This window comes from Jaculus jaculus, chromosome 2 (genome assembly GCF_020740685.1).
Source record: "Jaculus jaculus isolate mJacJac1 chromosome 2, mJacJac1.mat.Y.cur, whole genome shotgun sequence".
Classification (NCBI taxonomy): Eukaryota; Metazoa; Chordata; class Mammalia; order Rodentia; family Dipodidae; genus Jaculus; species Jaculus jaculus.
Genome location: NC_059103.1, coordinates 214,941,868 through 215,013,956, shown reverse-complemented (window position 1 = coordinate 215,013,956; position 72,089 = coordinate 214,941,868). Strand labels below are relative to the sequence as shown.

The window sequence follows — 72,089 nt, the reverse complement described above, 5'->3', positions numbered from 1 at the left end:
GGAAGGGCTTTGGCTCCTGTAAGAGAAAAATTTAAAGGCTTAAGATGTATCCATTACATGGATGACATATTACTTGCTGCCAAAGAAGAACTTTATTTAAAAGAAGCCTATAGTAATCTAGTAAATGAATTAAAAGGTTGGGGTCTTTATATAGCCCCCGAAAAGGTACAACATGAATCAATCGTTTCTTATTTAGGGGCAAAGGTTTCACCTAACATGGTTTGGCCACAGAAAGCTAGTTTACGATTAGATAATTTACATACCCTCAATGATTTTCAGAAACTGTTGGGAGATATAAATTGGATTCGTCCATATTTAAAAATCCCTAATTATGTCTTAAAGCCACTATTCAAAATATTAGAGGGAGATACAGCTTTAAATTCACCTAGAGTCCTGACAGAAGATGCCCGAAAAGCTATTAATGTTGTTAATGAAGAGATTTCTACTGCCCAATTACATAGAGTAATAGAAGGAACACCTGTAGATCTTTGCATCTTGCAAACAGTCGAACAGCCCACAGGTGTATTATGGCAGCAAGGTCCTCTGTTATGGATACATCCTAAAAGCTCTCCTGGAAAAACAGTGGAGCATATCCCCACGGCTGTGGCTGTTCTTGCTATTGAAAGACTCCGCCAGTGTCTACAACATTTTGGGTTCATGCCACAGACTCTTATTGTGCCTTATGACAGTTATCAAGTCAGAGTCTTAACTGCAACTATAGATGCTTGGGCCATTTTAAGTTGTTGCTTTGATGGAAAAATAGATAATCATTATCCTAAACATCCTCTTATGACCTTTTTTAAATTGCATCCGGTGTGTTCTATAAAGTGACAAAAACCCAGCCTATAGTTGGGACCAAAAATATTTTTATAGATGGATCTAAAACAGGCTGTGGTGCTTATATGGATGATTCTCAAGACCCTGTTATCAGGCAGTTTCTCCCTAACACTCCACAATTAGTGGAGCTTCAGATAGTGCTAGAAGTCTTTAAGGATTGCCCTTTTCCCTTTAACTTAATCTCTGACTCTAATTATGTAGTCAATTTGGTTAAAGATTTAGAAATAGCTGGAAAGATTAAACCCTCCACTGTTATATTTAAATATATTAGTGAATTACAACTTTTAATCTGGAATAGAAAAAATCCCTTTTTTATACATCACATCTGAGCACATAGCGGCCTGCCTGGACCTCTGTGTGAAGGAAATGACGTGGTTGATAAATGTTCTAGAATGCAGTTTATATTTTTGGCCTCACCTTTAGAACTAGCCAGAGAATTCCATTCTCAGTTCCATGTAAATGCCCGAGTGTTACAATTAAAATTTAATATAACACTCAGCTAATCTGTCCAGGCTCTTATCCTCCCAATTACAGGGAAGCTGGTCTCAAGGTTTTTCTACTCGAGTGGATCTTTCTCTGGCAACTGGGCTGACGACATGGATCTCCGCTGCAGTGAATCATCTAAAGGAGTGGGTGGGCATAGGAGCCCTGGGGGGAATGCTGATATTAGTTTGCGTGGTGTGCATGTGGTGTGTTTGTCGCCTCAAAAGGGCACAGGCCCGCACCTCTGCCATGATAGCTCAGGCCTTTGCTGCGATAGAAGGACAGTCTCCCCAGATTTGGCTTGCTGCCCTTAAATAGTGGCTTCCTAAGTATTCATCACACTCGGGGTGCGAGGCAAAGCACTGCACAGGGGGTTGCCTACAAGCAGTTGGGCAACTCTCTGGGAGGCATGTTTGATTGCATGAAGGTTGTACTCATATTCCTTCCCCTGGGAAAAGGGTACTTGCACACCAGGGATCAGACCTCTACCTCCACCCGTTGTGTCCTGCTGTTGCGCCTTTTAAAATAATAAACAAGGGGGAGCCTTGTCACTTCCGCGTCGACCAGCAAGGAAGACACAACCACCAGTTCTTCTTACAGCAGTTTATTCAGGCAACTTCAAGCTTCATCTCCCCCGAGCCTCGGGCGGGGCTTCCTTATAAGCGCTCTCACTCCGCCCAATCACCCCAGGCAACGCAACCTCTCCAGTAAACAAGCATCAGAAGCCAATGAGCAGCGGTGAGGGCGAGCTCCTCCAAATATGGACTTGTTTGTCCCAAGCATAGAACTTTCCGTCAGGCGCCATCTTTAGGGCTTGGCCCGAGGGGCTCTCCACAATCTTGGAAGTATCCTATTGTAATGACCTTCCCATTTCTGGGACAGAACACTGACCCAAAAAAAGCTGATGAGAGGACAGGGAGTATTTCGATTCACAGTCTCGAGAAGCTCCATGATGGCAGGGGAAAGCATGGCACAAGCAGAGGCTGGACATCACCTCTGCCACAGCAGGTGGAAAACAGCAGCAAAAGTGAATCACTCTGGCAATGGGAACACTGGCTATGACATCCCAAAGCCCACCCCCTGGGAACACACCTCCTCCAGCAAGTTTCCACCTCCCAAATTTCCACCAGCAGGAGACTAAGTATTCATATCACATGAGTTTTGGGGGGGCATATGATTCAGAGCACCACATAGCCACAGACATTATGAGCATAAAACTAAGTTCCTGGTATGAGTTAAGTCATTCACCTCTGATAACAATCCTACACAGTGATGGGTTTGCTCTGTGCCACAGAGCACCATGATGCTATTGATGGTGGTAGTGATGATGCTGGTGGTAATGGTGATACTGATAGTGATGATGGTGGTGGTGGTGGTGGTGGGTGATGGTAGTGATGGTGATAGTGTCATAGTAATGGTAGAAGTGATAGGGACAATGGTGATGGTGTTGTTGGTGGTGGTGGTAATGGTGATGACAGTAATGGTGGTGGTGGTTGGTGGGAATAATGATGATGGTGGTGGAAATGATGGTAATGATGGTGGTGGGGTCATGGTAATGGTAGTAGTGATGATGGTGGTGGTGGTGGTGTTGATGGTGGTGGAGATTGTGATGGGGTCACAGTAATGGTACTAGTGAGAGTGATGTCAATGGTGTTGGTGTTGAGGTCATGATAATGGTAGTAGTGATGATGATGATGATGTTAGTGAGGATGGCTATGATAGTGGTGATGGTGGTGTTGGTGCTAATAATGGTGGTGGTGATGTTGAGGTGTTAAGATGGAGGCACTGGGAGTGGTTTTGTTAGTAATAATGGTGGTGAAGGAGGAATGTGTCACAAGGCTCTCCTGGCATGAATCAATCCCAAATGGTAGTTAATGCTGAACCTTTAGGATCCTAAACACTTGGACTTGAATCCCAGCATTTATTCACAGCCGGGTAATGGCCATGTTAGTCACCTGTGAATGATGCATGTACCTTATGGTGCAAAGCAGACTAGGGGTGAACCAGGTATCACATGAGCTTATCCCAGGAATAGCATGCATACTATACCAATAATCTTGGGCCTGCCAATGCCATCCTATACTTCTATCCCTGCCTGCTCTGTTTACCACAACCAGACTTTGCTGTATGTGGTGGCTAGCACCTGTAATCCCTGCACTCAGGAGACTGAAGCAGGAAGGTTATCACAAATTCCAGGCCAGCTTGGGCTATAGAGTGAGACTCAAAAACAAAACGCAAAGCATCTCAATGTCCCACCTAGGAACATTGTCAGGACCCACCCACTTGCTACCCAGTCTACTTTCTTCTGCCCCATTCTGAGGCACTGTCCAGCAATCTAAGCCTCTTCTCTTGTATAGTCAACAGTGGAGTTTTCAGGGTATTTCCTACTCTTTGGCTTTGACCCCAAGGCCTGGCAGTGTCAGAGTTGCTGTCTACAATGCCCACCTTGACCTATCCTTTGCAAACACTCTCAATGCCCTTAATGCCCTGTGGATTTGGCCTCTTCACCACTGTCCTTGTCTCCACACTGTTCCTACCCAAACCTGTGTCCCTGCTCCACATAAAGACACGCAAGCTAAATGAGGAGCCACTCCTGCACCACCTTCAACTCCTAATCTCAGTTTCTCCTCTAACTGCTCTCCAAAATTCTACCCACCAGGCATTACACATGCTTCACAGCAGGCCTTATCCACTTGCCACCTCTCCCAGCCACCACCCCACTTCTCCCATGAACATGCTAACTCTAAGCCACAGCCACTCCATGCCCTGCTCCCCAACCCTAGTCACTGCATGCTTTATGTTGCCTTCCTGTGGTCAGTGTTGGGGAATGGAAACCTAAATCTAGGCTGCCTTGTTCTACCCCAGCTCTCCCAAGTACTCGCTGTGTGCCTCACCTTCTGTGTGCCTTGACTTCCTTATCTGGAACTTGGGTCCCATAACAGAGCTTACTTCCCAAGGCTTAGAGCCAAGAGAGTTGAATATGCATGAATCCTCTACAGATGCGCCTTGCCCCTTCAGATACAGGACCTCCCATGTTGATCACCACAGCACTCCTACTACCCAAGCTCTCTGTGTGCCACAAAGGCCCTGGCCACACTGGCTCTCTTAGCTAGAGTTCACAGGGTCTTCCTGGATCACCTGTTTCCCTGATCAAGCTGGTCAGGAGCTGTGCCATGAGCAGAACACTGGGTACAAGGCAAGGTGCCAAGGCATTGTGGTATGAGCAGACACCTGCATCCTGGCCTGGACCACAGGTTCTGGATGGGCCCATCACAGCTCCCAGCCTAGGGCAGTGTTTTCAGCACATACACTGTAGTCTGCTGGGAGGGAGGCCAGAAGCACATCAGAGCTTCCATGGTAGTTACAGTGACATGCAAACTTGGACCCCCTGAGTCACCCCAGTGTTCCAGTGAATCACAGCCTGTCCATAGCAAGACTCTGGAGGTCAGCTTCCCATGGCTCTGATTGGAGCTTTCCCTGCTTCTTTGAGTCCTGGCCCACTCCCTCTATGTGAGCACACACCCAGAGGACTCTGGACCTTAGGGATGAGACAGCAGTGTCTGCTCAGGGAAAGCCAGGCAGTGGAGCCATCCACACAGCTGGTCCCACAGGCAAGGGACACTGCCTGCAGGCCCTGAAGCTACAGCTGCATATGCCACCCCTCCACATCTTCTGTCGGAAGCAAGCAGGCCTTCCCTGCCTTGTGTGTGGCAGCCACTGCCTACAGGGTCAACTCTGTCCTCAGCTCCCATTCAGATATTCTTGCTTACCTCTTCACAGTACAGCTCACGGCCCAGAGGAGACAGGACCACCCTGAGGCTAGAAACAACCAGTGTTCCAGCCCAAGTCAGACACCTGCCACATACATACCTTGGTGCCTCTTTCCCTTTTCTGTAAGGTGGATAGCTAACATACAACTCATCAGGACAGGTGAGAAATGGAGTGGTTTATAAAGCATGGCTGGTCGAGCTACACACATCACTGCTGTTAACTATAATATGCTCCAGACACCAAGAGATGCCTCCTCTACAGTCTTCATCTTGCCAGCCTCCTGCCTCACCTCTTCTCTTTCTGCCTGCTTTCTTCTCACTCTCTCCACCTGGCTTGACCACACTGCAGGCTTGCCTTCTTCCCCATTCTCTCTCCCCTTCTCCACTTTTTTTTTCCTCTCCACCCTTCTACCATTTTGTTCTCCTCCATCTGCCCCTCCCTCGCTGTGTCCCATGATCAGCCCTCTCCACCAAGAAAACTTAGGGTTCCCATTTGTCCCAAGATGGCTCTTCTCATGTCCCCCATCACTTAACCATGGGCCTGGGTCAACACAGAAAAAGGAAACACAAGAGCCCCACTAATTTTGAATCGTATCCAATATGTCATGAGTGCACTTGTACTAAAACCTTATGCAGCACTTTCTGGAATCTAGATACAATGCCCTGTCAGATAAGGCAGGGCCAGGGGGTGATCAGGTTCCCCAGTCCTTTTCCTGTAAGATTTAAGGGAACATGAGCCAGGATGTGAGGGTGATCTAAGGGCTAAGGTGTGTGAGGGAGGATGTGAGGGGACATAAGAGGGGCAAGAGGGACTGTAAGGAAGAGTTTAAGGGGCCATAACAGGCACAAGAGGTCATGAAGAGCAAATAAGGGTGAATGCATGTGAGGGGAAACAGAAGCTGAGGTATGAGGGAAGATGTTAGACCCAATATGTGGAGGACTGATGTAGGGCATAAGAGCTGCCTCCTGGTGACCTGTTCTAACAGCCCAGGCCTCACTGCAGACTCACCATCCCCAAAGGCGGTCCCCTTGGCTTAGTATGCCCAGCAAGATGGAGGGCCCGGGGGCTTGCTCACACTCTGGCAGCCACACAGACCTCTCCTGGCAGTCAGGTCACCTACTCCATTACGAGGCCACAGGATATCACTCCAGGCCTTAAAAGTTGCAGAATACAGAAAAGACAATTTAAAAAACTGATTGGCTTGTATTTCTGGGGTGCTAGGGATTATCCCAAAGCCACATGCCAGCCCTGTTGTTGGCTTTTAATAAAGGAGGCTATAATCCAGTTTGCATTTTATTTATTTATTTTTTAATGAACCAATACATTTTTATTTAGGAATAGATGAGGGAGAAGGAAGGTCCGGAACCCAGGAAGGGAAAATGGATCTACTCACATAGCATGAGAGCCCACGTGGGAAGTAAGCATGGGCTGGAAATGTGAACAGGGATTTATGAAGGACAGAGAAGAAAGCACAGCGAGCACCTGCTGTGCACAAGGCAGGAAGATGTAGAGAGCCCCATGGGGGAGCAGGGAGGCTAACAGGACAGGAACCTGAGAGTTCAGTAGATGAATAGCCAACCAAGAACCAGTCTGTATTTTACACTCACATAAACTGAGGCCATTGTAGGGGAGTACTATAAACATCATGGCTGGGGCTATGGCTCAGCTGTTAAAGGCACCTGCTTGCAAAGCCTGACAACCTGGGTTCAGGTCCCCAGTCTCCAAACAAAGCCAATCACACAAAATGATGTGTAAGTCTGGAGTTCATTTGCAGCTGCTAGAGACCTAACAGGCCAATACACATCTCCTTTGTAAATAAATAAAATTTGTATTACAAACAAATTAGAATAGAATAATTATTTCATTAACTAGTATCAAAAGATGATGTTTCTTTCCGTGGCTAGTCTCCTGATAGAGAACCTCAGCCCTCTCTCCTTGTAAAGACCTTTCCTGTGAGCAGGTGTCATCACCTGGGCACCTGAGGAGAAGTCTCTCCAGCTTGGAAGACCCCCAGACAAAATGCCCAAAGGCAGCATCAGGACCCTGCCCCCTGTACCTCAACCTCCTGGGTGGTGGGCCACTCTCAGGTCAGGAGCCTGAGCTAGGGGGTCAGGGGAGGAAACTTGGTAAGTTTACCACAAATATCTCAAGAGGGGGAATATGGGGCCTAAGAAATTCTGAGGAACATTCCAGAAATGAACTCAAGAGCCACATGCAGACTACTCTGAAACAGTCAGAATCCAGCCACTGACCCCTTGGTCAGTGTGTGCCGTAGGAGATGGGGTCAGGCCAGGAGGAAGGTGGCAGGGTGAGTTCCCAGCAGGGCAGGGGACTTGGGGGTCACAGTGTGGCTCTGCCTGCCGGTCCGCTTTGCCCAGCTCCCACTGCAGGCAGTTTGGACCTTTGATCATAGAGTAACAATGAAGGTTGTCAGAGCTGCTTGCCAGCAAGGGGCACCACTGGGTCTCCAGCAGTCAGCCTTTCTTGATGCACTCGAAGCCAACAGTCTGATTTTCCCCAAGTCTGCTCAAAACTTCACTCATTCTGCACATGACTCAATAAAAGCCATCTTGGTGGTGGTATCACCATACCTGATTTTAACCTATACTACAGAGCCATAGTAACAAAAACAGCATGGTACTGGCACAAAAACAGACATGTAGATCAGTGGAACAGAATAGAGGACCCAGATATAAGCCCAAGTAGCTATAGCCACCTGATATTCGATCAAAATACCCAAAATACTCATTGGAGAAAAGACAGCCTCTTCAGCAAATGGTGTTGGGAAAACTGGATATATATCTGCAGAAGGATGAAAATAGATTCTTCTCTCTCGCCATGCACAAGAATTAAGTCCAAATGGATTAAAGACCTTAACATCAGACCTGAAACTCTGAAACTGCTAGAGGAAAAAGTAGGGGAAACCCTTCAACATATTGGTCTTGGCAAAGACTTTCTGAATACAACCCCAATTGCTCAGGCAATAAAACCACAGATTAATCACTGGGACCTCATGAAATTACAAAGATTTTGCACTGCAAAGGACACAGTGAAAAAAAAGCAAAGAGGCAGCCTACAGAATGGGAAAAAATCTTCGCCAGCTATATATCTGATAGAGGATTAATATCTAGGATATACAAAGAACTCAAAAAGTTAAATAATAAGGAATCAAACAAGCCAAACAAAAAAGGGGCTATGGAGCTAAATAGAGCATTCTCAAAGGAAGAAATACGAATGGCATATAAGCATCTAAAAAAAATGTTCTACGTCACTAGTCATCAGGGAAATGCAGATTAAAACTACATTGAGATTCCACCTCATTCCTGTCAGATTGGCCACCATCATGAAAACAAATGATCATAAATGTTGGCGGGGATGTGGAAAAAGAGGAACCCTTCTACACTGCTGGTGGGAGTGCAATCTGGTCCAGCCATTGTGGAAATCAGTGTGGAGGTTCCTAAAACAGCTAAAGATTGATCTACCATATGACCCAGTTATAGCACTCCTAGGCATATATCCAAAGGACTCATCTCATTTCCTTAGAAGTACGTGCTCAACCATGTTTATTGCTGCTCAATTTATAATAGCTGGGAAATGGAACCAGCCTAGATGTCCCTCAACTGATGAGTGGATAATGAAGATGTGGCACATTTATACAATGGAGTTCTACTCAGCGGTAAAGATAAATGAAGTTATGAAATTTGCAGAAAAATGGATGGACCTGGAAAGGATTATACTAAGTGAGGTAACCCAGGCCCAGAAAGCCAAGCGCCACATGTTCTCTCTCATATGTGGATCCTAGCTACAGATGATTGGGCTTCTGCCTGAGAAGGAAAATACTTGGTAGCAGAGGCCAGTAAGTTAAAAAGGAGACATAAAGGGAAGAGAAAGGAAGGAAGGAGGATACTTAATAGGTTGATATTGTATATATGTAAGTACAATGATTGAGATGGGGAGGTAATATGATGGAGAATGGAATTTCGAAGGGGAAAGTGTGGTGGTGGTGAGGGAGGGAATTACCATGGGATATTTTTTTATAATCATGGAAAATATTAATAAAAAATTTTAATTTAAAAAGTAAATAAATACATATAATATTTTAAAAATAAAAAATAAACAAAACAAATAAAAAAATAAAAGCCATCTTGGAGAGCTTGACTTGGTGGTGAGGTCCGATTTTGCTCTTTCAAATGAAATAGCTAAGATAATGCCATCCTGTCCTAATTAGGCCCTGACTCCATTTTGTGCCTGTTTGGGTCCTTGTCAGCCACTGACTCCCCAGGCACACTGGCAGCACTTTCCATGACCCTGACCATGGCCCAGATGTATAAACCCAAGATAACTCCAGGATGCATGAGCAAAACCACAGATATGCCATCAAAGTAACGCTGTCCCAAGGTTACCCTAACCTACATCTGACACTGATGCCATTATGATTTCTGTGGTTTTGCCCTTGCAAACCCTAATAAAGTCCTGAGCTTGGGGCCAACAGTTCTTCCCGGCGCAAGCCCCTTTTGGTGGCCAGCTTAACCAAAAATCTCTCAATGGGCTTAAGAAACTCCATGGTCTGTAGTTCTCTAGAGTGAGCTGTAACGGGACATGACTGCATCAGATAAGCGGGCTGCTGCTGGTTGGGGGTTGTGAGAACTGCTGGATAGATGGATGGATGGAGGGAGGGAGGGATGGAGGGATGCCAGTGTTTCCTGGTTATCCTCGCCATCTTGCCCAGTGCTGTGGCCACGCCAACAGACTGCAGTCTTGGACACTGTGATTTGGTGAATCTCACACTAGGACCTTGGTCCATAGGTCCTACTCAGTAAGAGTTTCTTGACTGCTGGACATGGTCCTTCTCTGGACACATCAGACACACTGTCATTGTTGTGGTAAGAGCCAGAGTCTGTGTGACATCAGGCTCCAGAGCACAGACTCCCAAAGGCATCCCAGTTGCTGTGGAATGAATAGACATTGGGGGGGGGGGTGGCACTCAAGACATATCTGGTCTCCCACAAGAGAGAGGTAAGGGTTGGAGTTCCTGCTAGTAGATGTGACCTGAAATGCATGAAGGATCTCCAGGAGGGACTGTGGAGTTTGGTCACCCTGTACAAAAGTTCCTGGAGTCCTGTGTGGAAATGAGTTTCCTGGGCGAAAGATCAGCAATGAGGAGGGGAGGGGAAGGATCCCATAGAACAGCTCTTCCCCTCAGATACCAAAGGACCTTGCCCAGAGCTGAGTGACCTGAGGGAGGCTTGAAACAAGCACTCAGCCCACCCAAAGACACGCACATACACATGCATACACACACAGCACACTTGTACTGTGTGTACCACATGCAAACACAGGCACACCATCACACCACATTCACACACACACACACACCCATACACTGCAGAATACAGCTTGAACACAGTATTCATGATTACACATATGTACACCCAGAACATATAACTCACACAAAAGTCATCTACACAACACACAATATGCAGTACACTCCTATACAGAAACACACTACATTCAACACACATCATGCATACCACATGCATTTCCCACACTCTGCATGCACATCACGTGTGCATGCCCCAGCATACACGTTACACTGAAGTTACATCTACACACGCAAACCGTTTCTGGAAGTTGGATGGCTCGTGAAGTGTTCAATATTTGCAAATGTGTTTGGACAGTGCTGGTGCAGTAGGCCCTCTGGGACTTGGACCTCCGACGGAAAAGCTCCATGCCTGCTGTGAGAGCTCCTGCCACCAGAGGGTGCGGCGCATCCACCTCTCCTGCTGACCATCAACCCCAAGCCACATGTGTCACCACCAGAGGGCAACCACACGCCACGACCCAGCGTCCCCACGTCCCGGTCCCACGTCCTAGGTGGTCCCCTCCGGCCCTGACCTGCCACTGGCCCTTTCCACACCCTGGGCAGGTGCCAAGAGCGAGGCTGTGCACCCGAGGACTCCTCTCCACCAAACTTCAGGAAAAGAAACTGAAACCTCTTCCAAACCCCACCCCACCCCACCCCGCAGCCTCAGGAAATGGAAACTGCACCAGTCCTTCCTCCTCCTCTAGTCTCTGCCCAGACCACTGCAGTCCTCCCCATTCCGCCTCGTTGGCGCTGGGACACAGCTAGCAGCCAGCTCGTGCCTCGGCAGCCAGGGCTGGAGGGTGGACCTCCGTGCTGAGTGTAAGCGGGAAGAAGCTTGGGCTCCCAGAAATCGAGTCACAGAAATTACTGGGCCATGCCGGCCCTGAAACAGGCTTCAGCACAGAGGAAATTCTTTCGGGTTGTAAATAACTTCCCAAATCACAAATCATCAAAGAACTAGTCGAAACATAAGTCCTACCTGGGAAAACAAGTCAACAAAGGAATGGTCCTGTTACATGCCTGTCCCCTCTCTCGACCCCCTTCTCTGCCCTGGTGTCCATTCCTTTAAATATCCAACTCAGCTTCTGAGCCAGACAGCCTCAAACTAGACGGATGGGGCTGGCCGCCCTGCGCTCACTTGCTCTCTGATAAGGAGCAGCCTGCTGTTGAGCACGCATACCCTCTCTCTCTTTATTTCCTCCTCGCTCAGACTCTGACCCAACAGAGAGGAGCTCAGGAAAATAGAGGAAGCCAGGCAGGGCTGGTCAAGGCTCAGCCTTAGTGAAAGAGGCGGGCAGTGCCAGGGCTCTTTGGGCCTGAAGCACCTAGCCTGATGGCCTGCGCAGTAGGCAGTTGGTCAGCAGTGCCCCCTCAAGCCTACCCCAAGTTCCCAGGAACTCTGGTCACTTCTTTGGGTCTCCACTTCAGGGTCTCTGTATTCACCAAAAAGACCAACAAGGGCTTCCTAAAGATTCCAAATTCCAGTGGGGCTCTTGTCACATCACTCCACCCTGCCTCCCCCACATGCCTGGAGAATGATGCTCTCATGCCCTCCTCCTTGATCTCTGTGAGTATGCCCTGCTGGCTATCCCTGGTGTTTCTCTAAGATCAAAGCTTCCAGGTCCCATGACTCTATCCACCCCCTTGTGAAGCCAGCCACTCCCACTTACCAGACCATGGGGTGCAGGTGGCAGCAAGCCCTGGCCACTGGATCAATGGGTATGGTTACAGTAACCAGGTGTAGCAACTGCTTCTCATTGTTGAGACAAAACACCTGACCAGAAACAACTTCCAGAAGGTTTTATTTCTGCTTACTTTCAAAGGGGTAGGCGCAAACAGCTGGGTGTCACATCTCAGCAGCAAAGGGAGCTGAGCTGCTTTGTGGACACTCGTGAAGTCTAATTTGGGGGTGGGGATCTTCTAGGGCTGATGAGTGGCAGGGAGCCCTGGGAAACTCCTGCAGTACAGCTCAAAATCACTGGATGGGGCCACCCCTCCCCCAGCTCCTGTTTGCAGAGTGCTCCCCACCCTGCCCAGGGGTGACACTTTGTAACTATATACATCCAGGGCTTCAAGGAATGGGTGGTACCAAACAAAGCCTGGGCATTAGGACAGGTGAGCCTGGGTTCCAGTGCCTACCCTGCCATTTATTACCAGGATACATACCACTGGTGAAATTCCACCACCTCCCTGCATGCCCATCATTTCAAAACTGACACCATCGCTGCTCGTTGACATAGGCGGGCAACCAGCAAACTGATACAGGGCATGGCATGCATCCTGAGGGGTTTAAAACACAATAGGGTCTTACAGGCAGGGTGAGGCCCTGCCCAATCCTGCCTTCTCTTGTCACTACTGCAGCCCTTTCCACCCCATGCTCTTCACTTCCTCCTTGGCTCGCCTCCTCCCACCCTCTCTCCCCAGCACCTTCCGCCCCACCAGCTCCCGCTGTAACCTCCAGAACACCTGCCAGGAGGCTCAGTGCCACACCTGGAGACGAGCCTTGGGAAAGGCCAGGCTTGTGGCTTGGGGAGTGCCTAGTCTGACAGGATGATGATGATGCATTTGCAGCCCTGTGGTCCTGGTGTGCTTGAGGCTGGCACACAGGGCCAGCCAGGGCTGTGTGGGACGGTGGAGCCGAGCGCAAGAATGCTGTAGGGCGATTGGTAGTGGGCTGAGGCAGGATACTGAGGAGCAATGTGGGATATAGATCAGAGACCCTCACAGCAGACAGGAAGTGGCTACAGCAAACCTGAAACTATCACCTGTGCAGTGGTGCTGGAGTGAACCTCCAGCAGAGCTGGCCAAGACAGACATTCCACAAATCCCCATCAAAGAAATAGACCCAAAGTGCCCTACAAACACCCACAGGATAAAAGGACACAAAGTACCCTATAAAAACCTATGCATTGAATGAATACACACTCATTGTTTAAAAATCAACAGGGTTGGAGAGATGACTCAGCAGTTAAGAGCCCTTCCTATGCAAGCCTGAGGGCCTGAGGACGTCTGATGAATTTTGGGGTTCCTCCACCAACACACCAATAATTTAGAAGTGTGCTTATGAATTCAAAGAACGAAACCCACAGACCAGAAGATGAAATGCAAAAAGACTGTGTTATAGTTCACAGCTCTAAGAGAGAGAAGGGGGTGGGGCTTAATTAAACCCAGTCACTAAGCCAGGGAGGTGAGAGGAGACTTGAGAACCTGCTTGGAGACTCAGGTCAGGGCTTTTCATGAGCTCCATGGAAGGCAGCAAGTAGGGCCAGTCTTCTCAGAATCTTGAATTTTCCAGGAAGAGCCTTTTCAGGGGAGTAGAAGGACTCCCTAAGGGGACAGAGATAAGGTTTCTGACCTGTGGTAAAGTGTAGTGACCTAAAAACTAGGCATGGTGGCACACGCCTTTCATCCCAGCACTTGGGGGGCTGTGGTAGGAGGATTGTTATAAGTTCGAGGCCACCCTGAGACTACATAGTGAATTCCAGGCCAGCCTGAGTCAGAGCGAGACCCTACCTCGAAAAACCAAAAAACAACACTGTAGTGACCTAGATTTCCCCTTACAGGCTCAAGGACAATTCCAGTGTTTAGCCAATAGAAAGCGATTCACTTTACGGTCCTGTCACCCCTCAGATGCCTCGCCAATTTTTACCTCCTATGTCATACTAAGAGACCACTGAAGTTCAAAACTCAGAACCCACAATAACAGTTGGGCATAGTTGTAACCCCAGTCTCATGGGAAGCAGAGTCCTAAGAACTACTAGAGTCACAAAAAAAGAACAATTTCTGGGATCAGTGAGAAACTCCAGCTCAAGTAAAAACAATGGAGCAGGGGACACCAGACATGCCTTTTTGGCCACCGTGGGCAGGTATGCAGGGTGCTGGGCAAACATCCGGGGAGTCATATAGGTGCATACATATGCATACACCACAACCCCCCCACACACATTCACACACACACTACCACCACCCCCAATTAAACAACAACAACAAAAAAAATCAGGAAACAGCCAGTATGGTGACATAGTTCTGCAGTCCCACAGTCATGAATATTACAAGCTTAAGACCAGCCGGGACCACATAGCAAGACTCAGTCTCTAAGAATAATAATAAAACTAATGATGTCTAGGCCATGTGTCCTCCTCCATGATGTATTGTGGCATTTTGGTCTCTTGTTCTGGGCAGTTTTCTGCACAAATATTTATTCATTGCTTATGTGCACATTTGTGACCAGAGTTTTCACTTTAACTTTCCAGTAACAAACATTTGCTCCTGACTTAAAAAAAAAAATCACTTTAACAGCTACAAACATGTCATGGGGAATGCTAGCTTGCTTCTAAAAAATGCCTTCTGGGCATGATGGCATGCTCCTTTAATCCCAGAACTCAGGAGGTTGAGGTAGGAGGATTGCTGTGAGTTCAAGGCCAGCCTGAAGCTACCGAATGAGTTCCAGGTTAGCCTGGGCTAGTGTGAGACCCTACCTTGAAAAATAAATAAATAAATCAAACCAAAAATAAATAAATAAATAAAATGCTTTCCTTTTGCTCTGTCATCTGAGCTATATATTAGAAGTGGTACATAAAGGCTGGAGAGATGGCTCAGTGATTAAGATGCTTGCCTGAAATGCCTAATGACTGGGGTTTGAGTGCAGTACCCATGCAAAGCTAGATGCACAAAGTGGTGCATGCATCTGGAGTTCATTTACAGCAACTAAAGACCCTGGAGTACCCATTTCCCATTTCTTGCTCTCTCTCCTATCTCTCTGTGTGCAAATAAATAAATAAGTTCTTAAGAGAATATATTAAAAAAAGAGAAGTAGTAAACAAGCTTAGCCAAGCTTTCTTCTGATTGCTTGAATTTTTGAGCCAAAAGAATGCAAACAAAAACCAGGCATTGGGGCTGGGGAAGTGGCTTAGAGGTTAAGGCACTTGTCTGCAAAACCAAAGGACCTCAGTTTGATTCCCCAGGACTCATGTAAACCAGATGCACAAGGTAGCGCATGTGTCTGGAGTTCATTTGCAGTGGCTGGAGGCCCTGGTGTATCCATACTCCCTCTCTCTGTCTCTCTCTCTCTCAAATAAATAAATTAAAAAACCAGGTGTGGTGGCACACACCTTTAATCCCAACACTGATTGCTGTGAATTCAAGATCACCTCCACAGTGAATTCCAGGTCAGCCTGGGCTAGAGTGAGACCTACCTCAGAAAACAACAAAGAATGCAAAACAGCTTTGCTTGCTTAGCTGCTACTGGCACCTGCTGCCATGTTGCTCTCTGGCAGAGCATGTGCTTGGACACGTCAGTCTCAACCTGTCCTCACTGGCTCTAGCTGAAAAGTCTTTACCCTGAGGATGTGGCTTAGAGGTAGAGCTCTTGCCTAGCATTCACAAGGCCTGGGGTTGAGCCCCAGCACCACCAAGAGAAAAATGTCTTTGCCAATTGGGAGCTTTGACCTTTCCTCTCTTAGAAAACTATGTTTTCAATGAAAGAAGGGAGGGAGGGAGGGAAAAAGGAAGCAGAGGGAGGAAAAGAAGAGGAAGGGAGGGACTAACAGAGGGAAGGAGGAAGAGAGGAAGGTAGAGGGGGCTCTGTGTATGATTGTGAGGTGAGTTTGCAAAGAACACTGGGAAAATATGGCCCAGATGTGGATGGAACCATGGGCAGGCTGTAGGGACGGAGTAGCCAGCACTGGTACCAGTGGACCTCCAGGGGGCTTTTGGCCTTGGGCTGGAATAGCATCATGGGTTTCTTTTAACCTGAGTCTTCCTGCTTCTTAGAATGAATAACCGCCAGCTCTGCAGACACTGTGGGACTTCCCAGTCTTTGATGGTGTGAGCCAGACTGATAGATCCCCTTATATTGTACATATTCTGTTAGTCCTGCTGCTCTAGAGAACCTAACACGCAGTGGCAAATGCACATAACAAAAGCAAGAAACAAAGACTGGACATTGTGGGGCACAACTGCACCCCTAGCACCTGGGAAGAGGATACAGGAGGAAGAAGAGTTCAAGTCCAGCCTTGGCTATATAGCAACTTTACGAGATCCTGTCTCAAAAAGCAGATGGGGGGCTGGAGAGATGGCTTAGTGGTTAAGCGCTTGCCTGTGAAGCCTAAGGACCCCGGTTTGAGGCTCGGTTCCCCAGGTCCCACGTTAGCCAGATGCACAAGGGAGCGCACGCGTTTGGAGTTCATTTGCAGAGGCTGGAAGCCCTGGCGTACCCATTCTCTCTCTCTCCCTCTATCTGTCTTTCTCTCTGTGTCTGTTGCTCTCAAATAAATAAATAAATAATTTTTTTAAAAAAATAAATTAATTAAAAAAAGAAAGAAAAGCAGATGGGGAGGGGATATGATGGGGAATGGAATTCCAGAGGGGAAAGTGTGGTGGGGGGAGGGCGGGTATTACACAGGATACTTTTTATAATCATGGAAAATGTTAATAAAAATTGAGAAAGAAGAGAAAAAATACAACAACAACAACAAAATTTTGAAACACATGCACACCACACCGTAGCCCATTTCTGGGCCTGCCTCAGATTGCAGGCTGGCACCCATGATGCTAACCGGACTGTGAGAGAAATCATCAGCTCACTGGACCGAGATGCCTGAGTACAGTGCACGCCCCACAATAGCAGAACAGAAGCCGGCAGGTCTGTGCTCCCTGGCTGGGCCCTGAGTTCATTTGGACTTGGGCTTGCCTTTGGTTTGGCCTCAGTCCTTGATGTCAGCCTGGGTTTGTGCCTTGTCCCTGGCAGCTCCTGGTCTCAGATTCTACAACTTCTTTTTTTGTTTGTTTGTTTGTTTTTCCTGACATTCACTTCAATTTTGGTTGACAGTGGCCTTGGACTCCTCTCTTTTTCCTGGTCTTCATCAGGAATGTGGCTGTCCTCATCTCGGTTGTGCTCTGGCCATCGGATGTCTCAGGACACCTACACCCTGACAGAATGTAAATGTGTGTGTTAGTGGGTTCCCTGAACCAGAGGAAACTGCAGCCCTTCCGTGAGAGCCATTCTCAGACATCCAGCCACATTTTTGACTGAGCCATGACATAGGTCTTCAAGAGTAAGAGTGACTCCCTGGGGTGAAGACTCTACTGAGACTAAGTGCCACCAGGACATGCTGGCACAGCTTCTGCAGGCAGCACAGTGGGGCACAGGTCCCAGACCAGCCCAATTCTCCAGGGCTGAAGAATGAGCCTGTGGTCCACAGTGCAGCCCCACACCTGTGACAGCTGGGCAGAGCTCCAGCTCTGGGCCAGAGGATCTGGTTCGAACAAACCATTCTCAGGCACAGAGAGTTCAGTGGCAGGCCTATCTGCCCACCCCTGGGGGTGTGGCCTCTGCGGGCACTGGCTGCCCCCATGGACATTAGAACAGCCACAGAACCTAAGGTCTTTGCACATGGCTGGGCTATACATTAGAGGTGTGACCCTGCAGGTTTCAGGAGGGTCCCAAAGTTGGTTGGACACAAAAGAGGAATGTAGCAGACAGCTTCAGGTTCGCTGAGATGAACTTCCAGACCAGGCACAGTTATGGAGGAAGGAATTTATGGAAGCTTACAGATCCAGGGGAAGTTCCATAATGGCAGAAGAAGCTGGCCTGCCTTCACAGGTCCAAGCAGAGAGAGACAGAAGCACAAGCCAAAAGCCACACAGCATAGCAGGCTTCTGGAATTCCAGCTAGGCACACTTTGCATATCTTTAGATTGGAATCTCAAACCCACCACCACACCTTAAGATCTGCCCAGTGACACTGCCTCCAGCCAGGTGGTTGTAGATGCAAACTACAAACTGATAAAACACTGAGTATATTGGGGGCCATCTATTCAAACCTCCATGAGGAAGGACTACAGGCTCCTGCCTGATGGCCTAGAAGAATGAGAAATGTGGAGGTGGCTCTGAGGAGCAGAAGGGGACCTTTTCCTATGTCTCCTCTTCTTTCTTTCTTACTCCTGACCTCCATGTCCCCTGACCTTCAGGCAGCTGAGCACAGACCAGAGCCAGGAGCACCACAGACATGTGAGGAGGACAGAGTCTTAACATTTTTCAGATAGACTAGCATTTATTCCAAAACATTGTGACTCAAGGGCCAGGTATGGTGGTGCACATCTTTAATCCCAGCACTCGGGAGGCAGAGATAGGAGGATTGTTGTGAGTTCGAGGCCATCCTGAGACTATATAGTAAATTCCATGATTGAGACTCTACCTCAAAAAACAACAACAAAAAATTAACTAAAAAAAAAACATTGTGACTCAAATGCACATGTGTGAATTCAAGGCAGAATGGTTTTCCTGGGAAGTGACTGGTAAGTGACTTCTCTCTAGAGACTCTTCTGCTCAGTGCCCTTTCCTTTGGTTAGTTGCATGTGGTGGTTTATGTCCCCATAAACTCATGTGTTCTGAAAGCTGGGTCCCAAGCTGATGGCAGTGCTTTGCTAGGAGGAGATATGTTGCTGGGGTGGGCTTAGGGATAGAACTTGGCTCACTGTCCTGCTGCTGTTTTCCACCTGCTGTGGCAAGGAGGTGATGTTAGGCCTCAGCCCTACCACCTTTCCTCAGCCATCATGGAGCTTCCCCTGGAGACTGTGTGCTGCATAACTTCCTTCCCATCAACTGCTTTGGGCTGGGTGTTTTCTTTGTTTGGGTGCTTTCTTTCTTTTTTAACTTTATTTTTATTTATTTACTTGAAAGAAAGAGGAAGAGAGAGGTAGAGAGAGAATGGGCACGCCAGGGCCTCCAACCACTGCAAACAAACTCCAGATGCATGTGCCCCCTTGTGCGTCTGGCTAATGTGGGTCCTAGGGAATTTAACCAAGGTCCCTTGGCTTTGCAGGCAAGTGCCTTAACTACTAAGCCATCTCTCCAGCCCTTGGTTGGGTACTTTCTGACAGCAGCCACAAGGTAACTACAGCATCCCAGACTCTGGAGCTGCCCCTCTCTATGCAGTCAGCATCCACAGGGTAAAGTCCACATGGGTAAAGTCTGCCAACTAGGGATGGAAAATATTCAGGGAAAGGTGTGACTGAATGGAGCACACCCATGCTAGTTTGCTCCCTCTATTCCCTACCCAACACTGTAGCTACTGTAGCTACTGTCCATCTCCACTGTCTTAGAATGACATGTCACCTGCAGGTGGTTGGAGGCACACAGGGTCCTGTGCTGAGGCTTCGCCATCCCACACAAGGGACTTGAGTCGCTATGGGTTTGGATACCTGCAGAGTCCTGGGACCCCCACTTTGCAGCCACCAAAGGCCAACTGCATCATTAAATAAGTCAGTAAGAGCTGGAGAGATTGCTTAGTGGTTAAGGAGCTTCTCTACAAAGCCAAAGGAGCCAAGTTCGATTCCCCAGGACCCATGTAAGCCAGATGCACAAGGTGGCACATGTGTCTGGAGTTCATTTGAAGTGGCTGGAGGTCCTGATATGCCCATTCTCTCTCTATCTGCCTCTTTCTCAAATAAATTTAAAACACACAGGCAGGCTCTGCTCTCCAGAGCAGACAGTGCTTTCCCACCATGCAAGGCCTGTCCACACATCCTCATTGTCACCTAACACAGACATCACCATTCAGTGCAAGTTCTCTCACATTTGTTTTTTGGTGGCCCCTGAGGTGGAAGAGGTGGCTGATCTTGAGCAAGTCTTCTGGCATATGGGAGGCACACACCAACCCCTCAAAAGGTTGCTTCCTCTCCCAGTGGGTATGGCTGTCTGCTGAAAGGCCTGTTGGACAAAATCCCACCCTCCGGTTTCTGTTGCACCTGCAACATATGGAGAGGGCAGAATAGCCAGACTACAGGAAGCATGAGCCAGGAGAGCTCATGGGACTTCATCCTGAGAATGTCACCTCCTCCCTGCATGGTGGGCCACTCATCAGTGGAAGAACCTAGACATCTGTTCTGGACTGCCTACCTCAGTATAGCTAGAGGTGCAGCCAGCATAGGACCCAGACATCCTGCCCTTAGTACCAGGCTCCATCACCAGAAGGGCCTTGAGGGAACCCAGTGAAATCTCTCAAAATGACTTTTATATTGGGTCTGAGGAGCTGAACACAGGTACTTACACTTACACAGCAAGCACTGAGCCATCTCCCCAGCCCACAGGGAATTTTCTATTCTTAACACTTACATTTAGATGGTGAATCTCTGCTTGAGTTGTGACAGCCCTTCCCTGAGTGTGGCCAGATTGGGCTCTGCCTGGGACAGGTCTTCACCTCATGTATCACTGCTCCATCCTGGGCTTGCCCTCTGGCCCAGTCGCCCAACGTTCCCTTCCCTAGGAGAGCAGAGGCGTGTCAGGTCAGCTCCCAGCAAGTCTCTGCCAATGCCTGTGCTGTTTGCATTTCAAAATCAGTTTGCACTTTATAAAGAAGTTGCAAAAATAGCTCTGAGTTTCTGTATGCACTTCCCCAGCTTAGCACTTACAAAAAAAAAAAAAAAAGTGACATTTTACAAAAGAGGATAAAAATAGGTATTGCTCCAAGCTCCAGTGACCCACACATTGACTGTGCTTGATGCCCAGGGGGGAGGGCCCTTCCACCTCACCCTGACTTCCACGGCCTCACATCCTAGAATTGTCTCTTCTTGTTTTATTTACCCTCCCCCAGGTTAGATTTTTCTACCACTTTCCCCGCCCCTCCTCCGACCCCATGGAGTCTTGCTCTAACCCAGGCTGATCTGGAATTAGTCTCAGGCTGGCCTAGAATTCACAGCGATCCTCCTACCTCAGCCTACCAAGTTAGTGCTGGGATTAAAGGTGTGTGCCACCACGTGCAGCCCAATTTCCTGATGGTGGATCTTAAACTCCAGGTTGTGGACTGGATCTAGCCCCACTGTCACCTGCACCCCCACAGAAAACTCGCTTCTGCATCAAGGGAGGCCAAGGTGGCATTGTGGCACAACAATCTCAGGAAAGCTGGCCAGCCTGGATCTCAGCAAACCTTCAGCACAGCCAGTGACAAAAGCACCCCGGCCCTCTTCCTACAGTGTGGGTGGCTGGCCTAGCCTCCCTCTGTGACCCAGCTGTGGCTCACACTTGCCTGGGAAGCCCCAGGGTGTAAGTGGGTGAATGCTTGTAGTGTGGGCATGTGGTATGCCTATTTGGGGGTATGTGGTAAGTGGGGAGTGTGCATGCAGTAGATGGTATGTGTCTATATATTCAGTATGTGCAAAACAGAGCTGTAGGTGGTGTGTATGTGCTCTCGGTGGTGTGTGTCTATCCATAGTGTCTGTGTGCACATGTGTGTGTATGATTGTGCTAAGGGTGGTGTGTGTGTGTGCAGCGGATGGTGTGAGTCTATATGTAGTATATGTAAGACAGAGCTGTACGTAGTGTGTATGTGCTATGGGTGGTGGTAGTGGTGGTGTGTGTGTGTGTATGCAGTGTGAGTCTAGATAAGTGTTAGGTCAAGATGAGCTTCCCAAAAAGGGAGTCACCAAAGAAAACAGGATGGTGACAGAGAGATATAAGGGAGTAGGTCATCCACATTCCTCAAGAAATTTCCCAGGCATTAACAATGCCCCAAGTCCAGATTTATTGCTCCCCCCACCCTTATCTCTCACCCTGGTCAATTCTGGTCTTACCATATGGCTAATGTAAAGAACAGAGATTTACTGCCCCAACAAGAAAATCCCTTCCTCTCCTCACCTTCCCCCAACTGAAGAGCCTATAAAGCCCACTATCTGTAACCCCAAGCTGACTGCTCTGCCCTTGAGAGTCAGTCCTGGCAGCTCGTGTTCCCCCCGCCAAAAAAACTTCCATCTTTACTTGCCTACAAAGCATAAGGACCCATGTTCGATTCTCCATGTCCCGTGTAAGCCAGATGCACAAGGTGGCACATGTGTCTGGAGTTTGTTTGAAGTGGCTAAAGGCCCTGGTGTGCCCATTCTCTCTCCCCCTCTGGGTCTAATAAATAAATAAATACAAAAAAAAAAAACAACTTCCATCTTTGCCTCAGAGTGTTCTCCATGGTTTTCTAACCACGAGGAAGAGCAACATGGATCAAAGGTTAAACATATACATATACATATACATCTAGCAGGCTTTCTAATGGGTAGAACGTCTCTAGCCAAAGAAGTAGAAGCTTCCCTGTAGGGTCTGTGACTTTCTGATTTGGTTCTCAGTAGATGGATTCCTTCCACAGAGTCAGACTCATATCCAATCAGAGAGCAGTTGATTACCCCCATATCCTATGTGTCACTATTGTACCACTATGTACTAATATTGTTGTCATTCAGTTTTTTTGTTTTTTTTTTTTTTTTTTTGGTTTTTCGAGGTAGGGTCTCACTCTGGTCCAGGCTGACCTGGAATAAACTCTGTCATCTCAGGGTGGCCTTGAACTCATGGTAATCCTCCTACCTCTGCCTCACGAGTGCTGGGATTAAAGGCGTGTGCCATCACGCCCAGCGTCATTCAGTTTTCTTGATGATAGCCATTCTGGTGGGAGTGAAATGGACTCTCAAGGTGGTTTTCATTTGCATTTTCCCGAGGATTATATATGTTTTAGATGTTTATTGGCCATTTATATTTCTCCTTTGAGAATTCTCTGTTCAGTTCCCTGCCCCATTTTTGAGAGGGTTTATTTTTATTATTGCTTATTGTTTTGAGTTCTTTGTATATTCTAGATATTAAATCTTTGTCAGATGTATAGCTAGCTGGTAAAGATTTTCTCTCATTCTATAGGTTGTCTATTGACTCTGTTCATGGCTTGTTTAGCTGTACAAAAGTGTTTTTTTTTTTCATGAGATCTCAAGGGCTAAATGCTTGTCTTATTCTTTGAACTTTTCATGGCAGCTGGGGAAAAAAGAGAGAGGAAGTGCTCATGTTCCCAGTATCCCTTCAAGAACACAGCCCCAAGGACCTCACTTCCTCCCATTAGGCCCTACCTCCTAAAGGCTTTTCTAATAGCATCACAGACTGATGATCAAGCCTTCAACTCATGGCCTGTGAATGCTGTTTATCCAAACCATAACTGGGGACAGGTAGCCTCCTCAGGCAGGACAGGCAATTTGGGGGGGGGGCAGTTCAGTGCCAAAAGTGTACTGGCATTGACACATTTTCATCCTGGAAGGTGGTATTTTCTCTTCCAAGGCACAACAAAATTCTTTTTCTCTCTCTCTCTCTCTCCCTCTCTCTCTTTCAAGGTAGGGGTCTTGATTGACCTGGAATTCACTATGTAGTTCACAGTGGCCCCAAACTCACAGTGATCCTCCTACCTCCAACAAAACATTTGTTGCAGTCAGCTCCACGTTGCTGGAACCAAGTACAACCAGACACAGTTTATGGGAGAAGTGAGTTTGTTTCAAGTTTACAGAATCCAGGAGAAACTCCACCGGTGGTGGAAAAAGCTGCTTGCTTCCACAGATCCACTCAGAAAGAAATAACGTCAGCAAAGCAAACACCAGCACCAGCAAGCTTGGACAGCAGAGGTCAGGACACTCTGCACACACACCTTTGGGCTCAGATCCACCCCCAAATATACCTTAGAGCTGGATGCCAAGATCCACCCTCAGAGATACCTGTTCCCCAGTAGGGCTCCACCCACTGGAGCCTCAAAATTCAAGCCTGAGTCTTGGGGCATGTATTTAAATGACCTCCACTCTCAACAGGAGCCTTGCTGATTCCTGGTTCTGGGACCTACAGGATTCTTTTTTTTTTTTTTTATAAATTTTTATTAACGTTTTCCATGATTATAAAATATATCCCATTGTAATTCCCTCCCTCCCCACCCCCACACTTTCCCACTTGAAATTCCATTCTCCATCATATTACCTCCCCATTACAATCATTGTAATTACATATATACAATATCAGCCTATTAAGTATCCTCCTCCCTTCCTTTCTCTACCCTTTATGTCTCCTTTTTAACTTACTGGCCTCTGCTACTAAGTATTTTCATTCTCACGCAGAAGCCCAATCATCTGTAGCTAGGATCCACATATGAGAGAGAACATGTGGTGCTTGGCTTTCTGGGCCTGGGTTACCTCATTTAGTATAATACTTTCCAGGTCCATCAACTTTTCTGCAAATTTCATAACTTCATTTTTCTTTACAACTGAGTAGAACTCCATTGTATAAATGTGCCACATTCATGGTGATCCTTCTACCTCTGCCTCCCTAGTGCTGGGATTAAAAGAATGTGCCACCACGCCCAGCCTGTCCCCAGATTCTTGTCTTATGAATTACAAGACTGAAACCCACAGGCCAGAGGACAAGGTTCAGAAAGATTTATTAAAGTTTACAGCTTTAAGAGGAAGAGCTAAGAACTGGAATCACTCCAGATGCCCATCATTAGATGACTGCATAAGGAAGTCATGGTGGAGAAGCTGAAAGCTGGACACAAGCACTGAGCCACTGCAGGAGTTACTGCTGAGGAGCTGAACTGATCTCTGTCAAAGAGAAAACTGTCTAGGGGGCCCAAAGGGACAGTAAGAGAGAAGGACAGTTTAGAGTAAAATGCAGTGAAACAGAGCTCATGTCTGGGGTGAGCTGACTACATGATCCATGTGCAGGTTGATTCATAGGTATGTTTTGAAAAATTGTTTTGAAGCATACAGACTGCCCAAACTAACTGTCACATCCTGCTTCTGCAAACCAGCTGCCTGCTTGCTCATTCACCCTTCCCAGCAGCTTTGAACACTAGAAAATGAAAGTAAAATCTAAGCTTAACACTGAAGTTACTTTGGGGAGCATCCCAACTCTGGAAAATAAACTCCTCTGCTTTCACTCATGCTGGTGTTGGAGTGATCTTTTCAGAAAGGTACTACAACAGTGGTACATTTACACAATGGAATTCTACTCAGCAGTAAGAAAAAAATGATACAATGAAATTTGTAGAAAAATGGACAGACTTGTAACAGATCATACTCAACAAACTCATACAATCACAGACAGACACCTCATGGTGTCAATTATCTGTGGTTACTAACCTGGACCTGCTCGAGTTGTTGCTATACCTGATAGGCAACTCAAGGCCCAGACAATAGGGATGGAAGGATTTGAGGGGGTTTGAGGAGGTGGGAGGGAAAGCGGCGAAGGGGGGTGTGGACAAACAAAAAACTAAACCCAAAATGAGCTGATACCACAGAAACTTTTATCCTTGGAGATAGCCTAAAAGATATAACCCTTAAAAGGAGTAAGGGGGACCAGGCGTGGTGGCACACGCCTTTAATTCCAGCACTTGGGAGGCAGAGGTAGGAGGATCGCCGTGAGTTAGAGGCCACCCTGAGACACCATAGTGAATTCCAGGTCAGCCTGGGCTAGAGTGAGACCCCATCTCGAAAAAAAAAAAAAAGGAGTAAGGGGTTGCCCTGGTGAGGGTGGGATGAAGTCTAAGCTTAAAGAAATTTTTTTCTGTCTCTGACTTATAACTCCCAGTACCACAGATTGGTTGCTACCCACATTGAGCTGTTGTTCAGGGAGACCTAGGAGGTCCCCAAATCGAGACAGCTTTCTGTCAAAGCAGTTGATTACGTGTCTGAGGCAAAAGCTAAGACCCTGTTGCTGAAGACACTATATGCTGTTGACACAGAGCACGGAGTTACCTGGCTGGAATTCAGAAGAAAGCCAGTCCCCAGACAGTTAGCCTGTCTAGTGCTGGAAGTGCTACATGAGCTACTGGGGGAAAATGGCCAACAACTGTCTAAGTAACCAGAGCTCTAAGCTACTCAGAAGCAAACACTCTGACATGATGTTAATGCCAGTGCAATAGTGGCACATAGCCTCAGTGGGTAACCAATAGCTTTTTGATTGGCTAAGAGATGTGGTCAGTGTAAAGGAACCCATATCTGGAATTGGAAACCAGATCAGAATCCTATTATGTTCTCCAGTGTCAACCTCTCACTAGTCTTTAGCTAAAAGGGGGAGTCACATACATCAAATTCTTCCTAAATTAATAATGTTTATCCTATTTAAACTATGCTGACTTCACTCCCCATTGGAGAATCTGCTCTTTTTCAGAAGGTAGCAAGACCTGAGGAGATAAACTAGCCCTCGCACATCAGCCAAGCCACAGCTGAAACCCCAGAGGAACTGGGGAGACAGAAAGAGTGCTGCTTCCATGCTGTTCCTGATAATCAGCGCCAGGGTACAGAAGACAGACCCTGAGGACACCCAACACCTACCAAAGCAGAGATCCAGTGGCTCCTAAGAGCTCACCACTGAAGTAGACTTAAAACTCACCCACCATGGCCTCAGGGAATTTTGCAACAGAGGGGCAAAAAGATTGTAGAGTCACAGGTTAAGACATCATGCCCAAAGGCATTCCCTCCCCCTCCAAAAAAACTGACTACTACTTTCACAATGCATAAACTACAACCCCATGGGGAATACCTACAACCCTACTGAGGAACATCCCCAACGGAATGGGGGCAGGGAGGAGGGGAAAAGAAGGTTCCAACACACAATCGATATAAAACATCTTGTTATAATAAACATAAAAAGAGGAAGAGCTTTAAGAGAAGGGAAACTTAAGGGAAGAAAGGAAGATATAGCTCTTGCCCAGGGAGGCAAAAGAGAGTTTGAGAAGCCCACCTCAAGACTTAGGTTTGCTTTTTTATTTTTTCTTTTTCGAGGTAGGGTCTCACTGTAGCCCAGGGCTAACCTGGAATTCACTATGTAGTCTCAGACTGAACTTGAACTCACAGTGACCTCCTACCTCTGCCTCCCGAGAATCGGGATTAGTATGTGCCACCTCGCCTGGTGAAGTTTGGTGTTTTTATGAGCCCATGGGTGGGTGGCTGGTATCTGGGGTCAGGATATCTGGAAAAAGGCAATCTTCCCAGATATATTATTTCTCTAGGAAAGGCCTTCTGGGACGGGAGTGGAAGGATTGATTCCCTAAGGGGTCAGAGATAAGGAAAGGGTAGACCCTGCAGGGTTTCTGACCTGTAGTGAAGTACAATGACCTAGATTTTTCTCTGCAGGCCCAAGGACAGTTTCTGCACTTAGTCAAAGAGAAAGCTGTTCATTTTAGGGCCCTACCACCCCTAAACTGCCTCACTAGCATAATCCTAGGTAGTCAACCTAGAGGTCAGTTTAGTCAAATATAATAGGAGGTGCTTCTGCAGAAACCACAGGTCTTGCTGCACGCATTCCAGTCAGCACCCTCATGTAGTCACTGCCTGTGTGACTGCTACAGCTTCGTTCCCAACTTCCCAGTTTATATTTTTTGTTTTTGTTTTTGAGGTATGGTCTCACTCTAGCTCAGGCTGACCTGGAATTTACTATGCAGTCTCAGGGTGACCTCAGACTCACGGTGATCCTCCCACCTCTGCCACCGGAGTGCTGGGATTCAAGGTGTGCTCTACCACGCCCAGTGCCAACCTCCCCCTTCATGTATTAGTCACACACTAGGGTGGAGAAAGTGGCTCAGAGTGCAAAGCACTTGCCATGCAGGCACCAGGACCTGAGTTTAGATTCCCAAAGCCACAGCAAAGCCCATCATGGTGGCATGCACCAGCAATCTCAGTGCCAGTGAGGGTAGACACAGGAGGATCCCTGGACTTGCTGCCTAGTATGGAGCCAGATGGGTGAGACTCTATCTCAGAAATTAAGATGGAGAGTGACTGAGTAAAACACTGGACATCTACCTCTGGCCTGCTCATGCATATATATGTGTGCAAGTGTACACGTACACACACACACACACACACACACACACACACACACACACATACACACGCCATATTTCAAGGCATCTTTCTGGGGAGTTCACTGGTTCCTTCTCTGCATACAATAAAGAATAAGTGGGAAGAGAAAGGAAGGGAGGGGGTACTTAATAGGATGGTATTGTATATATGTAGGTAGAAGAATAGATTAATGGGGATAAAAAGGCCCAAAGTGAGGTCAGGGGAAGAGATTGAATAAAGGAAAAGTAGAAGGAGGGCTAATTGTTGGGAGCTATGAACCAAACCTCAGCCATGTTGACAGAATCCGCCATATAGCAAGTTAAGTTTCTATTTCCTCATCTAATGTTCTATTACCAGAAATGAAGAAGCCGTTACGCCTGGGTGATAGCCTCTCCTGGTGCTGCCGGTAATTGATGAAGAAACAAAGAAATTGCATTTAGCCAGTAACCCTGTGATCTCTGGCCTGATTATGACTCCTTCCCCCTACAACCCTATAAAAACCTATGTGTAAAAATAAACTTTGAGACCTTGACAAATACCTAGCTTGGTCTCCTTCTTGTGTCTGTTTGCCTTCCCCATTCAGGTTAGCTTCTCCTCGAGTCCTTGTTCGACTCCCCGCTGGCAGGGGCAGCTAATCAAAATCTAAGAGGATATAAATAAATCATATGGAATCCTACTGTTTTGGACAATAGAACACTCAGGAGCTGTAGGTTGTTGCTAGAAAAATTTCAGTGCCAAAGATGGGATACCTTCCAGTGAGTTTTTGGCCAAGGAGATCCCTGATGTCACCAAAACATTATAGGCCATTGCCAAGGCCCTTGGTTTCCCACCAGGAATAGATGGTAAGACCCTATTGCTGAAGACTCCACATACTAGGGCTGCAAGGCCCCTGAGAAATCCTGTCGGAAATGAGCTGATAATCTCCTCCATGTAGACTAGCTGACAGAAAGCTAGAAGAAGCCATTCTGCATGCAGTTCAATGGGAGAAAGAGAAATCACCAGTGAATATACTCAAACAGTGGACACTACAAGCCTTATAGTTGGCAAGCCAGGCCAAATGAGCCAACAGGCACAATAGTGGCATGTCTGTCATGGTGGAAACCAACTGCCCTCTAGTTGGACTGGAAGTCTGCTCCATGGGAGGGAATACATCCCTGATAATGAAAACTTACAACAGGGGTAGTTATGAGCCGTAGGGGTGTAACATCTGCTGCTGTCTGGCTAAATGTATATACTATGCTTATCAAACTGCCCAGTAATCACTTCTCTTAATGTTAATACCCTTATATTAATGTTACTCTCAATTTTGGTAGAGAATCTTCTCTTTTCAGATGGCAGTGAACATGGGATGACTCAGAAGGCACCATGGTGCTGGAAAGAAGTGATCGCAGCACTCAGTACTGCAATATCTCTATCACACCTTCCAAGGCTCAAGGTCTAATGCGGAAGAAGTGGCGGAAAGAATGTAAGAGCCAAAGGAATGGTAGGACTTTTTACAACGTGCTCCCCCCAGACACAAAATGGCCTGGATATTCATGATCTCACAGTGCCTGACCCTACCTACACAAGACCATCATAAGAGGAGGAAAAGATCATGACATCAAAATAAAAGATAGACTGATTGAGAAGGGGAGGGGATATGATGGAGAATGCAGTTTCAAAGGGGAAAATGGGGGGAGGGAGGGCATTACCCTGTGATATTTTTTATAATCATGGAAGTTGTTATTTTTAAAAATTGAGAAAAATATGAGGGAAAGGAGGGTATTACCATGGGATACTTTTTGTAATCATGGAAAATGATAGTTAAAAATTGAGAAAAATTAAAAATTTTAAAAATCTAAAAATAATAATAAAATAAAAAATAAAAAATTGAGAAAAATAAATAAATAAATAATACATGAAAAAAAAATAAAGAATAAGTGTAGCCAGGTGTGGTGGCTCATACCTTTAATCCCAGCACTTGGGAAACAGAGGTGGGAGGACTGCTATGAGTTCAACACTAGCCTGGGAGTACATCATGAATTTCAGGTTAGTCTGGGCTAGAGTGAAACCCTACCAAAAAAATATTACAAAAATAAAAAAGAATCAACATGCAGGAGTTACAGTAAGCAAACATTTCATTCAGGCAAATGAGAAAGTAGGAAAAGCTCCCTCGGGATAGGGATGGGCCCTTTGGGATAGGGAGGGGCCCTCGGTATAGGGAGGGGCCCTAAGCAGGATGGAAGAATGGCTGGCCACCGATTGCTCTCTGACCACCAATCTATATCTCGGATCCTGGCTTTCCCCCCAGTCTACGTCATGTAGAACTCAACAGGATCATGTCTGTCCATGCATTCTTCTGTAACCAGGTTTGGGATGTTTCCTAGAACCCCAAGCCCTGAGTTCACATTTCAAGCTAACCTACACTACATGTCCCAGCCAGTCGGCCTGGGCTTATAGGGGAGATACACCCGCACCTGGGCAGGTGCACACTCAAGAGAGATCTAATCCGGTGAGATGAGCAAGGCACTAAAACCCGCAGCTGACACAGGCAAGGAGAGCTGAGATAGGTAATGCCAGCTGGGATAGGTATGCTGAGGGTGTGGTATCCTAAGATCACTCCCTTTAAGGGCTGTCCTGATCCTACCTACTTATAATTAATTGTGGGGTTCCCACACTTAGTTAATAGTGGATTGGACACCCATCTTCTGTTCATGAAGTAAGGCAGTAGGCTTCTGGTTGGAACCCCCCTTCAGGTCATGAGCTCGAAAACACCCAACTAGGGAGGGCAGCATCTCTCTGGGGGCTTCTAGGACCAAGGCAGGATAAGGTCACTGTGATCACCCCAGGGCTCAAATTCCTCTCCCTAACTGCCTATCTATCACCCTTCTCTCTCTCCCTCTACCTATCTCTCCCTCTCCCCCTCTCTCTTTCTCTCTCTCTCTCTCTCTCTCTCTCTCTCTCTCTCTCTCACACACACACACACACACACACAAACACACACACACGTATACATATATAAGCAAAAAATTCAGGGCTGGAGAGATGACTTAGCAGTTAAGCGCTTGCCTGTGAAGTCTAATGACCCCAGTTCAAGGCTCAATTCCCCAGTATCCACGTTAGCCAGATGCAGAAGGGGGCACATGCATCTGGAGTTCATTTGCAGTGGCTGGAGGCCCTGGCATGCCCATTCTCTCTCTCTCTCTCTCTCTCTCTCTCTCTCTGTCTCTTTCTATCTCTGTCACTCTCAAATAAATAAATAAAATAAACAAAAAAATTTTTAAAAATCACACTTAAGACAAGCTTCAGCATCCAGAACCACTGTGGCCCACTCTCTCTAGGACCCAACTCTTTGGGTTAGCCCTCCACTCTCAGATCTTCAGTGGGAGGTGCTCAGGGTGGCATGCTGCAGACCTCAGCTACCATACAAGGACAATAGCCAGCTGTGAGTGATAGCCCTAGAGTTGGACTGAAGGTCTGTGAATGAGTCATTGGATACCCAAAGCTTGTCAGCCTCCACCAGTTTTTATCTAGGTTGGTTGGTTGGTTGGTTGGTTTTGAGATAGGGTCTACTTCTAGCCTAGGCTGACCTGAAACTCACTCTGTAGTCCCAGACTGGCCTTGAACTCACAGTTATCTTCCCATCTCTGCCTCCTGAGTACTGGGATCAAAAGCATATGCCATCAGGCCCAGATTCACCTAGATTAAAAAGTACTATTTAGGACTTCCGGTTAAGATGGCGGCATAGGTACCAGGCCAAAGCAGCTTGGGGGAGCAGGGGAGACCAAAAAAACTCAGCAAAATACACACTTTTACTAGAAAGTAAGGTGTATAGGAATTTGAAACGGCAGGGGAGAAGTAGAAGAGATCCAGAGCATCCAGAGCCCACACAGGCTGGCAAAAGCAGCCCTGGCAGGTCTGCCAACCACAGCGGCAACACACCAGAAAGCCACCAGGCTCAGCTCAAGCCGCAGGAAAAGCCAGATGAGGGGAGCTTCCACTCACACCGGAGCTCTCTGCAACTCAAGAAATGTGAAGGGAGAGTGGCAGTGAACAACAGAGGAGCAGACCACGAGGTAGAAGAACACATGGAACAATGAGAGAACTAGAGCAGCTGTGGCTCCCTTCCCTCCCCCACTGCCTGAGCCCAGATCCAGCGAACAGAGCAGCAGAACAGAACAGAACAAGTCCTGGGGCCTGGCCATGCCAAATTGAGCTGACAGTGGGACCCAAGCAGGAGCAGAGTCTGGCAGCAACATCAGTGGCTCCGGCACCGGCAATAGTGGCCCCAGCAGTGGCAGATCCAGCAGCGGCAGCTTCAGAAGCAGCAGCAGATCCAGCGGCAGCAGCTTCAGCGGCAGCAGTGGCAGATCCAGCAGCAGCAGCCTCAGAGGCAGTACTGGCAGAACCAGTAGTGGCAGCTACAGCAGCAGCTTCAGCAGCAGCAACAGACCCAGCAGCGGCAGCTTCAGCAGCAGCAGTAGCGGTTCCAGCAGCGGGGGTGCTGACCTGCAAGGCCACAGTTGCCAGCCTCGGTTTGCCCTGCAGGAAAAGCCAGTGCCCAGCTCCAGAAATCAGGACAGCAGCCGGACGACCCAGGCAGCAACTTGACTGAGACCAAAGTCATCCAAAAAGGTAACTGGGATTGATTGCACCAGGGAAGGGTCTCACTTGGTCACAAGCTGACTTGGATCCCTCAACAGACCAGAAATCCTAATTTCTTTGTTGATACAGGATCTGGTTGTTATAATAACTACTCTTGCATAAATATTCGGTGCTGATTTTGATTGAATGTGTATCGTTTAGTTCAATTTTAGAATCTACCTGTATATTATTCCACTCAGCCTACTTGAATACTCCCATAGCATGGAAACTCATCCCCTAGGAACACCTTTGTAGATACTCTGAGAGCCTTAAGAGCCACACCTAACACCTTAAGCTCCTATCCTGAAGATATATAACATCAAATCAATTGATACAGCTAAGTATACCCAGCTAGCTAGAGAATCCAAGCATTAACTTAATCCAAGATGCAAAAATATATACATTATAACACAAGAAACACTAAAAAAGAAAGACAATCTAAATCCACCTAACAGTATTAATGCATCAGAAATGACCTCCAGTGAGAACGAGTTAGAGGAAATGCCTGAGAAAGATTTCAAAAGAATGATTGTAAATATGTTCAAAGAAGTCAGAGAACAAATCAAAGGAGTCAAAGAGGAACTCAAAGAGGAAATCAAAGGAATCAAAGAAGATGCAGGACACCAATTTCATGAAATAAAGAAGGCAATACAAGACATAAATAAGGAAATAGAAATAATAAAGAAAAACTAGCAATAAAGAACACAGTTAATGAAATTTTAAAAACTCTGTAGAAAATCTCACCAGTAGAATGGATGAAGGAGAGGACAGAATATCTAAGCTAGAAGACTAGGTGGCAGATCTAATACAGGCCAACAAAGAGAAAGACAAACTTATAGAAAAATATGAGTGGGAATTTCAAGATATTCGGGACACTATGAAAAGATCAAATATAAGAATTCAGGCAGAAACGAAGCACAAAAAAAAAAATAATAATTCAGAGCATAGTAGAAGGAGAAGAATTCCACTCTACAGCCACCCCTCTGGCCCCCTTCACTTAGATTATTTTAACTTTTTTTTACTGACAACTTCTATTCTTACAGACAATAAACCATGATAATTCCCTTCCTTTCCCCACTTTCCCTATCACAACTTTACTCTCCATCATATCCCCTCCCTCTCTCCATTAGTCTCTCTTTTATTTTGACATCATCGTCTTTTTCTTGTATTATGAAGGTCTTGTGAAGGTACTGCTAGGCACTGTGAGGTCATGGATATCAAGGCCAATTTCTTTCTAGACAGTTGCACTATAAGGAGAGGTACCCTTCCTTTGGCTCTTACATTCCTTTTGCCATCTCTTCTGCAGTGGACCCTAAGCCTTGGAGGGTGTGAGATGTTTCAGTGCTGGACACTCTTCTGTCACTTCTTCTCAGCACTATGTTGCCTTTTGGGTCATCCCAGTGGTCATCGCCATCTGAAAAGAGAAGCTTCTCCAACCAAAAGTGAGAGTAGCATTAATATATGAATATGAGCATTAAGTGTAGTGCTTTCAGGGCAGTTTGGTGAGACTAATATATGTGGTTAGCCAGACAAGAGCAGGCTTTGTACCCCTAAGTCTCATGACCTCCCTTGCCATAGGCTTTTGATTAGGTTTTCAATACCAGGCATGTGTTCCCTACCATAGAGCAGGCCTTTAGTCCAATTAGAGAGCAGTTGGTTTCCCTCAGAGAGACATGCCACTATTGCACCTGTTTGATCATTTGGCCTGTCTGGCCAAACTTGAGGCTTCCAATGTCCACTGTTTTCATGGCTGATGACTTCTGTCTCCCATAGGGCTGCATGCAGTACAGCTTTTTCCAGCTTTTTGTTGGCTGTTCTACAGGGAGAAGGTTTTTAGCTTGGTACCAGCTTGATTTCTCAGTGACCTTGCCACTCAGGGAGGCAAAGTCTTCAGCGATAGGGTCTTACCATCTGTTACTTGTAGGAAACCAATGGCCTTGGCAATAGCCTATAATGTTTTGGAGGCAACAGGGACCTCCCTGGCCAACAACTCACTGGAAGGTATCCCATCCCTGGCACTGAAAATTTTCTAGTAGCAATCTATGGCTTCTGTATGTGCCATTATCCAAAAAAGTAGCTTTCATATGTCATATTAAAATATCTTGAATTTTGATTGATCGTCTCCCTTGGCCCTTCTCTTAGTCTCTACCCCTGGACTCACTTAGGTCATTCCACTCCCTGTAATCTGTTCTTCTACTTAGATATATACAATACCATCCCCTAAAGTCCTTCCCTCTCCTCCCTCCCTTATAACCTTTTACTAGCTTACTGGGCTCTGCTACTGATTTTTGGTTCCACCTCACACACAAGTCTACATATTTGTAACTAGGATCTACATAAGAGAGGGGATATGTTGATGTTTGGCTTTCTGGGCCTGAGTTACCTCATTTAGTATAATCCTTTCCAGATCCGTCCATTTTCCTAATTTAATTTTTCTCTACTGCTGAGTATAACTCCATTGTGTAGATGCACTACATCTTCATTATCCACTCATCAGTTGAAGGGCATCTAGGCTGGTTCCATTTCTTAGCTGTTGTGAATTGAGCAGCAATAAACATGGTTGTGCAAGTATCTCTAAGGTATCCTTCACTTAGATTTTCAGCAGATGATTTTGCTATGTGGAGATGAGCCCACGTCCCCACTCTAAGTCACTCCCTATCATGTGAAACAATGCCTTTCAGGCTAGGTTTTACCCTAAGTGATTCCATTTTACTAGCAGCATTTGGATCCATTTTGAGTGTGAATGCCAGAACAGGGTGATTTTCCATCTGATCTGTACACATAGATACCACCTATCCAACAGGAACCGTGAGGCGCAACTGATAAATCACTTGTTCTACAAGTAAAATCTCCTCCACTACATTTAGCAAAGTGGGTTGGGAGCATATGGGCACTTGGGTACATCAGAAAAACCAGGCCTGGGCTGGAGACATAGAGGCATTGGCAGTGAAGGCATTTGCCTGAAAAGCCTAAGGACCTGGGTTCAGTTCCCCAGGACCCACATAAAGCCAGATGCACACAATGGTGCATGCATCTGGAGTTTGTTTGCAGTGTCTAGAGACCCTGGTGCACCCAACTCTCTCTCTCTCTCTCTCATAAACAAATAATGGCTGGAGAGATAGCTTAGCAGTTAAGGTGCTTGCCTGTGAAACCTAAGGACCTAGGTTCGATCTCTCAGGACCCACATAAGCCAAATGCACAAGGGGGTTTGATTGCAGTGGTTAGAGGCCCTGGTGCACCCATTCTCTATCTCTCTCTCTCTCTCTCTTTCTCTCTCAAATGAATAAATAAACATTTAAAAATTAGTTAATTAATTAATTTTGAAAACCCCAGCCTGGAAGTTATCAGACATAGCACACTGACTGATGGTGCTGGCCTAGGATGCTATGGCTCTGCTCCTCAGCAGTCATCTGCTTTCCTCTCACCCTTGGTATCTAAATACTTCCAGGGCATCTGCATCATTATCAGCTGCCTAAAGTCAAGCCTCTGTCACCCCTCTCTGGCAATTCTGTAGGTGCATTTGTACACTTACATACAGGTGCAATTACTGTGTGAAGAGTAATGTATGGGCCGAGAATTACTTACTATGAGGGATTAGGAGGAAAACAATCTGTGTTTGCCAACAGCCAACCATCAAAGGAAATCAGAACTACCTGGTAAATCACAGCCAACGGAAAACCATATAGCTTGTGAAATTATTGTTATACAATGAATTCTACCATTGAGGAAAGATACAGACATTGCAGTCTAGATTTCTGACACAGCACACTCACTATGAGCAGAGTATCACATCTTACTCTTTTAACACCATCAATTTTCTGGGCCAATGAATTTGACCATGAGGCTCATGTAATGATGGGCAGGGGAAAGGCAGTGAATAACTCATTTGGGTGGGATTTCCCAGTTCCTTTCACAGCAGATTGCTTCTCTCAGCCCTTTGCTGCTGCCAGCACACCCACCCTACCAGCTGTGCCTTCTGTCCCCCTTGGCGTGCCTCTGGGCCACTGTGGTTGTTACATCCTAATTCTGCCTTTCCTTCTATTGTTGCCCAGGGCTGATGTTGCTAAGGCAGAATGAGTGTAGTTTCTTCTGCTTGTCTTACATCTAGATCTTGGTCTTCCAAAGGGATTTCTCTCTTCTCTGGCCAGAGAAAGATGCCAGTTCCTCTCCTACAGGGGACAATTGGTTGTACTCTTTGCTGTCCTACACCAAATGAGAATGTCCATTATGTGCCTGCCACAGTGGTGCCAAAAGGCATCCCTGACACTGTAGATCCCAATTCTGGGAATACCGCATCAATATTTTTTTTTCATCATGTGCCTTTTCTTATCAGATGCCTTCTAAAAATATGTCATTTTCATTCCTTTTTCATTTAATTAGATTTCTGACAAATAGGTAGTAAATTCTGTGTAGTATGGTTTTCACCTATTACTATGAAATCACATGGTTTTTGTTTTCCTAAGCCAACCTAATGTGTTATATCTTCATACTTCCTGATATAAAGCCATTGCTAGAGGCATGTCATAACTTCCTTGTGGGCTAGAGACATCGCTCAGTGGTGAAAGGCATGTTCGTGCAGAGCCTGACAGCCCAGATTCAATTCCCCAATACCCACCTAAAGCCAGATGCACAAAGCAGTGCGTACATCTGCATACAGTATCAGGAGGTCCTGACATGCCCCTTCCTCTCTCTCCTTGCAAATAAAAAAAAAATTAGGACATATTATATGAACATATATTCCACTAAGTTTGAAAATCTGAAAGAAATGGATGATTTCCTTGATTTATATGACCTACCTAAATTAAATCAAGATGAGATTAACCACTTAAATAGACCTATAACAAGTATAGAGATCCAGGCAGTTATAAAAAATATCCCAAATAAAAAAGTCCAGGCCCAGATAGATTCACTGGTGACTTTTACCAGACCTTCAGGGAAGAACTAATACCATTGCTTCTTAAATTTTTCCATAAAATAGAAAAAGAAGGAATCCTACCAAACTTCTTCTATGAAGCCAGCATCACCCTGATACCAAAACCAGGCAAAGATAGAACAAAAAAAAGAAAACTACAGGCCAATCTCCCTCATGAACATACATGCAAAAATTCTCAACAAAATATTGGAAAACAGAATACAAGAATATATCAGAAAGATCATTCACCCTGACCAAGTAGGCTTTATCCCAGAGATGCAGGGATGATTCAACATATGCAAATCAATAAGTGTAATACATTATATAAATGGACTAAAGGACAAAAAAAAATCACATGATCATCTTATTACATTTACAAAAAGCATTTGTCAAAATCCAACATCCCTTCATGATAAAAGTCCTACAGAGACTGGGAATAGATGGAACATATCTCAACATAATAAAGGGTATTTGTGACAAGCCTACAACGAAGATATTACTAAATGGAGATAAACTTAAAACTTTTCCACTAAAATGAGGAAGGAGACAAGGATGCCCACTGTCCCCACGTTTATTTAATATAGTACTGGAAGTCCTATCCATAGCAATAAGGCAAGAAACACACATAAAAGGGATACAAATTGGAAAGGAAAAGGCCAAGTTATCATTATTTGCAGGTGACATGATTCTGCACCTAAAGGACACTAAAGACTCTACCAGCAGGTAGAGTTAAAAAAACACCTATAGCAATGTAGCAGGACACAAAACAAACACACAGAAGTCAGTAGTGTTCCTATATGATAAAAACAAACACACAGACAAAGAAATAAGAGAATCACTCCCATTCACAAATGCACCAAAAAAATTAATAAAGTATGCTGAAATAAACATAACCAAGAAGGTAAGGATCTCTACAATAAAAACTTTAAAACACTCAAGCAAGAAATTGCAGAAAATACTAGGAAATGGAAAGACATAACTTGTTCTTGGATGAGAAGAATCAATATTGTAAAAATGGCAATCTTACCAAAAGCAATCTACACATTTAATGCAAGCCCCATCATAATTCCAATGGCATTCTTCATGGAAGTAGAAAAAACAAACCAAAAATTCACTTGGAAGCACAAAAAAATCTAAATGTCTAAAACAATATTGAAAATTATTAATATGGTGGTTTCACCATACCTGATTTAAACCTATACTACAGAGCCATAGTAACAAAATCAGCATGGTAATGACACAAAAGCAAACATGTAGATCAATGGAACAGAATAGAGGACCCAGATATTCAATAAAAATGACAAAAATACTCATTGGAGAAAAGACAGCCTCTTCAGCAAACGGTGCTAGGAAAACTGGATATGTATCTGTAGAAGGATGAAAATAGATTCTTCTCTCTCTCCATGCACAAGAATTAAGTCCAAATGGATTAAAGACCTTAACATCAGACATGAAACTCTGAAACTGATAGAGGAAAAAGTAGGGGAAACCCTTCAACATATTGGTCTCAGCAAAGACTTATTGAATATAACTCCAATTGCTCAGACAATAAAACCACAGATTAAAATCAGGGACTTCATGAAATCACAAAAATTTTGTATAGCAAAGGACACTGGGAATAAAGCAAAGAGACAATCTACAGAATTGGAAAAAATCTTTGCCAGCTATACATCTGATAGAGAATTAATATCTAGGATATACAAAGAAATCAAAATATTAAATAATAAGAAATCAAACAAGCCAATTAAAAATGGGCTATAGAATTAAAGAGAGAGCTCTCAAAAGAAGAAATACAGATAGCATATAAGCATCTAAAAAATGTTCTACATCCCTAGTCACCAGGAAAATGCAGAATAAACTACATTCAGATTCTGTCTCACTCCTGTCAGATTGGCCACCATCATGGAAACAAATGACCATTAATGCTGGCAAGGATACAGAAAAAGAGGAACCCTTCTACACTGACAGTGGGAATGCAATCTGGTCTAGCCATTGTGGAACTCAGTACTGAGGTTCCTAAGACAGCTAAAAATAGATCTACCATATGACCCAGCTATAACACTCCTAGGCATATATCCTAAGGACTCATCTCATTACCTTAGAGATACTTCCTTAACCATGTTTATTGCTGCTCTACTCACAATAACTGGGAAATAGCACCAGCCTAGATGTACCTCAATGGATGAGTGGAAAAAGAAGATATGGCATATTTATACAATGGAGTTCTACTCAGCAGTACAAATAAATTAAGTTATGAAGTTTACAGAAAAATGAATGGATCTGGAAAGGATTATACTAAGTGAGGTAGTCCAGGCCCAGAAAGGCAAGCGTCACATGTTCTTTCTCTTATGTGGATCCTAGCTACAGATGACTGGCCTTCTGTGTGAGTAGGAAGAAATCACAGTAGCAAAAGCCAGTAAACCTGTAAAGAAATATAAAGGGAAGAGAAAGGAAGGGAGGGGGGTACTTTATATGATGGTATTTTATGTATGAAAGAAGAAGAATAGATTAATAGGGGTGAAAAGGCCTAAAGTGAGGTCAGGGGAGAGATTAAGTAAAGTAAAGGTAGAGGGAGGTCTAATCAAAATCTAAGAGGATATAAATACATCATATGGAATCTTACTTTTTTGGACAATGGAACACTCAGGAGCCATAGATTATTGCTAGAAAATTTTCAGTGCCAGGGATGGGATACCATCCAGTGAGTTGTTGGCCAGGGAGGCCATTCATTCCTCCAAACCATTATAGGACATAGCTAAAGGCCTTGATTTCCCACCAGGAATAGATGGTAAGACCCTATTGCTACAGACTTCACATACTTGGGCTGCAAGGCCACTGAGAAATCCTGCTGGAATTGAGCTGATATCCTCCTCCATTAGACAAGCTGACAGAAAGCTGGAAGAAGCCTTTCTGCATGCAGTTCAATGGGAGAAAGAGAAATCACCAGTGAAGATACTCAACAGTGGACACTACGAGCCTTTGGCAAGCCAGGCCAAATGAGCCAATGGGTACAGTAGTGGCAAGTCTGTCATGGTGGAAACCAATTGCTCGCTAATTGGACTAGAGGCTTGATCCATGGAAGGGAATACATCCCTGATACTGAAAACGTAAAACGGGGATAGTCATGTGTCCTGAGAGTGTAACTGCTGCTGTCTGGCTAAACGTATACACTATGCTTATCAAAATGCCAGTAAGTGCAAAGCTATCCATTCAAATAGATGGAGAAATAAGGACATTCCACGACAAAAGCAGGTTAAAGGAATATTTGAAGACAAAACCAGCTCTACAGAAAATACTTGATAGAATCCTCCATGCTGAACAAAAGGAAAAGCACACATATAAGGAACCTAGAAAAAAACAAGCAATACTCAAATACTAGTTGACACAAGAGAGCACAGGTAGAACCGAAACCACAAAAAAAATGGCAAACATAAATACACACCTTTCAATAAGATCTCTTAATATCAACAGCCTCAATGCCCCAACGAAAAGACATAGGTTTGCAGACTGGGTTAAAAAGCAGGATCCTACAATTTGTTGTCTCCAAGAAACTCACCTTTCTACAAAGGATAGACATTATCTGACGGTGAAAGGTTGGAAGACGGTGTTTCAAGCAAATGGGCCTAGAAAACAACCAGGAGTTGCTATCCTAATATCTGACAAGGTAGACTTTAGTCCAACGTTAGTCAAGAAAGATAAGGAAGGTCACTTTATATTGATTAAGGGCACACTCCCACAGGAGGACATTACAATCCTAAACATATATGCACCTAACATGGGGCTCCCAAATTTATCAAACAAACACTATTAGAACTAAGGTCACAGATAACACCAAACACAGTGGTGGTGGCTGACTTTAAGACCCCACTCTCATCAATTGACAGGTCATCCCGGGAAAAAATAAACAGAGAGGCATCTGGACTGAATGAGGTCATAGAAGGAATGGACCTAACAGATATATACAGGACATTTCATCCAAAGGCTGCAGAATATACATTCTTTTCAGCAGCACATGGAACATTCTCTAAAATAGACCATATATTAGGACACAAAGCAAATCTTAACAAATTCAGGAAAATTGAAATAATTCCTTGCATTCTATCTGACCACAATGGAATTAAACTACAAATGAATATAAGAAAGGCTATAGAGCATACACAAAATCATGGAAATTAAACAATACACTACTAAATGATGAATGGGTCAATGAAGAAATCAAGAAGGAAATCAAAAAATTTATAGAGTCAAATGATAATGAGAACACAACATACCAAAATCTCTGGGACACATTGAAGGTAGGTCTAAGAGGTAAATTTATAGCCTTAAGTGCCTATATTAAGAAATTAGAGGGAGGAGGGTACTTAATAGGTTGATATTGTATATACGTAAGTACAATGATTGAGATGGGGAGGTAATATGATGGAGAATGGAATTTCAAAGGGGAAAAGGTCAGGGGTGAGGGAGGGAATTACCATGGGATATTTTTTTATAATCATGGAAAATGTTAATAAAAATTTAAAAATTAAAAAAAATTAAAACTACAAAAAAAAAAAGAAATTAGAAAAGTCGCAAGTAAACAACCTAATGCTTCACCTTAAAGCCTTGGAAAAAGAAGAACAAGGCAAACCAAAATTCAGTAGGTGGGAAAGAATAATAAAGATTAGGGCAGAAATTAATGAAATAGAAACAAACAAAACAATCCAAAGAATTAATGAAACAAAGAGTTGGTTCTTTGAAAGGATAAACAAGATTGATAAGCCCTTAGCAAATCTGACCAAAAGAAAGAGAGAAGAGACACAAATTAATAAAATCAGAGATGAACAAGGTAACATCACAACAGATTCCAGAGAAATTCAAAGGATCATAGGGACATACTATAAAAGCATATACTCCACAAAGTATGAAAATCTGAAACACATGGATGATTTCCTTGATTTATATGACCTACCTAAATTAAATCAAAATGAGATTAATCACTTAAATAGACCTATAACAAGCATGGAGATCTGAACAGTTATCAAATCTCACAACTAAAAAAATCCCAGGCCCAGATGGATTCACTGCTGAATTTTACCAGACCTTCAAGGAAGAGCTAACACCATTGCTTCCTTAAGCTTTTTCAGGAAATAGAAAAAGAAGGAGTTCTACCAAACTCCTTCTATGAGGCCAGTATCACCCTGACACGAAAACCAGGCAAAGATAGAACAAAAAAAAGAAAATTACAGACCAATCTCCCTCATGAACATAGATGCAAAAATTCTCAACAAAATATTGGCAAACAGAATACAAGAGTATATCAAAAAGATCATTCACCCTGACCAAGTAGGCTTTATCCCAGAGATGCAGGGATGGTTCAATATACACAAATCTATAAATGTAATACATTATATAAATGAGTTGAAGGACAAAAATCACATGATCATCTCACTGGACGCAGAGAAAGCATTTGTCAAAATTCAACATCCCTTCATGATAAAAGTCCTACAGAGACTGGGAATAGAAGGAACATAGCTCAATATAATAAAAGCTATTTATGACAAGCCTACAGCCAACATATTACTAAATGGGGAAAAACTGGAAGCTTTTCCACTGAAATCAGGAACAAGACAAGGGTGTCCACTGTCCCCACTTTTATTTAATATAGTTTTGGAAGTTTAGCCATAGCAATAAGGCAAGAGACCCACATAAAAGGGATACAAATTGGAAAGGAAGAGATCAAGTTATCATTATTGCAGATGACATGGTTCTATACATAAAGGACCCTAAAAACTCTACTAGCAAACTGTTAGAGCTGATCAAAACCTACAGCCATGTAGCAGGATACAAAAGAAATACACAGAAATCAGTAGTCTTCACATATGCTAACAACAAACACACAGAGGATGAAACAGAGAATCACTCCCATTCACAATTGCATCAAAAAAAATAAAGTACCTTGGAATAAACCTAACCAAGGAAGTAAAGAATCTCTACAATGAGAAATTTAAAACACTCAAGCGAGAAATTGCAGAAGACACTAGAAAGTGGAGAAACATCCCTTGTTCCTGGATTGGAAGAATCAATATTGTGAAAATGGCAATCTTACCTAAAGCAATCTACACATTTAATGCAATCCCTATCAAAATTCCAAAAGCATTCTGCATGCAAATTGAAAAAACAATCCAAAAACTCATTTTGAATCACAAATAACCTCGAATATCTAAAATAATACTGAGCAACAAAAAGGCTGGCGGTATCAACATACCTGATCTTAACTATACTACAGAGCCATAGTAACAAAAACAGCATGGTACTGGCACAAAAACAGACATGTAGATGATCAGTGGAACAGAACAGAGGACCCAGATGTAAGCCCAAGTAGCTATAGCCATCTGATATTCGATAAAAATGCCTAAAATACTCATTGGAGAAAAGACAGCCTCTGCAGCAAATGGTGTTGGGAAAACTGGATATATATCTGTAGAAGGATGAAAATAGATTCTTCTCTCTCGCCATGCACAAGAATTAAGTCCAAATGGATTAAAGACCTTAACATCAGACCTGAAACTCTGAAACTGTTAGAGGAAAAAGTAGGGGAAACCCTTCAACATATTGGTCTTGGCAAAGACTTTCTGAATACAACCCCAATTGCTCAGGCAATAAAACCACAGATTAATCACTGGGACCTCATGAAATTACAAAGATTTTGCACTGCAAAGGACACAGTGAAAAAAGCAAAGAGGCAACCTACAGAATGGGAAAAAATCTTCGACAGCTATATATCTGATAGAGGATTAATATCTAGGATATACAAAGAACACAAAAAGTTAAATAATAAGGAATCAAACAAGCCAATCAAAAAATGGGCTATGGAGCTAAATAGAGCATTCTCAAAGGAAGAAAGACGAATGGCATATAAGCATCTAAAAAAAATGTTCTACGTCACTAGTCATCAGGGAAATGCAGATTAAAACTACATTGAGATTCCATCTCAGTCCTGTCAGATTGGCCACCATCATGAAAACAAATGACCATAAATGCTGGTAAGGATGCGGGAAAATAGGAATGCTTTTACACTGTTGGTGGGAATGCAATCTGGTCCAGCCACTGTGGAAATCAATGTGGAGTTTCCTGAGAGCTAAAAATAGATCTACCATATGACATAGCTATAGTACTTCTAGGCATATATCCTACGGTCTCATCTCACTACCTTAGAGATACTTGCTCTAACATGTTTATTGCTGCTCTACTCACAATAGCTGGGAAATGGAACCAGCCTAGATATCCTTCAACTGATGAGTGAATAATGAAGATAATACACATTTACACAATGGAGTTCTACACAGTGGTAAAGAAAAATGAAATTTGTAGTAAAATGGATGGATCTGAAAAGGATTATACTAAGTGAGGTAACACAAGTCCAGAAAGCCAAGCATCACATGTTCTCTCTCATATGTGGATCCTAGCTACAGATGACTGGACTCCTGCGTGAGTAGGAAGAAAACTCAGAAGCAAAGGCTAGTAAGCTAGAAAGGAGATATAAAGACAATAGAAGGGAAGGGAGAGGGGGGCTTAATAAGATGGTATTGCGTATATGTAAGTAGAAGAATAGATTAATCATGGTGAAATGGCCTAAGTGAGGTCAGGGGAAGGGATTGAGTAAAGGAAAGGTGGAAGGAGGACTAATCAAAACCTAAAAGGATATAATAAATCATATGGAAACCTACTTTTTTGGGCAATGGGGATGGACAAAGGGGGTGGGAGATATCTGTGAGCTGGGGGAAAAGACCCTAGAAATGTTTTGTGCCTTCTGCTCCCTGGAGGAAGTATGGGGCAAGAGACATGTGTTTTGCAGGCTGAGCCCCAAAACCCTAGGTTGGGGAAAAGATTAATGGGCTAAATTCTGGTCTCCCAGCAGCCTTAGTCAATGCATGAAGTAAGACCCAGTTAAGAGAGGCCGGCCCCTTGTCCACGCACAGCTGCCAGTGTGGTATTAAGCAGCTGCAGGCAGGGCTCAGGAACCTTGCTGAGGGTGCCCAGGTGCCCAGCATGTGTCCACAGCCAGGCTGGCTAATGCTGGCAGCCTTATAGGATGCCTGTCCAGTCTTAGGCGCCAAGAGATCGATGCTGATTTTTACACTGTTGGGCTGCTTAGGGTCAGTCCCTGGCCCTGTTGTCTGTCCTGCTGGACCAGCTGGGCTGGTCTGGGTCCCTGTAGCTTGCTGCAGGCAGAGTAACCTAGGCAGAGGACCCTAGCACCAGGACCTGTCACCATGGGGTCCATCTATCCCAATTCTAGGATACCTTGAGGACTTTGAGACAGGTTTATCTAAAAATAAGGAGCCCGTGAGATCCTCCTCAAAAAAAAATAAATAAATAAATAAATAAATAAAAATAAGGAGCCCTAGGACTAGAACTGGGGATATATGCTGGGCTAGCATAGGGGTCTGGATAGGGACAGCAATGAGGCCCTGAGTTAAAGGAGCCAGCAGGGAAGGGGAAAAGCCAGTCTCTCTCACACAGTGCTCACAGATGGCAGCAGTGCAGGTTAAAGCCACCAGAGGACACACAGGGGCCAAAGCAGAGATGGGGGGATGAGGGAAGAGCTCCACTGAGCCACCTCTCCGGCCAGGAAGAGTAGCTTGCCTAGCTGAGCTCTCACTCAGAGTCAGCTGAACCCTGCTTGGGGTGGGCAGAGGAGGGCTACTCCCAACCAGTGTCCTCACCCATGCTTTGGGGCCACTGACACCAGGGATGTGAGGCCCAGCCCTACTTCAAAGAGCAGGAAGCATTCCCATGACAGGAAAGCTTGAAGCTTATAGTGTCAGACTGGCAGGTGGAAGAGCCACGGGGACAAAGAAGGACTTACTCCAGGTGGAAGGTGATGTACCTTAGTGGACAGCTGTGTGGCCTTGGCCCCTTCACAAACCAGCCCCTGTCCCACGGTCTTCCACAGTGGAGCCTCCCTGGCCATGAGGATCATTAACACAATGTTTAGGGGCTCATGGCCCTGGTGCTCCATTCCCTGTGATCTGAGCAAGGGCCCTTGCTGCACCTTGTGGAGGTTTGAGTCAGGTACCCCCATAAACTCAGGTGTTCTAAATGCTAGGTGCCCAGCGGATGGAGATTTGGGAATTATCGCCTCCTGGAAGCAGTGTATTGTTGGGGGGGGGGTGGGCTTATGGGTGTTTTAAGCAGTTTCCCCATGTCAGTGTTCGGCACACTCTCCTGTTGCTGTTACTTACCTCATGTTGGCCAGGGGATGATGTCCATCCCCTGCTCATGCCATCATTTTCCCCAGCCATCATGGAACTTCCCCTTGAGTCTATAAGCCAAAATAAATCTTTTTTTCCCAAAAGCGGCTCTTGGTCAGGTGATTTCTGCCAGCACTGTGAACCTGCCTGCAACACACCTAGGATATGCACTGAGATGGCATTGGCTCCTGGCAGTCACTGGGTCCTGTGGACATCAGAGACCTTTAGCCCAGCTGGCCACTGGCAATCTAGGAGTGCCCCAGGGTATCCATACATAGGAAGTTACTTCTTGTAGTGTGAAGCAACTGGGGAGTCCCACCCATAACTCCTTCTTGTGATCACGACATCGACATCATATTATGGGACTCTGGGTCACCATGACACCACCCTTCACCATGTGTTTCCATTTAAAGTACCCACGACCCTAAAAACCAGGAGCCAGTGAGACAAAGAGTACACATACATGCAGCAAGTTACCAGGTGCCTCATGGTCTCAGAAGGCTCACCTGGGGTTGGGAAGGACCTCGGGGAAGTGAGGGAAGTATGAATTCACCTTTGCACCCTTTGGGAACAACCTGTGCGCAGACCCTGAGGTGAGGGAGTAAGTTAGAGGAAGTTCCTGAGGCCACAGCAGTTACAACAGAACCACAAATCACCACTTGGCAGAAGCAGGAGTCAGGCCCAGAGGCTGCTGCCAGCTCTGCTTTGAGACCGGAGGGCTTGACCAGACAAGTGTCAATAACAATTCTGCTTAAAAAAAAAAAACTAAAAAAACTAAAAAGAGTTAGTTCTCAGCTGAACAGGAGTGACAGGCCACAGAGCATGGATTGAAGATGGCCTAAAGGACATGCTCCACTGTGACAGAGAATAGAGAACACAGGAGGCCCTTAGACAGTCAGTACATGCATCAATCACACAAGCTGTGCTTTGGGTTGAAGGCTACACTTCTGGAAGTCTCAGATGTTTCTTAGTGGGTACTAGAGGTCTGCCATTGCCCACTGTCAGCAGCTGTAAGGACAGCACCCTTTCTTTCTATGTACCCTCTAAGAAAAAAGAGGAAAATTCACATCCAAATCATGATTGGTAGCTCACGAGACCCAGAGACTCTTCCTTCGTGGTTCTAGCAACCAGCACCTGCAGCCATCAGCCCAAATGAATGCACCTCTCTTCCTCATGGGATTTGAACCACGCTGGTCTCCTGTGTTATGTGGTGCTGACCTGAGGGCAGGGGAAGGGGGAACAGAGGACTAGAGCTATGTTGTGTTGAGGGGGAGGGGTACAGTATGGCAGATCAAAAGCCAAACTTGTCTTGGGCTGCCATAAGCCCTTTATGAGCCATTTGTTTCTAACCTCTGTATGTAATGTCACGTCCTCATGATGGGTCTGTAAAACTTCGTTGGCCTCATGTTGGTTTGTTTGTTTATTTTTTTTTTTTCCAAGCAAAGTTTAAAGATTATTTTTTTATTTATCTATTTATTAGAGATAGAGAGGAGAGAGAGAAAATGGGCACATCAGGGCCTCTAGCCACTATAAACTCCAGATGCATGTTCCACCATGTGCATCTGACTTATGTGGGACCTGGAGATTCGAAACTGGGTCCTTAGTTCCCACAGGCAATGCACCTTAGTCGCTAAGCCATCTCTCCAGCCCTGGTTTGGGTTTTTGAGAAAAGATCTCCATAAATAGCCTAAACCGACTTTGACCTTGTACAACTCTTCCACAGCCTCTCAGAGCTGGGATGAAAAGCATGAGACATCATTCCTGGCTCAAAAGCAAATTCTTTTCTAAAGAATGTCTAGCCAGGTGTGGTGGCACATGCCTTTAATCCCAGCACTCAGGAGGCACAGGTAGAAGGATTGTCATGAGCTCGAGACCACCCTGAGACTCCATAGTGAATTCCAGGTCAGCCTGGGCTAGAGTGAGACCCTACCTCAAAAAAACAAGAAAAGAATGGCTCCACAAAAAAACCAATTATCTATACCTCTAGTGAGATATCTTTTGGTTTGAGTGTTTGGCTAATTTTGTTATACCTGCCATGAACATGTTTGCCATTGGAGACTGACTGGATGAAAATAGGCAGTGTGAAATCTTTGGTAATCCCATGCAAATTGGTGGAGCACAAGTGGCTCTGAAGGATGGCACATCAACAGCAGCATAGGATCCCGCTGATTTGACCCAAACTTCTTCTTCCCTTAGTTGATCTAATGGGATGGTCTTGTAAATATGTAAGTAGAAGAACAGATTACTGGGGAGCAGGGAGGCCTAAGTGAAATCAGATTGAGAAAAGGATGGGTGGGAGGAGGGTTAATCAAAATCTAAGAGGGTATGAATAAGTCATATGGAATCCTACTCTTGGACAATGGCGCATCCAGAAGCCATAGATTGTTACTAGAAATTTTTCAGTGCCAGGGACGAGATTCCTTCCAGTGAGTTGTTGGCCAGGGAGGTCCCTGATGCCCCCTGAAAATGGCCTGAATATCCATGATCTCGCAGTGCCTGGCACTACCTACACAAGACTCTCATAATAGGAGTATAAGATGATATCAAAATGAGAGACTGAGAGAGGGACAGGATATGATGGAGAGTAGAGTTGTGAAGGGGAAAGTAAGGACTGGGGAGGGAAGTATCAGGGTTCATTGTCTATAAATATGGAAGTTGTCAATAATAAAAAAGAAAGACCAAAAAACAAACAAACAAACAAACAAAAAAGATTTGGGATCTGGAATACTGGCATCTCAAGAACAGAGTTTCTAGTCAGCTAATATGATGCAGGTCTTTAATCCTAGCACTCCAGGAGGTAGAGCTAGAAGGAATGCCTTGCGTTTGAGGTCAAAGAAGAGTCCAGGACCAGATGGATTCCCAGCCAAATTCTATCAAACCTTCATGGAAGAACTCAAACCAATCTTCCTAAAACTGTCCCACACAATTGAAGAACAGGGAAAGCTACCCAACTCCTTCTATGAAGCTAGTATCACCCTAATCCCAAAACCAGGCAGAGATGCCACAAGAAAAGAAAACTACCGGCCTATTTCCCTAATGAACATAGATGCAAAGATCCTCAACAAAATACTCGCAAACCGAATCCAACAACACATCAAAAGCATTATCCACCTTGACCAAGTGGGATTTATCCCAGGAACACAAGGGTGGTTCAACATATGAAAATATGTCAATGTAATACACCATATAAACAAGCTTAAATATAAAAACCACATGATCATTTCAATAGATGCAGAAAAGGCCTTTGACAAGATACAACATCACTTCATGATCAAAACATTGGAGAGAATCGGCATGGCTGGTTCACATCTTAACATAATAAAGGCAATATACAAAGCTCCAAAGGCCCAAATAATACTTAATGGAGAGAGACTGGAGGAATTCCCATTGAGATCAGGAACAAGACAGGGATGTCCTCTCTCATCTCTGCTTTTCAATATAGTTCTGGAAGTCCTAGCCCAAGCAATTAGGCAGGAGAAGGAAATAAAAGGGATACAATTTGGAAAGGAAGAAGTTAAGTTAGTTCTATTCGCTGATGACATGATTGTATATGTAAGAGACCCAAGAGACTCCATCCCAAAACTCCTGAAGGTGATTAACTCCTATAGCAAAGTAGCAGGATACAAAATCAATGCACAAAAATCAGTAGCATTTCTGTATGCAAATGACAAAGACACAGAAAAAGAAATAAAGGACATAGTCCCATTTTCAATAGCAACAAAAAAAAATAAAATACCTTGGAATAACGTTAACCAAGGAAGTAAAAGATCTATACAACGAAAATATAAAAACTCTCAAAAAAGAAATTGAGGAGGACTTGAAAAGATGGAAAGACCTCCCATGCTCCTGGATAGGCAGAATTAACATTGTGAAGATGACAATCCTACCAAAGGCAATATATAGATTTAACGCAATTCCAATTAAAATCCCTACAGTGTTCTTCACAGAAATAGAAAAAAAGATCTCAAATTTCATATGGAAAGGCAGAAGGCCTCGCATATCCAAACATATCCTCAGCAACAGAGTGCATTCTAGATCTGTACAGGCCACAGAAAGACCTTACCACAAAAAAAAGATGATTAAATTTAAAAAAAAACTAATCTAAGACATGAAATTTTTATTTAAATTGTACCAAGTTAAATTATTTCTGGGGGTTAAAGTAAATCTAAACTTTTCCAAGCATAAAGACTCAGTGTGTCCTAGAAATACAGCTCAGAGATGGAGCACTGGCCTAACATGCCCAAGACCCTGGTTTCATTCCAGCTCTGCAGACACAAAAACAAAAGGCTGGAGCGATATCGGAGGACTCGGTGAGTGAGTCATCAGAACGAAACCATCCTTAACCAGCGATGAAACTTCACCACCATTGGTATTTTCAATCATAGCTCACACTTAGCTTAATATTCAATATGCATTAACACATGCCCTGTAGGCAGCTTGCCTGACATGCCTAATGCTCTGGGCTTCATCCTCAGCATCATCTAAAAGATAAAAGCAAGTGAAGAAAGGAGGAATGGAAGAGAAAACATATCCGATAAATTCCTAATACTACAAACATCTTAAAATTATACACACAGGTTTTCAAAACTGTAAGAGAGCGGAGGGTGCTGGCACATTCCCGTAACCTCAGCATGTGGGAGACAGAGGCAAGAGGATCACAAGTTTGAAGCCAACCTCGGGTACATAGTAAGTTACCAGGCTAGCCAAGGCTTTTTTGTTTTGTTTTGTTTTTTGTTGAGGTAGGGTCTTGCTCTTCCCAGGCTGAACTGGAATTCACTAGGTAGTCTCAAAGTGGCCTCCAACTCACAGCAATCCTCCTACATCTGCCTTCTGCATGCTGGGATTAAAGGTATGTACCATCCATCATGCCTGGCTAGCCAAGGCTTTATTTAAAAAAAAAAACAACTTGTATTTATTTATTTGCAAGCAGAGAGATAGAGAAAAGAGAGAGAGAATGGGCATGTTGGGAACTCCAGTTGCTGCAAACAAACTCCAGATGCATGTGCCACTTTGTGCATCTTAGCCAAGGGTTTATAAGGAGAATTTGTCTCAAAAAATTGACTAAAGGGAGCTGGGTAGATGGCTTAGTAGTTAAGGTGCTTGCCTATGAAGCCTAAGGACCCATTTTGGATCTCCAGATCCCACATAAGCCAGATACACAAAGGTGAGGCAAGCACAAGGTTGCACATACCCACTAAGTGGCAGAAGTGCCTGGAGTTTGATTTCAGTGGCTGTGGCCCTAGTGCGCCCATTCGCTTTCTCTCTTTCTAAAAATAAATAAAATAAAAATGGCATTAGGACAGGTGCATTGAATGGGCTCTGAGTAGAAGAGCTGCAGAGCTGAGGGCTCCTGGCTGTTGACTCAGCTTTTTTTTTTTTTTTTAGTTTTATTTATTTGAGAGAGAAAAAGAGGCAGAGAGAGAGAGAGAGAGAGAATGGGCATGCCAGGGCCTTCAGCTACCGTAAATGAGCTCCAGACTCATGTGCCACCTTGTGCATTGGCTTACGTGGGTCCAGGGGAATCAAACCTGGATCCTTTGGCTTTGCAAGCAAGTGCCTTAACCTCTAAGCCATCTCTGCAGCCCCCCCGCCCCACCGCCACTCAGCTTTTTCAGTCCATGAGGGGCTCCTCAAGAGGAGCTGGCCTGAGCTTGAAGTGGGGTGTCAGAACACAAGAGTTGGCAGAGTTTGTGGCACAAGAAGTGGTCGGAGGTACCCATGTGTTGCAGTCAGGTTCACATTGCTGGTAGAAATCACCCAACCAAGAGCAGCTTCTGGGAAAAAGAGATTTATTTTGGCTTACAGACTCAAGGGGAAGCTCCACAATGGCAAGGAAAAACAATGGCATAAGCAGAGGGTGGACATCAACCCCTGGCCAACATAAGGTGGACAATAGCAACAGGAGAGTGTGCCAAACACTGGCATGGGGAAACTGGCTATAACACCCATAAGCCCGCCCCCAACAATACACTCCCTACAGGAGGCATTAATTCCCAAATATCCATCAGTTGGGAACCTAGCATTCAGAACACCTAAGTTTATGGGGGACACCTGAATCAAACCACCACACCACGGGAGTGTCTGAGGTGAGGTCTCTTCCCATAGAGGATGGCCTGGCCCTTTGTAGCCGGGGGGCTCTCTGTGGAACAAGGTCATGTTCAGTTCTACCTGCTCTGCAGACATCCTTTTAAGGCAGGGTCCCAGTGATACTGTCAGGCAGCCAGTACACATTCAAAATAGAACACACAACCAACACCCAGTCTAATGGCTTTGAGTCACGAAACATAATTTCCTAAAGTAGTACTAATTTTTATCAAATAATTAAAGAAAACTAATTTCTAAAAGGAGTTTTGAGGGGCATGGTGGCACACATCTTTAATCCAGGAGGCAGAAATAGGAGGAGCGCCGTGAGTTACAGGCCACCCTGAGACTGCATAGTGAATTCAGGTCAGCCTGGGCTAGAGTGAGACCCTAGTGAGGGAGACCCACACCCCGACCTCTTACATACTTCTAAGACTGCATGCAGCTGGGGCAGGAGTGGTGCTTGGAACCTCAGGGGAACGTCACAAGACCCTTCCTTCTTCAAGGGAGGGGGTGCTCAGAGCCCCATGACTGTAAAGCTAGTCATCTGCTGTGCAGTTGTTTTGTGGCCAGGACTCCTGGCCAAGGTCTGCAGACCAGCACCGCTGTTTTCAATGCTCAGCACACACCTTTAGCCCCAGCACTTGAGAGGCACAGGTAGAATTATTTTTTTGGTTTTTTTTTTTGTATGTGTGTGGGTGCATGCATGGGTTCCTATGGAAGGCAGAAGTTGATGTTGTCAGAAGCCTTCCTCAGTCACTCACCACCTATTTTTTCTTTTGTTAATATTTTATTTATTTGAGAGAGAGGAGAGAAAATAGGTGCACCAGGGCCTCCTTCCACGAACTCTGAACACATGTGCCACCTTGTGTGTTTGGCTTTAAAGGGATACAGGGGAATCGAACCCAGGCCCAGCAAGGAAGTGCCTTCAACTGCTGAACCATCACTCCAGCCTACCACCTTATTATTTTTGTTTTTGGTTTTTTTGAAACATGGTCTCACACTAAACCTCTAATTCACCAATTCGTTAGACTAGCTAGCCAGCAAGGCCTAAGAGTCTGTCTATCTTAACCTCCTTGGCCTTTGGATTACAGACACGCATCACTATGCCAGCATTTTACGTGGTTGCTGGGGATCCAAACTCAGGTCCTCATGCTTGCATGGCAAGCACTTTACCCACTGAGCCATCTCCCCAAACTAGAATTTGTCAAGCACAGCAAAGGTTTAAAACATCTACATAAGCAGCTGCATGTGGCATCTCATGACTCTAATTCCAGCGCTTGGAAAGTGGAGGCCAGAAGATTGATGCACATTCAGGGTCAGCCTGGGTTACAGAGTAAGCCCCTGTCCCGCCCCCCCCCGCAAAAAAAAAGCCAAGAAAACAAATAAGCAAAAGCATTCAAACAGGATCAAACCAAGGCAATAAAACAAGATAAAACTACCAAGAGCATAACAGCACACCACGAAAACTGATTTCAACACAGGGGACAAGATCATTTGGCACCAGCCAGACGTAGTGGTGCACACCTTTGATCCCAGCACACAGGAGGCAGAGGTAGGAGTGAGTTCAAGGCCAGCCTGGGACTACAGAGTAAGTTCCAGGTCAGCCTGGGCTAAAGTGAGACCCTCCCTTGAAACAACCACCACCCAAGATCATTCTGCACATGTCTTGGGTTGGGCAGCGGGGATTTCTTCTTCCTTCTTCTCTTCTTTTTCATTCTGAAGCAGGGTCTCATGTAGCCCAGGCTGGCTTCAAACTTGCTACGTAGCCAAGGATGACCTTGAATTTGTGATCCTCATACCTTCAAGTGCTGGGAGATGTACAACAATCTTAGGTGGTTTAAGACTTGGAAGCCAAGCTCACAGGGTTAGTCACTTGTAGCAATTCACGAGGTCACATCTGCCTGATAATCACTTGTGTTCCCATAGATAGGAAAATGATTCTGGTCCCAGCCTTCCAGTCAGTGATCCAAAACCAGCTGACTGGGGCCTTGGCTTCTCAGCATGCCAAGTATGCAGAAAACACTTCCACCCTTGGTGCCTGCATTCAATCCTTGTCACATTGAGGGCCCGCTGGGTGCCCCAGAACTAGGGTCTCACACAAGAGACACAGCTAGAGCAGTTCCAGAAGAGACTGGATTACTATCAAGCAGAGCTTAGGAAAAAAGACTACAGGGTTGTGGGGAACCAGCCTCTCTGGATCCTTGGCAGAAAATGCCAGGGGAGCAGCCTGTGGGTGAGGTGGAGGGGAGTGGAAGCTCTGCTCTGAATGGAGAGGTGTGCATCACTAACCCTACCCTGGGTTTCCTTACAGGAGCCTACTGGGAAGAGCACTTTGCTGCTGGGCAGCTTGGCCAGGAAGAGGGGAAGGGCAGCCCCACCAGGAGCAAGCTCAGCAGGCTGCAGAGGGGCCCTCCAAGAGCAGAGGCTCTGTCTAATTCCTCCTGACTGTAGGAGGAGCTTTCGGACTTCCTGACCCCACCCAGCTATGCACCAGATGTATATACCAAGACTCTGAAAGACAGGTAGACCAAACTAGAAAAACAGATCTGGAGCAGATGGAGCACTTTGAGTCACAGAACTCCTAAGGCTAGGACAGTGGAATGCCAGGACCCGGAAATCCAAGCAGATGGAGGGCTGGCCAGCAGCCAGCAGTCCTCAGGAGATTACACTCTACCTGCAAAAGTAACAGGTCTGGAGGACAAGAAGTGCTAGAGGTCACATCCTCAGATGTGCTGCCCAGATACCCTACTATGTGGTGGATGAGGGGATCACAGCTCCAAGGCAAACAAAATCCCACCCCAGGAGGAAGTATATCCCAGGATAAGTCATCCTGCCCATTGCTAGGACAGAGCCAGGGTGTCCCTTTAGGTCCCTGGAGACTACTGAAGTGGATTTCTGTGCCAAGCAAAACAAAATTCTAGATGAAGTAACTTGGGTAGAGCCCATCAAGGCCACATGTGAGATATCACACAGTGGTCAAGAGCCCAGCTCACAATGGCTTCCAAACTCTAGCCTGTGACAATGCCATTGGCTCCAACTCAAGTCACATGATGAGAATAGCCAATGTCATCCCATGTCACACAGCCAGAATGATTAATGAATTTTCTGTCCCCTTTGCTCTGGATGGATGTGCCAGGTCCAGGTGTGAAGAAAGCCCAGCCAGTGAGTTTAGGGCTGCTTCTCACCAGCATCCAAGGGTGATATGGGAATCTGGGGTCATTCTGAGAACACCAGTCTTTCTTGGCTCTTAGTTGGATTACAACTTAGCAGTTAGGGTGCCACACTGTCACAATCACACAAAACCTCCACTGCTCTTCAGGTTCTTGTCTTATGAACTCAAAGAACTGGAGTCCACAGGCCAGAGGATAAAGTTTAGAGAGATTTTTATGAGATTAAGGATAGAATTTAATAGAAGGAAGGCTCTTGTACAGCAGGAGGGGGTTACTAATAGTGATGCAAATTAGGGTCTTTTCTAGGTGCTAGGTAGGTGTGGGACTGACCAGCCCAAAGCCAGGTTTCTACACTGGGGATCACGTTTAGTCTTCCTGAAAAGGGAACTATTACAGGAAGGGGATTCTTTCTAGAGAGGGGCTCAGGTGGAGTTTCAGATCTAGGGAACTCCATTTTACGCAGAAGTCAGATCCTTCTCTGTCCTCTAGCAAAGTGGAAACTGCAAGAACACACTTCACTTTTACTTCCATGGCCCTGTCATATATTTTTTAATTTTTATTAGCATTTTCCATGATTATAAAAAAATCCTGTGTTAATTCCCTCCCCCACCCCCACTTTATCCTTTGAAATTCCATTCTCCATCATATGACCTCCCCATTACAATCATTGTACTTACATATATACAATATCAACCGATTAAGTACCCTCCTCCCTTCCTTTCCCTCCCCTTTATGTCTCCTTTTTAATTTACTGGCCTCTGCTACTAAGTATTTTCATTCTCACGCATAAGCCCAGTCATCTGTAGCTAGGATCCACATATGAGAGAGAACATGTGGCGCTTGGCTTTCTGGGCCTGGGTTACCTCACTTAGTATAATCCTTTCCAGGTCCATCCACTTTTCTGCAAATTTCATAACTTCATTTATCTTTACCGCTGAGTAGAACTCCATTGTATAAATGTGCCACATCTTCATTATCCACTCATCAGTTGAGGGACATCTAGGCTGGTTCCATTTCCCAGCTATTATAAATTGAGCAGCAATAAACATGGTTGAGCATGTACTTCTAAGGAAATGAGATGAGTCCTTAGGATATATGCCTAGGAGTGCTATAGCTGGGTCATATGGTAGATCAATCTCTAGGTGTTTTAGGAACCTCCACACTGATTTCCACAATGGCTGGACCAGATTGCATTCCCACCAGCAGTGTAGAAGGGTTCCTCTTTTTCCACATCCCCGCCAACATTTATGATCATTTGTTTTCATGATGGTGGCCAATCTGACAGGAATGAGATGGAATCTCAATGTAGTTTTAATCTGCATTTCCCTGATGACTAGTGACGTACAACATTTTTTTAGATGCTTATAGACCATTCGTATTTCTTCCTTTGAGAACTCTCTATTTAGCTCCATAGCCCATTTTTTGATTGGCTTGTTTGATTCCTTATTATTTAACTTTTTGAGTTCTTTGTATATCCTAGATATTAATCCTCTATCAGATATATAGCTGGCAAAGATTTTTTCCCATTCTGTAGGCTGCCTCTTTGCTTTTCTTCACTGTGTCCTTTGCAGTGCAAAATCTTTGTAATTTCATGAGGTCCCAGTGATTAATCTGTGGTTTTATTGCCTGAGCAATTGGGATTGTATTCAGAAAGTCTTTGCCAAGACCAATATGTTGAAGGGTTTCCCCTACTTTTTCCTCTAGCAGTTTCAGAGTTTCAGATCTGATGTTAAGGTCTTTAATCCATTTGGACTTAATTCTTGTGCATGGAGAGAAAGAAGAATATATTTTCATCCTTCTGCAGATATATATCCAGTTTTCCCAACACCATTTGCTGCAGAGGCTGTCTTTTCTCCAATGAGTATTTTGGGCATTTTTATCGAATATCAGGTGGCTATAGCTACTTGGGCTTACATCTGGGTCCTCTATTCTGTTCCAATGATCTACATGTCTGTTTTTGTGCCAGTACCATGCTGTTTTTGTTACTATGGCTCTGTAGTATAGTTAAAATCAGGTATGGTGATACCACCAGCATTATTTTTGTTGCTCAGTATTATTTTAGATATTCGAGGTTTTTTGTGATTCCAAATGAATTTTTGGATTGTTTTTTCTATTTCCATGAAGAATGCTTTTGGAATTTTGATAGGGATTGCATTAAATGTGTAGATTGCCATTTTAACAATATTGATTCTTCCAATCCAGGAACAAGGGATGTTTCTCCACTTTCTAGTGTCTTCTGCAATTTCTCGCTTGAGTGTTTTAAAGTTCTCATTGTAGAGATTCTTTACTTCCTTGGTTAGGTTTATTCCAAGGCCCTGTCATTTTTAATTTGCATCAAGGGTGGTTACAGGAATTTTATGGTGGCCTCCCGCAATGGTGATGGAAAACAGTGGAGATGCTCAGCAAGGCACAGCTGCCCAAGCCCCACTGGCAGTTTGAAACTCCCAGTCACAAAGTATATGAGGGCCACAGACCCTAGCCTGTGCACCGGTGATAGGGGATAAAGCCACACAGGTCAGAGCTCCAGGTCTGGATGTGGCTAGAGAAGCCACAAGAGTGGGGTTGGGGGGATGATCTCCCATCTAGGCCTGCACAGTTCTGGGTAAGTAGACAGGATGGACACTATAAAGGAAAGTGTCAGAGAAAAGCAAAAGAGAACACCAGATTTGATCTCTATAGACTGTTTATTGGGAGAAACAGCAAGGGGCTTCAGCTTTCCCGCAGGATGAAGGCTGAAGCACTGGGCCAGGCTGGGCTGCAAGCTTATAAGGAGGATCCTAAGAAAAACAGACTGGGCCAGGTGAAGTTGTTAGAAAATTGTAGCTGTTTGTGTCCTTGTTCAAAATAGGCTTCTTCAGCCAGGAATATCCAAGGGAAGATACTCAGATGGTCTCTGGTCCTTCAAAGCCATCTAGACTAGGGGGAGTACATCAATCAGGGAAGGGTGTCCCAAGCTTTAGGGATAGTTATTAACTCTTTAGTTCCCCTTAGTTTTCAGGGAAGGCTATTAACCCTTCAGACACCACCAACAGGATAGGACAGTCTCTGGCTAGGTCTACTCACTGTGGAAACCTCTGGTATCATGGGACGTCACTCTGACTGGCAACCCCTGGGTTTGGCAAGCCCCTCATGGAGGGTCCTCTTTGGGGGATCACAGATCCCCAACATCAGTCACACCTCTTAGAAGCCCAGTAGCTAATCTAACTTGTGCATTCTCCACTCAGATACTTTCAGAGTGCACATCATTGAGTGAGCCAGCCAGACCCCCACAATCCCAGACTGACCATAATGGGCATCCTTTCTAAACACAGTGTTTCAAAGGAGTATGGGCACATGGCCGGTCCCTGGCAGAGACTTTGGGACAGCTGGGTATCTGGGTATACAGAACCCCAGAGGAGAGGCCCCAGCCTGTTTTCCAAGTCAGAAAATCCTGTCCTGAGTGGGTGCCCACGCTGTCCTTCCACAAATACTGGGCACCTGCCATGGGCCAGACACACAGATAAAGTTTCCTGCCCTCACACCCTCAAGAGCGACAGTTTAGTGGAGACACATTAAGGAAGTTGCAAAACTGATATGTATGACAAATGCCAAAATGGATATACATACGTGATAGATATGGGATAGAAGTACAGCATTGGACCAGCCAAAAGTACACGAGGAAAAGAAGCAAGATCCATCCTTGAACCCTCAGATCTGTCCTGCCCCAAAGGGAGACCAGGGAAGTGGAGAGTCAAGGATGCGGAGCAGCAGCCCACTTCTCACCTGCTGGATATCTTGTGACACACACAGAGCCCCACCTCCCACTCTAAGGGTTCTGCACCAGAAGCATCCAGCTAGTTGTCCTCCCATGATCCTGTGAGGGCATCCCTGGGAACATGACTCACCTCACACTCTAAAGAACATAAGCCACTCCCTGGGCACTGGGAGGCAGAATTCTGAGATGTTTATGAAAGAAAACGGCTGGAGGCTGGGGACTATGTTCCACTGAAGCCTCCGCGCCTCTGCTGAAAGCCATGTCAACCTGAGTGGCAGGTGGGACTGCGGGACGGGCGGGAGCACGCAGGACACTGCCTTCTTCGCAGGGCTGGAGACCCAGTCCCATGTTTCCCCCCACCCCCGAAACAGGAGGCAGGCTTGCACCTAGGGAAGGAGGAGGTCAGAGGCAGGTCGGCTTAAGCCAGTGCTACAGTTGTCTCCATTCCCCCACCTATCTGTCCTTTACTCCGGGCGTGAGTCGGCCCCAGAACCGGCTCGACCTAGGGACCTGAGGACCTCAGGAACCAGGACACCTAGAGGTCCCATCTTCCACGGTCCCGTATCTCCAAAGTCCGAGCGGCGAGGATCCCTAAGAATGCCCAGGGCCTCGGAACGCGGGTCCGGTCTCGCTCGTGCCCGGGTCCTGGTTCCGGTGGCGACCACAAGTACCTGGCCGCCGGGACAGCTTCCCCAGTTTGGTAGGGGGAGGAAGGGCGGGCAGGAAGTACGGTCAGGCGGGGTGGGAGGCGGCGGGTCGCCCAAGTGCCGCCAAGTGCGGGGTGGGGGACCGGGATTGGGGACCTTAGGGTGGTCTCGGCCACTCTTTTGGGAGTCATCAGGGCTGTAGGCTGACGTCTCAGATCGACGTCTGCAGGCGGAGGAACAGGGTGCGCCTAAGCCCGGGGCGCAGACCCCGGCCCCGAAGCCCCCGGCAGGGGCGGTCCTCCCGCCCGGAACCCGCCCCCGCCATCTAGCCTCGGCGCCGGGCCTGCCTGGGAGCTTCCTGCTTGCTGCGGTCTCGGCGCTCGCTCGCTCGCTCGCTCGGGGCTCTGAGCGTTTTGAGGCCGCGCTGCCGGGCGGTGAGTATCCCCGCCGCATGTCGCGCGTCCCGGCATCCCCGCGCCGGGAAAGGTGCCCCGCGGGGCCGGGGCGGCGTGGGCGCTGCGCGGAGGCGTCTGAGCGGGTCGAGGAGGCCGGGACGCGAGGCCGGGGAGGGCCCAAGCCTCTGCCCGCGCCCTCCCCCAGCTCTCCGGAAGGTGCCTGCAGGTCTGGGGCGGAGAGGGCCTAGGATCCTCCGGCGAGCCCCTTTCTCTAGCAGCCCCGACCCGGCTGCAGGGGGCGCGCGGCCTTGGGCAAAAACAAGCCCTGGCAGGAGGGAGAGGATTGTCCAGCCCTGGGGGCTTCGGTTGCTTGGAGGCAGGACCTGTTTACCCCGGGCTGGCGACCAAGAGTTTTTTGTCTTGACTTGGATTTTGCGAAGCCTCCCGAGGTTGCCGCCTAGCCCGTTCCTCTTTGGAAACCAGGACAAGAAGCTCTTGCTGGCCAGGCAGCCACTGGACGCCTGGCTTTCTTGGGTTAGCCGCGTGAGGATACGGAGGATATTCTGGGCCCCTGACGGCCCTGCCCGACTGGTTCCCATCCACCCCATTTCTCAGCCCTTCCTGCCTCACGGTGGACGATGGGGTGCCGCCTGGACCTGTTTGGGGCTGTGCGTGCCAGAGCTTAGAGACTGCTCCGCGCTCCGCCACACCACATGCCTTCCTCCCAGCTTGGGTTGGCACCGAACTTGACCATCTGGGGCTTAAACTTTCCACTCCAAGATATCAGCAGGGGTCCAAAGAGGGGCCTCCAAGACCCAGCCTGCTCTCCCTGCAGGGTCTCCAAGGCATTCCCCAAATCCTTAACTCCCCTTCCCCTCATTCCTCCCTGACTCTGGCATGACCCTCTCCAAAGAACTGAACTCACCAGAAGGCACGGGGCTCCTCCCACACCAGGGTCACTGGTACTCAAAATGGGCAGTTGAAACCCAGCAGGTCCTGTCACCAGCTTTCTCCACCTAGAGCAGTCCCACCAGACTGGCGGTGCTAATTGCCACAGGTAGCCTCTCAGGCACAGGTGAGGGAATGAAAGACACCCCTGGGACCGTCTTGAAGAACAGGAAGAATGGGAGCAGTCGCTGTGCCCTGCATCCAGCCAAAACTGCCAGCAGCCTCTTGTAGGAAGAGTCTCAGGGAGTGTTAAGAGTGCAGACTTGTATGTCTGGTGATCACCCTCACCTGAGGACCGCTGCTCAGGCTGCCCCGGAGCCTCCATGTCTGTGGGATTCAGAGTTTGTGGTGTTGCCTCACCTGGCTTTGGGTGCCCCCAAGTTTGGGAAAGGGTGTCAGCTAGAAGATGCCTGAGCTGAGGATTGGCAGAAAGCCCTCTCCGTGCTGTTGGATGCTGGACACTGCCAGGCCCCCATCTACAAACGAGTCGCTGGCCCAACTGGGAAGAGCTAAGCATACCTGCTGGGGGCCCCCAGGCCTGACCCTTAAGAACTGCATCTCTCACAGCAGGACAAGCTGTTTGTCTTCGTGGTCCCTGACAGATGTGTGTTACCTCCAGCATGAGGGTCTTCCTGCCGGTGCTGCTGGCTGTCCTGAGTGTGGAGCAAGGTGCGCAGCCCCGGGACCCCAGACCTTTGAGGGAGCTGTGCCCTCCTCACTGCCGCCCCCCCCTTGTTCCTGGAGCAGGTGCTCTGGGATCTTTGTCCCCCAATCAAACCCACATCCCCTGCCTCCATGCTGGCCCAGCCACAAAACTGTCTTCCTGTCTGGGAGGCCCTCACGTCGCTCCACAGCCAAGGGCTAGTGTACTATTATTATCTGTCTTGTTTTGGTGTCCAGATCAGGGCCTAGTGTCAGCAAAGGACTGGGAAAACACCCTGGAAGCCCCCACCTCCCCCCGGGAAGCAGGGGTCTACTCTAGTGTCCCTTCTCTTGCAGCTCACTCCCTGATGTGCTTTTCCTGCACTGATCAGAAAAGCAATTGGTATTGCCTGAAGCCAACTGTATGCGCCGATACAGACAACTACTGTGTGACCCTGAGTGCGGCTGCTGGTATTGGTGAGCACTGTCCCCACCCGGCCATCTCCCCAGCCTGGGCCAGAGCTCACCAGGGACTTTACCCCCTCTCCCAAGGCCCATCTGTCTGCTCACAGCCTCATCTTCCACACAGGGAATATCAACCTTGGCTACACCTTGAACAAGGGCTGCTCTCCTGTCTGCCCTGGCCCAAGCATCAACCTTGGTGTGGCGGCCGTGGGCACCAAGTGCTGTGAGAGCTTCCTCTGTAATTTCAGCACGGCTGGCCATGGCCTTCGGGCCAGTGCCCCACTACTGGGCCTTGGACTCCTGCTTAGTCTGTTGACTCTGCTGCGGCTGGGCCCCTGACCACCAGGCCCTACACCATCACACTTCCTCCTGCTCAGGAAGAAAAGTCCAGCCCCTTCCAGGTCTCAGGAGGCCATCCATCTCCTCTCCGCTCCTAGTCCCACCCTCTGCCCCAGGGCCAGGCACCCACATCTGATCTGCCCCAGTGGAACCAGCCGCCTTCACTTCCAAAGTCAATCATGTACCCTCCCTTGGGGTAGCAGGGATAGGATGCAGATCCCCTTGAAGTCTTAGGGCCTCAGAGTCAGTACTGGGTCCATGGACACACTGATGGGACATTGAGCCCCAGGTGGGTGTTAAACGAAGTGTGCTGGGCATGCTCAGTGCAGCATGTGGTCCATGTATAAGTGATACCACGTGGTGCCAAGGTGGGCAGAGAGGACTTAGAGCCTCAACTTCCACTAAAGCCCTCCTCTGGCTTTTCTGCATCCATGTTGTACTCGCGTTAGTAGGGTTTTGGGAGGGCTACCACAGAGCCATTTACAGGCTTCTGCCCCCAGAGTCCCTGCCTGCCCCTTCCTCTGCCCACACTGGCTTCCTGCTGCTATGGTGCCTCAAATAAACAGTTCCCAACCCCTGTCTTTGCCTCTCTTCTTCCGCTGCTGGGTTCATTCCCCACTTGGGAAGGAGAAGCACTCCGCCCTGGTCTAGTGGGGCTGGGCATCCTGCTTAAGCAGTGGGGAAAGGAGCTCTGTGGATAGGGCTGCCTCAGGCTGGGTGAGTCAGCTGAGAACTGCAGCTACCAACAAAGGCAGGCCCAGAGTTGGGTACAGTACCCTGGGTTCTGGGATGTGAGAACCAAAGGTACCTTGTTGGGGTGGAGAGATGGCTCAGGGTTAAGGTGCTTTCCTGTAGATTCCCCAGTGCCCACATAAAGCCACACGGGCAACGTGGCACATGCATCTGGAGTTTGTGTAAGGTTCAGGAGGGACCAAGACCACCACTCTGAGGTAAAAATGGAAGCATTTATTCAGGAAAAGCACGAGTAGCCAGAACTGACTCCAGAGCGGAGCACAGTCAACCTGAGATTCCGGATAGTGGGCTTTGTAGGGCTCTTCAGTGGGGGAATGGTGAGGAAGGAAAAAGAACTCCTTTGTTCTTTACATTAGCCATTTCACATAGCTAGGAGTGAGACCAGAAGTGACCAGGTGACCTGATTAAGGGGGCAGGAAACCTAGACCTGGGGCATTGTTAGGCAAGGAAGGATAAATACCTGGGTGGTTTCTTGAGGAATGTGGCTAACCTACTTCCTTCTGTCTCTATCACCCTCCTGCTGTCCCCGTGACTTCATTTTGTCTAGACCTAACAGTTTGCCACTGCTGGAGGCCCTGGCGTGCCCATTCTCTCTGTAGCTCTCTTTCTGCTTGCAAATAAATTTAAATGAATAAAAGAAGTGTGGCTCTCCAGCCCAGCCTGCAGCTCAGCTTAAAGAGCTGCTGTCGCCAAGATCTGAGTAGGGGTCCCCCATGAAGGGCAGATCAGGCTAGGCTGGTCACACAATCCTCCAAGTTCTGTGTTCCCCAGGGACCTGAAGTGTGCCCTTCCCAAACCACAGTGGTTCAGGCTGTAGGAAGTATGGTCAAAGCCAGCGGTGTATGCATTTGGGTTTGTCTGGGCTTTATCAGTGGTTTCTGCAGTCAGTCTCACTATGTATAGATCAGGGTGGCCTCAAACTTCTTGCCTCTGCTTCCCAAATGCTGGCATTACAGGAGTTACTTACTTTCTTTCTATAGTGTTGGAGCAATGACTAGTGGAGGCATGCCTTGAGACAGCTTTTCTCTGTTCTGGGTACCAGCCTAGGCTAGCTCACTCCTGGACAGGAAGCCTGGGGGCTCACCACAGGGCTTAGTGAGGACCTCTGAAGGCAGTGCCTTTGTTTTTACCACCAAATGGACCAGACCCAGCCTTTGGGTCTTAGTAGTGTCAGCACATAGCCAACTTTTCATGGCTGGAGGACAGGTCAGCCCAATATCATGTAGGACAAGCTCTGGGGAAGACTAGAAACTGACAAGCAGTTTAAGACTCAGCAGACAAGGCTGGGGGTGGGGGGCAGGGAACAACTTGCATAAAGGAAATAAATGGTTATTATGAATGACCACAGTCAGGGAACACAGGTTTAGGTTACCCCAAATTCTATGCTCCAATGTGACAGTTTCCTCAAGTTTTAAAAGTCACAAAGCAAGGTCCTTTTCAAATACACTGAGGAACAGGTAGGCTGGTTACAGAAAAGCTGGGGACATCTCTGCTCCAGGCCTTAGATGCTGGCAGAAGATATACTTAGCTCTTGCTTGGTGGAAGCAAGGGGACTTTTATACATTTCATAGCATTCATCTAATTGTCACAGAAAGTTAGGTCACACTGAGGTGGGAGATAAATGGCTATTAAAGAGGGTGAATAAGTCTGGTGTGGTGGCTCATTCCTGTAATTCCAACTGAGGTAGGAGGAATACAGTGAGTTTGAGGCCAGCCTGGGATAGAGTGTGACCCTGTCTCTAAATAAATAAATAAAATAAAACATTTAAAAGAGTGGCTAAAATAGCCCAAGATAATCTGGCTGTGGACCTGCAACATTCCAAGGCCTTATAGTCATAGAAATTCTAATCAGTCAATCTGGAATGCTTAGGTGTGAATTCTTTGCGCAACTTTAGTTCACAGGAGTATTGAAAAGAAGCTGGTGGTCCTAGGCTTAGAGAACACCATGGAAGAGGGGGAATAGAAGATGGGAATGAGTTACCTTCAGGAATTCACACCAGCTGTCTTTATCCACACAAGACCTGCACACCAAGGGAACCATCAGCATTCCTTATGGGTGGTGGAGGAGAACCAAAAGAAAAAGAGAGGCATCAAAGAAATTAGTGAGGAAGAAGTATTCCCTGTGGGGGAGAGAGGACAACAGAAGGTATCGGGAGGGGATTATGATCATGACATGTACATGTAGGAATATTGTCAAAGTTTTAAAAAGTGTCATGACAGAGGAGTGCTCAGCACTGCAACATCTCTATCACACCTTCCAAGGCTCAGGGTCCATTGTGGAAGAGGTGGCAGAAAGAATGTAACAGCCAAAGGAAGGGTAGGACTCCTTACAATGTGCTTCTCCAGACACAAAATGGCCTGGATATCCATGACCTCACAGTGCCTGACACTACCTACACAAGACCATCATAATAGGAGGAAAAGATCATGACATCAGAATAAAAGAGAGACTGATTGAGAGGGGGAGGGGATATGGTGGAGAATGGAGTTTCAAAGGAGAAAGTTGAGGGAAGGGGGCATTACCATGGGGTATTGTTTACAATCATGGAAGTTGTTAATTTTTTTTTTAAGTGTCATGAGAGAAGCAGGTGGGCGTCAGACTCCTGCAGGGAGCTGGCTGCTGTCCACAGTGGACAGGACTCCACAGGCTTAAGTCTCCATGTAAAAGGTGTCCACTACATTGCTAGTGACAAATTCCAGGTGACTACTGGAGAGACACAGGCCTGTGTCCCTGGTTGATGCTGTACTCAAAGCTACGGTTTGTAGTAGCTGGAGGCCCTGGTGTGCCCACTCTCTCTATCTGCCTCGGTCTCAAATAAATAAGCCAAACGTGGTGGCACACGCCTTTAATCCCAGTACTAGGGAGGCAGAGGTAGAGTGATTGATTGCCACATGTTTGAGGCCAGCCTGAGACTACATAGTGAATTTCAGGTCAGCCTGGGCTAAACCAAGACCCTACCTTGAAAAAACAAAAAATAAATTAATTAGATTAAAAAATAAAAAGCTATGTGGGGATATAAATTTTGACTCTAGGTACATGTGAGCCACAAGGCACTAGGTAGTGACAGAGACATTTCACAAGCTTTGGCATCTCCCAGGACTGAGGTAGCTTCCTCCCATGACAGGAATGTGATGGTTTTCCCTCGTTCAGAGGCCTGAGGTCAGGGACCCTTCGGCCACCCTCTGCCTAGGGTGGAGCATTCTTTTAGGGCTGAGGCTAAGGAAGTCTCACCGTGGGGGAGAGAGGTGCAGCCAAGGATGGATTCGTGGTGGAGACGCTCCCCACCCCCCTCCAGCACTTTCAGTTTCCTGTTGCTGAAGGCCTGAAGGGAAGAGGGAGGAGCCTAGGCTTTGAGTTTCAATTTCCTCCAGTTTAGATGAGGGAGGGGCTGAGAAGGCCTAGTAGTAGGGGAAGTGAGGCTGCCTTACTCTCAGGACCTGGGCTGAGGGGCCAGGAGCGCATCTCCAGGCCCTGCCCAGGCAGCTTCAGCAGGTCTGACACGGAGAGGTACGGCTCAGCCAAACCCACCCACATCCCTTGGACCCTCCAGAAGGTGCCTGTCCCTGCCACATGGATGCCACCCAGCGGATGCTGTTCCCCAGGTTTAAAGGGCCAGTTCCCACCTCCCCACCTAATTGAACTGATATCCAAGGCTCCCCGTCTGCTGCCCCTCACTGGACACATGTCGAGCTCCCTGCACACTGGTGGCCACAGGCAGCCTAAGCCTTGGTGCCCCAACTTCCAGGGTTTTGTTTCCCAATGCCCTCTGGAACACTCATTAGGAACGAGCTCTCTTCCATTTTCCTTCCCTCAAAGGCCCTCAAAGCAAATCCTTCTAGGCTCTACGTCTACCCAGAGCATCCCTGGCTGTTCGGTGCCCCAGGTGGATGCCTGGGAAACTCGGTTACAGGAGGACCTCTGAGTACCCACCCCCTCCGTGGAGTCAGCTGGCACCCCGTGGTTATTGTCTGCATTCTGGAGGCCACAGGCTGTAATCCAGACCCCTGGAGCGACGTGTATTATCTGGGTCTGTCTTCCTCCCTGGACTTGCGGACTGCTGCATCCCTGGGCGAGCGCCAGCGGGTCTCGGGGCCGGCGCGACCCCCGGTGGCTGGAGCGTTCACTGCAGTCACGGAAAGCCTGGCCAGACAAAAGGCAGTGTTCCTGGATGTGGGCGCTCCTAGGAGGGCTACAGCACTGGCTAATGGCACGCGTGAGGAGCATAGCTTTCTCCTGGTAGGTAGCTATCTAGGCACTGTCACCTTTCCTCTCCAGGCAGGACTAGAACAGATGTCTGACCTAGTTTCATCCAAGATAGCTACAAGCAAGGAATGACTGCAGCATCAACTTCCTAGTCAGTTCCTTGAGCCCACCAGCCACTCAGGCCCCCTGCGCACCTGGGCCTCGTGTTGAGGGTCTGTTTCGTACAACTGGACCGCATGTGAGCCGCCTTGCCTCCTTCCATGCTCTGTAACCTTCTTTGCCCCTTGGCCTCTTCTCTACTTCCTTATGCCTTCCCTCCCTCCCTCCCTTCCTCGTCCTCTTCCTAACTGGGATGAAGGAAATTTTGTTTTGGCTGGGGTCTTTCTTTCTTTTTTTTCTTTGTTTTTCTTGAGGCAGGGTTTCACCCTAGTCCAGGATGACCTGGAATTCACTCTGTATTCTCAGGGTGACCTTGAAATCCTGGCGATCCTCCTACCTCTGCCTCCAGAGTGCCGGGATTAAAGGCGTGTGCCACACGCCCGGCTGGCGTGGGTGTTTCTTTGCTTTGCTTTGCTTTGCTTTCCCTCTTAATCCTAACTCTCCCTAAGGTCTCATAATTCACCCTTCCCTTGACTCTGCATTTTCAATTCTTTGCTTAGTGTTGCAGTCAGCTTCTCCTTGCTGGCAGAAAACGCCCCACCAAGAGCAGCTTGTGAGAGGAAAGGGTTTGTTTTGGCTTACAGGGGAAGCTCCATGATGGCAGGGGGAAATGATGGCATGAGCAGAGGGTGGACATCACCTCCTGGCCAACATCAGGTGTACAACGGCAGCAGGAGAGTGTGCCCAAACACTGGCAAGGGGAAAGCTGGTTCTGACACCCATAAGCTGGAACCCAACAATGAATCACCTCCAGGGAACTAATTCCCAAATTGCTAACCAGCTGGGGACATAGCATTTAGAACACATCAATTTATGGGGGACACCTGAGTCAAATCACCACACTGACTAACAATCCGAGATTTGAGAGCTACTGGTGTGGGAGTTCTAATCTCACAGAGCTCTCTCCCACATCATTACCGTGGCTGACACTGGAGGGAAGAAGAGGGACACCTAAGCCCCTCTATCTCCAGGGATGGGGAAAGTGAGGGTTCCAGGGAAGAGCCAGCCCTGCCCTGTGCCCAAGGTGAGCAGTGTCCTGGGGCTCTCACCTCACCTCCCCACCAGGTTTTAGGTTCCACTGTAATGAGGCTTATGGAGTTCAGGAAAGCTCCCTGAACCCTTAAATTCTGAGTTTGTGTCTGTTTTTAACCAAAAAACTTGAACTGGATAAACCAGACTGAGAATGATTATCAACCACTACATTTTTATTCAACAATACCAGGTATATGAGGGAGTGATAGGGCTCAGAACCAAGGGAGGGAGAGTGGCTTGGGAAGGTAAAGTTCCCAAAGCAAGGAGGGAAACATGTACAACTACACAGTCCACACAGTCTGTCACCCCATGAAGGAGAACAAAGACAGGCCCTAGAAGCAAAAATGTGAAAAGCCTGTCTTCTAAAAAGGGGTAGACTTTCCAAAGAAGTTAAAAGGCCATAAAAATAGCAACAAAGAAACAGCCTTTGTTATAGTAACAAAGTAAAAAAATAGTGATGGGCTGGAGAGATGGCTTAAAAGTTAAGGCACTTGCTTGTGAAGCCTAAGACTCAGGTTTGATTCCCCAGGACCCTCATAAGCCAGATTCACGAGATGGCACACATGTCTGGAGTTTGTTTGCAGTGGCTGGAAGCCCTGGCATGCCCATTTTCTCTCTCTCTCAAATAAATAAATAATTTTTTTAAAATTTTTATTTATTTATTTGAGAGTGACAGACACAGAGAGAAGGACAGATAGAGGAAGAGAGAGAGAATGGGCGCACCAGGGCTTCCAGCCTCTGCAAACGAACTCCAGACGCGTGCGCCCCCTTGTGCATCTGGCTAACGTGGGACCTGGGAAACCGAGCCTTGAACCGGGGTCCTTAGGCTTCACAGGCAAGCGTTTAACCGCTAAGCCATCTCTCCAGCCCTAAATAAATAATTTTTAAAAATAGTAATAAAGAAATAGTCTCAGTGGCACAGGGACCCAGGTGTGGAGATGTGAGCAGACAAGGAGCTGGAAAGGGAGAATCTCCTTCCATGAGCCCAAGTAAGGTATCTGGGGTCAGGGGCTCTGAAAGAGGCTGGCACACTTGTGTCAGGTGTAAAAGCCAATTAGCCTGGGTTGGGAGAAGGGGTCCACCCACACCTGGGTGGGGTGTCTACTCAAGGGATCTGATTGGATGAGATGAGCAGACACTAAACACAGTCCTGCAACTGAGGTAGGCCCCGCCAGTTGAGGCAGGCAGATTTCTCTTGAGTCTTTTTCTACCTACCTAACAATGATCTAACTGTTCTTCTCACCAGTTGTTCAGTATGTCCTCCTTTCTTAATAAAGAGACTGAGAGCCCATGGAGACCAAGATCATGCACGTTAACGAGAAGATTCCACCAGTCTCTGGCCAAAAGAGAGGCTACACTCATCAACATCTCTCTTAATTAACAATGCTTATCCCATTTAACCTATGCTGACCTCATTCTCCATTACAGAATCTGTTTATCTTTTTCAGAAGGCAATGAGAACCAAGGAGATGAACCACCCCCGTCACACACCATCCAGGGCCCAGATGAAACCACAGAGGAACTGGTGAGATGAGCAAGAGTGCTGCTTCCACGGTGAGCCTGACAACCAGCTCCATGGTAATGGAGACACACACTGAGGACGCTAAAACCTATCAAAGCAGAAATCCAGAAGCTGCTGAGAGCTCAACACTAAAGTAGACTTAAAACACACTGACCACAGCTCAGGGAATTTGAGGAAAGAGGGGGTGAAAAGATTGTAAGAGCCACAAAGTGGGAGGGAATATCCAAAGGCATTGCCCCCCTCACAATAACTGACTGCTGTTCTCTCAACTCATAACCTGCAGCCAGCCTGCAACCCCATGGTCAATGCCAGCAATCCCACTAAGGAGGGCCCTTACCAGAATGGGAACAGGAAGGAGAGAAATAATGGTACCAACAAATGATGTGCCCATAATAGGTTTCTACTTAATAATAAATAAATAGGGATGGAGAGATGGCTTAGGAGTTAAGTAAGGCGTTTGCCTGCAAAGCCAAAGGATCCAGGTTCAACTCTCTAGGACCCATGTAAGCCAGATACACAAGGTAGGGCATGCATCTGGAGTTTGTTAGCGGTGGCTGGAGGCCCTGGCACACCCATTCTTTCTCTCTGCCTCTTTCTCTTTGGCTCTCTCAAATAAATAAATAAAATTAAAATAAATAAATAAAGGATTCATCCCCAGAAGGGGAAAAAAAAAATAGAGACTGAGAGACTCTGAGTAGAGAAAGTGAGACAATTTACTTTTGATTTTGCAAGGTTGGAACCAGTCCAGAACACAAAGGCTGTGCAGGCACTCCTTGAGCACAGAGAGTAGCTGTTAGTTACAGACCCTCTTCCCTCTTCACTGTTGTTCACAGCATCCCAAAGTTCTGATGTGACTCCCCCACCCCCATGTTTCTCTAGCTTTGTTTTTAAACTTTTTTATTGACAACTTCCAAAATTATAGACAATATACCATGATGATTCCCTCCTCTTCTCCATTTTCCCCTTCACAAATCCACTCTCAATCATAACCCCTTCCCCTCTCAATCAGTCTGTCTTTATTTTGATGTCATCATATTTTCCTCCTATTATGAGGGTCTTGTGAAGGTAGTGCCAGGCACTACGAGGTCATGGATATCGAAGCCAATTTCTGGCTCAATAATTGCATTGTAAGCAGTC

The 72,089-nt window shown here is 46.4% G+C and overlaps 1 protein-coding gene across 3 annotated transcripts; it reads left to right on the top strand.

Moving 5' to 3' along the window:
* The first annotated feature begins 60,671 nt into the window (after positions 1 to 60,671).
* Positions 60,672 to 63,862, top strand: Ly6e (lymphocyte antigen 6 family member E). 3 transcript variants are annotated; one of them, XM_045144007.1, is made up of 4 exons: positions 60,672 to 60,928; positions 62,408 to 62,506; positions 62,837 to 62,956; positions 63,069 to 63,862. In XM_045144007.1, the coding sequence occupies exons 2-4, from the start codon at positions 62,440 to 62,442 to the stop codon at positions 63,281 to 63,283; spliced, it is 402 nt and encodes a 133-aa protein (XP_044999942.1). In that variant the 5' UTR covers positions 60,672 to 60,928; positions 62,408 to 62,439; the 3' UTR covers positions 63,284 to 63,862. The 3 variants fall into 3 exon arrangements, with proteins under 3 accessions (XP_044999942.1, XP_044999941.1, XP_004656434.1); XM_045144006.1 differs by having other exon boundaries at positions 60,793 to 60,928; positions 62,405 to 62,506; XM_004656377.2 differs by lacking the exon at positions 60,672 to 60,928 and having other exon boundaries at positions 61,107 to 62,506.
* The last annotated feature ends 8,227 nt before the right edge of the window (positions 63,863 to 72,089 follow it).

What these genes read in the sequence shown, in the direction of transcription:
- Ly6e (XM_045144007.1), top strand. Translation starts at nt 62,440, where the DNA reads ATGTGTGTTACCTCCAGCATGAGGGTCTTCCTGCCGGTGCTGCTGGCT. An exon ending in TGTCCTGAGTGTGGAGCAAG is followed by an intron (nt 62,507 to 62,836) that starts GTGCGCAGCCCC and finishes CTTCTCTTGCAG; the next exon opens with CTCACTCCCTGATGTGCTTT. An exon ending in GAGTGCGGCTGCTGGTATTG is followed by an intron (nt 62,957 to 63,068) that starts GTGAGCACTGTC and finishes TCTTCCACACAG; the next exon opens with GGAATATCAACCTTGGCTAC.